Raw genomic sequence first — 68,420 nt, 5'->3', positions numbered from 1 at the left:
GTAATTACCTCACTCTCGTTAGTTGAAATAAGGTTGATTTTTTTATACCTCATAAGTACCTCTTTTGTTACAAGTGTAAGAGAAACAACCTCGTATACCTTAAAAATCATCTTATCAGTCTGGATGATTTGAAGTGAATTTAAAACAACCTCAAAATAAGCTTAGGCATAAATAAAATGACTTTATATACCTCAATAAATAACTTTTTATCGTTAGTTGAAATAAGGTAAAAAATTTTATACCTCAAAAATACCTCTTTTGTTACAAGTGTATGAAAATAAACCTGGTATACCTTAAAAATCTCCTTATCAGTCTGGTTGATTTGAAGTGAATTTTAAACAACCTCAAAACAAGCTGAAGTATATATAAATCAACCTCGTACACCTTAATTACAACCTTTACGAGGTATAATTTTTATTGCTGTTTTCTCTGCAACCTTAAATATACCTCAAATATACCTCAAAACAACCTTAATACCTCAAAAATACCTCAAATCAACCTTAAATATACCTTAAATTTTCATAAGGGCAGTCTTTGTGAGAAACTATGGACAGGGTCCAAAGTGGTTTTTAGCAACGGTCATTAAACCCACAGGCCCAGTTTCCTACCAAGCTGTGACTACAGGAGGCGAGGTAGTTAAACGTCATGTGGATCAAATGCGAAAGCGTATTCCTGATCCGTTGACTGTTCCGTCCGACCCTAGTGTATCATCTCCACCAGCACCGAGCGTTGAGACTGAAGTACCATCTCCTTTTCCTTCCAGTGCTGATTCTCAGAGTGCAGTAGTTGAACCTACAATACCAAATCAAGAGTCTTCTGTTCCAGTTCCAGAACAGACTTCCAGAAACTTGAGGCCCAGACATACCATCGTCAGGCCAAGCAGGTTCAAAGACTTTGTTCCATCCTAGGGCAAAGGGGTGTTGTGGTGTCAACCGACGTCACCTTCCGTCATCACTACGAGTTAACGACGACAGCCTGTAGTTTCTGAATAGCGACGCTGCCTTACCTTTCAAGAGAGTATATATACCCATTTCTAATAGATGCTCATCGCTAACCTTGTTACGTGCTGTAAGCATGTTATTGTTATGTTATGTGTTGTTGTTTTATTAAACTTATACCTTAGTTATTATGTGTCTTACTTGGATACCACCAAGGATATCTCACAATACAATACTAAGTGTCATCAGGATGAATACGAACATGATGATATCCCTGTGATAAATCTATTTTAGAATAATTACTAGTATTAGACAATTTTTCAATTAAAGACTGTATTAAAGGTAAAGGTTCAGAATCTGTTTTTGTAATTTGATTTAATTTCCTAAAGTCAACATATAAACGACTTTTTCATTTTCATCTTTTTTAAAAACTAGGGTGACAGAGGGGCAACATAGAGGGATGAACTTTCTTTTATAATGTTATTTTTTTAACAATTCTTCTATTTGTAAATCAATTTCCATTTGTTGTTTTGGTGATGTTTTGTACGGCCTTAGAGATATAGGTAAATCTGAAGTTAACTTGACTCTCTGTGGTTCCATTCTGATTTCTCCCACATCATGTTTATGTTTTGCAAAAATATCATCATAACTTTTTAAAATTTCTTTTAAGTCCACATTTTCTATTTTGTTCTCATTTTTCACTTTTTCGTCGATATTGACCTGATTATGCACGCGTCCATTACCTTGATCTATCTTCGAATCTTTTGTGAACTTAATCCAATAGAGTATTTGTGGTCCTACTTGGAAAACCAAATTCGTGCAGCCACGCTACCCCCTCGCAATGTGAGGGAATTGCAGTGCCAGTTGGTGAGCGCTTGGTATCAGATACCTCAGACTACCTATCAGCACCTCGTGGAATCAATGCCATGGCGGATGCTAGCAGTTTTGAGGGCTAAAGGTGGTCTTACATGTTATTAGCAGGGTGGTCATAATGTAATGGCTCTTCGGCATATATATGTGTGTGTGTGTGTGTGTGTGCGTGCGTGTGTGTGTGATACAAAAATTATAAACACTTTTGTATTAATAAAAGTATTAAAACTCTTTTCATGAAATGTCTTTGGTAAAGAATAGGTGTAGAGATATTCTACTTTGGAACTTCAAGGCTGAAAACATACCACTGAATAATAATTATGATTGAAAAAAAATTTACTTATCACAGTGGAATAAAAAGTTTAAGAAATAAATGTGGTTCAAACGTCAATTAAACTAGTGAGGGCAGACAAAATTAAGTAATTATTTAAATTTTTATTTCCTAATGATTCATCAAGTTTAAATCGTAATAAAATACTGAATTTTTCAGAATTCTCTTTTGAACCTAACGATGAAGAATTTTCAAACATACTGAAAGAAATTTGTAATACTTTTAATTTTTCAGAATTAATCAAAATTACGGACATTCTTAATATTTCCAGTGAGGGAAATAATAATGAAATTGCAAAACATATTTTAACTTGCTTATGTGATTTTAATATTTTAAAAAATTCTATAGTAATGGAAAATCCCTCTGAAGATGAGGATGAAATTGGTCAGTTTGAATGTGAACAAACTCAAACTGATTTGAACCACATTTACCAATTAAAACTTATGTAAATCAATTTACAGAAATTAATTTAAATTCTATCTGTACAAAAATTAGTGTTGATAAAGATATGGTATCCTATAGTCAAAATTCTAATAATGATGTAAATAATAGAGAACCAGAAACAAAATAATAGTAAATTTTTCTAATATTGAAGCAGTTACTGCTATATTTAAAGGAGATAAATATGAAAATATTAATTCTTGGTTTGAAAATTTTGAAACTCATGCAAATTTATTTAAACTGTCTGACATGCAAAAATTTTTATTTGCAAAAAGATGCTTGAAAGGTAATGCATTAACTTTAATTAGAAGGGAAACTTGTTTAAATTCATATGAAAAATTAAAAAATCTCTTGCTTGAAGAATTTGGACTTAATTGTAATAGTGCAGAAGTACAGTCCGCAAAAAAAAAAAAAAAAAAAAAAAAAAAAACGAATCACCCTGAATAACTTTCGTTCTAATGATCGGATTTTCACGAACTAAGTGTCAATCTTAATGGTTCCTAGGGGTGACCTCAAATATGTTAATTAATTAGTGCTAACTATTAATTAAGTTACGAAATCAGACACAAAAACGTACTTTCTCTGAATAAACATATAATTTTTTTTACATATTTGGAATCTAGACACTTGAATTAGGGTAGACAAAATTTTAAAAAAATTGGGTGGTAAATTGGGCAGCAATAAAGGTTTATATATTTGGCGATAGTCCAGAAAACAGCCAAAAAAAGTCGCCTGCGCAAATAAATATTTTAAGATAACCCATTGACTAATTCAAAAGAGGAATGCTTAATTTTACTAAGTTGCTACGCAACCAAGCTCTGATAGTAAAAAAATTGAAATAATGTTCAGTGATTGCTCGGAGAGGTTTAATTTTCTAGGCAATAAACAATTTTTTTAGGGGATTTCTGTCCAAAAAGCAAAAAAAAAATTATTTTAATCTCCCTTGAAAAGTAAATTTGAATCGATTTATAAATTATTTATGATAGTTTTTAGAATTTAAATACATGAACTTTTTGTCTGATATTATTTAGATTACACTGTTTTTACTATATTTATTCGAGGATTTTATACTAAAATCAAATGAACATAACTTATTATAGCGATATACAACATTTTAGGGATAATCATTTTTACAGCTTTAATCGAGTCTTCTAGGCAAGAAAGTTTGAAGAAAAGAAAAGTGCTTGAAAAATAAAATGTAGATTGTATAATAATTCTAATGCACATTCACAAGGTTTTCTATAGTTTACGATATTTCTTTTTTCTAAAACTCAAGGAATTGCTGAATGTTTAGTGGCATTTTAAAAAGATTGAAATATGTTATGTTTAAGAATAAGATATTGAAATAATATGTTGCATATTGTAGGATTCATTGTTTAAAAAATCGCTTCATTCTACTAGATATTTAGGTTACATCGTTTTCCTTGGATAAAGATGATTAGCAAATAGCATCATCATGTTTCGATACATTCTGAAACTTATACGTTCGCAAATTCACCATAAAATGTCGCACAGCATATTCCTCAATTACGATAAGCTACATTTACCACCAAATACTGCTACTATGGTTATTTTTGTTTTCTTATATATATCTGATGCTCTCTTTTTAAACAGAGCTCGTAAGATCCTTAAGATACTGAAATGGGGGCACAAAAACTTAAAAGATAAAATATTTAATTTCATTAACTCAAAATATCTGGTGTCAAAATGTTAATTTTCAAGTTAAATATAACTTTTACAATATTGATGTTCTTACGTTTTTAAAGACCACATGAATCCTGATAAAATATTAAAATGCATATGTTTACTCTAACGAGTGTAAAATCCTTATCAAAATAATGATCAAGACCCAAATGTAAAACAGTATAATTGACGATAAAAACTCAACTGGCTTCAAAACATATGAAGAGGGAAGTAAAAGTCAACGTGTTTCGAGATTTCAAATATAATCGCCCATTCTCAAGACTTGTCAGGCTTGGATAACTTGTGACTTTTATTATTGGACGCTCAAAACATGTCTATTTTTATTATCATCTATTATTTTTTTAATCAATGAAGTTTTTATATTTTCGATTCAGTTTCTTGGGATTATCCATTTAGTTACACAACATATTAAATTATTTCACTCGATATGAAAATAAGTTTTACATTTGTTATAGGCACAGGTTCTTAGATTGAAAAAATAATAATTCACTACTTTGTAAAAAAATCAATGCAGTAAAAAAAAATTTTTTTTTTTTTTGCTGCAAGCCTTAACATTTTAATTTAAGGTCATAAAAAAATTCCGTTTACAATTGAAATTTCAAAAGTCGAATGTGAAAATGGAATGTCCCCTAGTACCAGAAATCGAAATTAAATAGTTACAAGGACAACTTTTTTAAACAAGGTAGCGTTTCCGTCCTACTCGAAGTTGTTTAAAAAGGTATTTTTTATATATCGATTCCAAAGTTTATTCTACATATATTTCAGGGTATACTTTCGGAGTATTTCGATCGAGTTTATTTTTACACCCTTATTTGCTTAAAATTATTAAATAATTTACTTAAAATAAATTATTCAAGCTACATGATTTAATGCATTTATAGTATAATAATAAACGGAGCTTCCAACGTATATCCTTAGCCTTAATACCGCTATCATTAAATAAATGGAATAAGCTTAGATAAATAATAAAAGTTAATTTTTTCCTCGTTTTAATTTTCAAGGAATAATATGTTTCGATCAAACAGATTTCATTCTGGAAGTAGCGAAATTATTGAGTAGGTCCCTTGGAGCAATATCATTCTTATCCTCTTTTGTCGAAATATAGGAAAAATTAGTTTTCACAGTTTCTGTAAAAAGTATGTTAGCCTACTTGCCACGTTTTTTTTAAAAATTTTTTTTTTTACTAAAATAAGTTCGGAAATTGTGTATTTTTTATAGCATTTTTTTAAAAAATCAGATGACTCTGAAATTGGCACAGCTTCGGAATCCTTACAAACTTCAATTTTTAGTATTTCCTGCTTAACAAAATAAGGCATTTTCCTGATAACAAATTATTCTACAATAATATCTTGGAAATCATGCTAAGGTAAAAAATTAAACAAAATAGTTTAGTATATTATCAGGAAAAAAATCTACTTGGTATCATAAAGAGTAAAAGATATAATGAAATAATTAGTGAATCACACGTGGTCAGATAATTAAAAATTTAATTTCACAACTAAGATAGTAGGACGACATTTAAGATACTGAGATATTTTAAGACACTAAAAAAATTGGCTATGTATTCCACAGCTTTTTATGTTCGGTATCTTTATCCTCTTTGTAGTGACTTATAAGACATCAACGCTATTTTAGATAATCTAAGTTGAAGTCACAAGAAACAAAAAAAAAAAAAAAGACAATCAATAATTTATATTCTTTTTTCAAAAAAAAATAGTATGCTAAGTAAATAATCAGCTGTTTTGCATTAAATAATTTTAAACAGCTGAATGTTTTTAATTTCTTAACAAGGTTTTATTCTTAGCTAGCAGACAATAATTCTTTAAAAAAAATTTATTAGTATATTAATGAAGAAATAATAAACGTAAAATGGTAAAGAATAAGATTTTTAAAATGTTAAAATGTAATTAAATAGTTGGTAAAATAGTTCTGCGATACACTTCCGGAAATTTCTTTTAAGATTAGGATGATATAGGGTAAACCAACAAATGAAGGAGCATTTCATAGACATTTCTTAGAAATAAGATTTTAAACGTTTTAATTTAGATTGATTGGTAACAGTAGCTTACTACCTAACAATAGGAAGTCATCTAACAATGCATATAGTTACCTGGTCTTTGAGTCTTCTCTGGAAAAGTTTTGAATTTTTTAGTATCTGTTCAACACCTTGTTTTTTTGACAAAATTATAAGGTCAGTGTTTGTTGTTATCCGTTTAAACTACAATTAATTGCATATAATAATGCTTTTTTTTCTCATTGTGAAAAAAAGAATTCAAAATATGGTCATTGAAGTTACATTTTATTTATTTTAAGCATCATAACATAAGCAAGTACTGAGATTAGGGGGTGTTTATTAACTGGATTACCGAACGATGAAAAATTAATGAATAAACAAGTGTTCCTTTACTGGAATTTTTTCAAGTTAATGAAAATAAAAGAAAAATTTTAATTTTCTTGTACCTTTTGTCATATTATAAATCAAAATTATGTTAAAAAAAAAAAACAACTTCTAACCAGTGAAGGAACAGGCATGCTCCTTCACTGAGAATAGATTTCCCAGTGAATGAATAGTATGTGTGAAATATGATTTTAAATGGATAATTAGTAGATCAGCGACTTAGAGGACTCCTAAAATTCAGTTAAATGTTGTATGAATAGTTCCTATAACAATTTCATTTAAATATGCAAATTTAATTGCCAAATTTATTTAAAGAATTATAATAATAATTAATTTATTATTTATCTTTCTAAATGTAGTGATTAGTTATTACATCATACCTTAGACACCTTAATAAACTATGTTTATTAACTAAATATAACAACTAAATATAATAATAAAAGCTTGAATGGAAAATTTCTTTGCAGGATTTTGTGCCAATAATTAGCTAAATTATTATCTTATTGCCGTCTTTAATGTCCTAACGGGAACTGGTAGGAAAAATCCATTTAAAGACAATTATCTAGGTGAAAAATGGGTGAAGTTTTTTTAAGGCGACATCCACCGATAACTCAGTGCAATGCGAAGATAATTTCAAAAGGCAAAACCTCCCTTACAGAATAATATTAGAAATACTGGTTTTAAGAACTTCAGAAGAATCTTTAGGAGGGAAGTAGCCCTGGCATCCTTTTATAAAGTGATTGCATTTACAATGCGAATGAAACAAGAGTTGAATACTGCCCTTAAACGGGAAAAATCTTCGGCCTTAAAAATTATAAGGATTTATATTCTAAAGTACCTAGGAAAGAAAAAGTACCTCCATTGGTAGTTTTTCCTTACAGAAGAATTCGTTGAGATATTACAGAATCAGTCCCTGCTACATATTTCATTGGAAAAAGCTATTCATGAAATGAAACGATGACCGCAGCAACATTTTACAAATATATTGCAAATGTTTCTACCCATGGCTAATTAAAAATGCAATCAAATTCCATATTTTGCTTCTTCTGGATAGGTATAAATCTCATATCAATTTGAAACTGAGCAAGTTCTGTTCCTCAAAACAAATTTTCTGGTTTAGTTTTCTACCTAATTCATGGAAATCTCTCGTTAGATCTTGAAAACAAAGGAATTGTAAAACAATATGTCTAGAAAATTTTACATCCATTTTTAAATAAGATTTGAGGCATCAACTGATGAAGTTAAAATGCTTTTATGAAATGCGATATTTTTCCATTCGATGTAGAAAACGTTGGCTGAAACAAATGCATGCAAAACAGACACCAAGAGTTAATGAGCAAGACAACTTATCAACAAAACACATGCTTCGAGAGTAACGATGCGCTATTTCTTCAGAAGCTTGAGAAGGAAATATCACAAGTTATGTTGCAAATTTTTAAAGGAATATTGACACAAAAGTTTAATCTCCCAAATATCCAATAGCCTGTGCTTTTCTTAATATTGAAGAAGTTATTTCAAAAAGGACAATTGTATAATCAAATTTTGGCTCTGAAGCTGAGACAACTAACATTAATAATGAAAGTATCTTGAAAACTGATTTTGAGATAAGTCCTCTTGAGGCATTGTTAATTGCAAAAACAATTGGTTTCATAAGTAACTACTAGATATAAGTCAATGAGAGATGGGTTTTACTCAAACTTCGAAACTCCTTTTTCTCATTTATTATACAGTGAGGAATTCTGGAAATGGAACTGGAAAATCAAAAGAAATTTCGAAGATACATTTACATTGGCCAAAAATTTGGAAAAAAGAGGAAGGTTAAATCAAAAGAAAAAGAAATAAATTACTCATGACGAAGAGAAAAAAAATACTTAAAAGGATTTAAAAAAAAAAGCTTAAAAAATATGGATAAAAAAAGGGTAAACAAAAAATGATCGAATTATAATAATAATAAAAACATCATCGGATTACACAATGATAAACATTCATAATTTAGAACGGACTATTAAACTGTGAGAAAAAAATGAAAAACATTTTTTTTAAAATTATGTATTCAAACATAGTTTACTTTCCATTCCATGACTGAAAAAAAAGTAATATTTTCCACATTAACTATGGTTATATGTCGTAATTCCAAGAAAAATCTTGTTTTTAGACATTTGTGACCCATGGATTCCTAACGAGCATCAAACATTCTCAAAATTAAGTGTTCATTCACTGGAAAATTTAGTGTTTATTCACTGGTAAGAACTGTTCCTTCACTTGGTCATCTTACTACTTATTATTTAAACCACCAAAAGCTTAAAACAATATTATGTAAGTTATCTAACTTTTTTTGCATAATTTGCATTTAATAACAAATATGTCGACACCATCCTTTAGCTAAAATTACAAATTTTGAAATTTTTATGAGTTTTTTTTAAAGGCAAGTTAAGCTTAAGTGTTCCTTCATTGTTTAGTTTACCGAATAAGATGTTGAGAAATTTGCGATGTTTTGAGAGATGTTTAAAAATGTTGACTGCCTATTTTTATTAATATTTATAAAATATATATTCAAGAAATTGATAAATATATTATTCCAAATCTATGCATACGTATGTATATTATTGAAATTGTATCAGTTATTGAAAAAAAAAATAATCACATTAAATAAGCACAATCTGGTGTATTCTATCAGAAGCACGCTTTTTTAAAACTAGACATTTGTTGAATAAAGTGTTTTTTATTCAAAATTCTTTACTAAATTGCAAATAAATTATTAAATGACTAAAAAAGAAACATCGTATTTTATAGTGTGAAAGAAATAAAAATAAAAAGATTAGCAAACGATTATTAGCGAAAAAAGTATGAATGAAATTTTACGCTACGCGCGCGAAGTCAAGTTCCTCCCAAGTTTATCACATTTTAATTTTAATCGCCCCAATTAGTTATTTCTTCATTGTCGCCAAATTATTTTTTTAAAAGTAATAATAAATTTTAATTTTTCTCAGCTTCTAATAAATAAAAACAGTTGAAACTTTAGATTTTTCAATTGAAAAATATGTAGATTAATATGGTATAAAAAAATTCATACCTTATAATTCAATATTTTTTCATCCTCACTTTAATTAAATAATAAAAAATAATAAATAATAATAAATGATAATTAAAAATTATTTTTTGCTTGAAATTATCTTTGGGTAAATGAGTTTTATGAGTGGGTGCAATTTTTTTTTGAATTTCTTTATTAGTTTTGAAAATATGACTGAAAACGCAAAAAGGGAAATTAACATTAAGGGGTACGAAGTTTGAATCGCTCTCCTGACCAAACTATGGGGACCACATTTCCCAGATTGCGGCTACCCCTTATATTTTGAAGATAAGAAATCCACATATGTAAAAAAAAAATGCATGTTTATTCAGAGAAAGTACGTTTTTGTGTCTGATTTCGCAACTTAATTAATAGTTAGCACTAATTAATTAGCTTATTTGAGGTCACCCCCAGGAACCATTAAGATTGACACTTAGTTCGTGAAAATCCGATCATTAGAACGAAAGTTATTCAGGGTGATTCGTTTTTTTTTTTGCGGACTGTACATGACATAATCTTTTGCAAAGATATAATGAAAGCAAAAAAGCAAAGATATAATGAACAGGGCCGTTTTATCCATTAGGCACTGTAGGCAACTGCCTAGGGGCCCTGTGCTACAGAGAAAAAAAGTGACAATGTTTCTTAAACAGTAAAAATTAAATTCGAAATTTCAATGACGATTGTCTTGCTCTGTACATTACATCGACGCTATTTTAGTACATTTCTGAACGCATTCCAAATTAGATATTAATATTATGGTAGTTAGTTCATATATAACGCAGTAATATAATCGCATTTAGCAAAATATGCTAATGAAGGCAAAGGAAAACAATCGTATTTGTCTGTAACGATTTGCGAGGAACTTATTGAAATATTAGGAAATAAGGTTTTAAAATATATTGTTAATGAAATCATTGAAGCCAAATACTTCTCAATAAGTGTCGATTCGACACCAGATATATCACACACTGATCAGTTGACTGTAGTGCTGAGATATGTTACGTCGAACGGAGAAGTGGCTGAACGTTTCCTTAAATTTCTTCTCATACAGAACCACAAAGGGGAAGAACTAATCACCGAGATATTAAATTTTTTAAGCCAATATAACATTGACGTAAGAAATTTGAGAGGTCAGTCTTACGATAATGCGTCGAATATGTCTGGTTGTTACAATGGTCTGTAGGCGCATGTTAAGAGAATAAATCACCTCGCACACTACGTTCCCTGTGCAGCGCACTCACTGAATTTGGTTGGAGTACGTGCAGCGGAAAGCTACGTGGGAGCAATCTCATTCTTCGGATTCGTACGGGCACTATACACCCTTTTTTTCGGCATCAACTCATCGCTGGGCAATTATGCTCAAACACCTTGAAAAGGGTGATGAACGTAAGCAAGATCCGTCATTGGTTCTGAAAAGAGTATCCGATACAAGATGGTGTGCAAGGGCCGATGCTACTAAGGCTTTGGCAAATGGTTACAACAGTTTTCAGAAAGCTTTGCAGTCTATTGCTGGCGATGAGACTCAGACATCACAAGCGATTCACGAGGCGAAATGTCTATTGAATGACTTGGCAAAAAAAGAAAATGCTGTAATGGCCGTATTTTGGGCTGCCATACTAGATCGGATCAATGGTGTCAGCAAATCTTTACAAAAGAAAACAATTGAACTTCGAACGGCAGTCGATCTTTTAAAATCGCTTTTAGATTTTTTACTTTCACAGAGAGAATTATTTGACGACTACGAGACTAAGGCAAATGAGAAAATTGATACTCAATAAAGTGATGAGAATCAGCGTGTGCGAAAAAGGAAAAGGCATCACGATGACGGACCTGCAAAAGAAGTTGTGCTCAGAGGAAAAGAGAAATTAAGGTTGATACATATTTGCCAGTACTAGACATGCTGTGTACAGAACTGTCGCGGCGCCTAGAAGCTTACCGGGAAATAAATGATCTATTTGGGTTTCTAACAGATTTCTCGACAAAATCCGACGCTGAAATTAGACAGGCTTGCACAAAGTTTAAGGAACATTATTTCGAGGACATTGAGCCTGAGTTTATAGACGAAATGGTGCAGTATAAATACTTCATCTTACAATTAGAAGACGCCGGAAAAAAAATTGTGCCTGCCGAAGAGTCTTACAAACTGATTATTGGTAACATGGCACAATCAACTTTCCCGAATGTAATGACAGCTTTGCAAATATATAGAAGTCTAATGATTACAAACGCCACTGGTGAACGAAACTTTTCCAAATTGAAATTAATTAAAAACCGTCTTCGTTCAACTATGTCTCAAAACCGTTTAAATTCATTGGCCATAATGGCAATTGAAAATGATGTATTGGAAAAGGTTACGTCTTGAACGATTTTGTAACAAAAAAAGTTAGAAGAGTTAATATTTAAGCTTATTGTATGATTTTTTTAAATGCATATATTAATTACTTATATTCTTTTCGTTTGATTCAATATTTTTATTGAATAATATGATAATATACCTATGTAGTAAAAACAGCGTAATTATGAATAAAGTGTTGTGTTAGCGAAAAAATATATTAGGAAGTTAGAAGACGGTAGGGGGGGGGGGCCCGAAACAAGCATTGCCTAGGGGCCGCGACATGCATAAGCCGGCCCTGCTTCATGAGTATTTCCTTAAAATGAAAGAAATTGCTACTCAAAGTGATATTGATGACTTAGCTCTAATCACTTACATAATTCAAGGAATACCAGACCAAACAAATAATAAATCAATTCTTTATGGAGTTAATAATCTTTTTGAATTTAAACAACTTTTGAATCTAAACAACTTTTGAATTCAAACAACTTTTGAATTAAAATTAAAAGTGACTTAGATTTAAAAAAAAAAAAAAAAAAAAAAAATTACATTTTTTTTTAAATATTTCCAATGGTAGGGCATAAACAAGAAATAACACAGAAAACAAATGCAAAGACAAAACAGGTGAATAAATAAACTAAACAGAATGACCGAAGTCATTGCCCCAAAGTTCTCTGGCTTGCCAATAAAGCGACGATTCAGAGCCGGAATGCAAATCAGCACAGTGGCGGAGGTGGGTCCTATTCATGGGCTCTGACAAGTTGCAGAGCGGACAGTCAGGTGAATTTAGAATACCGATGCGGTGCAGGTGTTCAGCCAGACAGTCGTGGCCCGTTAGGAGTCGAAACTGTGCCACAACTTCACCAAAGAATATATAAGTTCTCACTTATATATTCTTTGACTTCACGGCGTGGACCATTAGGGATATTTAGGAGGTCATCTTTCCACCGCTTGGCTTTTATTCTTCCTTGTAATTTGGAAGCAAGAGTTCTTTTAAAAACTTGTTTTAGATGTAGCTTTATACTGTGGTAGGAGATCTCTGTATGTTTTAGCTGGAGACTTAGATAAAAATAAATTTCCAAATAATAAGGGACCATATATGAAGAAAATAGAAAACCCAAAATATGACACTAAGTGCTTTAAGTGTGCATCGACCTGCGCCAGTGTAGCGATTAACGAGCATTTTCTGGGAACCCGCTCTCCCATTTGGCGTGTTCCTCTATTAGTTATGACAACCCAAGCAGAACATTTTTTTCTCTCCCTGCAGTACAGTGACTGTTTTCCTCCAGCGTAGTGCATGTGCAGTGCTTTCTTCTCCTGGCATTTTCGGCCAGGCTTTTTATGTAGCGTTTATATAATCTTCTTATTTTTTATAAATGTTGTTAATTGTTATTTTTATGGCTGGTATTTAAATTTAACAATGTTTTTCTTTTCTTTTTTAGCAAAACATAAATTATTTTACTTTAAATTATCTCAGTGCATGTGGCCTAACCACGCGCACTGAAAGTGTAATGCACCAGGACATAAAGCCCGGCCTGTCCTAAAAATAAAAATGTAGCCCCGAATGTGACAAAACCCAAAATACATCATACAATACAGGAGAGCCCAATAAATCAATGTAAATATTGCTCGAAGAAAGGATTTTTGTATCAATTTCACATGGGCTCCTCGTGGTTGGGTCATTCTCACTGAAAAGGTATAAGTAGACTAAAAAAATTTCCTAAATTAAAGTAATTAAAAAAGTGATAAAAATTACATGAATTCCTTCGTTTATTTTTGTTATAGGTCCTTATAATGATGGTCAAGTTTTCTATTTTATTTTTTACAAGATTTAAAATATTTTAAATTCTGCCTTGTCCACAGAAGAGATGTAATAGTCAACGGAGGAGACATTTTATGTTATAAAATACAAAATGTCAATAAAGACTAATTCATTAATTATTGGGTACAACTGATATGAGTTTAACATAATATTATATTTCATTATTAGAGATAGAGCTACTTCCGATTAATCATGCTGCTATGAAAGGAAACATCCATTTTTAACCTAGGTGTACAATTTTTTAAGTAACTCTTACTGAATATTAATAAATTAAAATGTAAAGACTATTGAAATAAAAATTCAGACTCCATATGAAAGTTGAGTGTTAAGAGTACTCTTTTATGAACATTTTATGCAAGTTAAACATACTGTCCTCCAAATAACGCTTTTGTTTTTTCTCTTTTCTTCTTGTTATTGTTTCTTTTTCTCCTGGTCACAAACGGCTTGCTCTATCAATTTCTAGAAATTTAAGTACATTTAATCATGATTTTTCTGTTAACTATTTTTCTGATACAGATTTTAAAGTTTCTTGCTCTTTTTTTTTTTTTTTTTACTTTCTTCAAACAATATAGGGTTTTCTTTTAATTTCTGTCTAGCTTGTCTCATACTAAGTTTTTTCTGTTCCTTTCTCTTTTGCAGTTGAACATTTGATTGCTTTCTTTTTTTACATTTTGGTTTTGCCATTTTTTTCCTAAAATTTGAAGAGAAAAAAAATGTTAAACATCAGAGAAATTATGAAATTGCCAATATTTACTGCTCCAATAAGAAAAAGTTAAACTTAGTTGATTTTCTTTAAAAATATAAACAAATTAACACATTTGCTCCATTTTAGAAAATATCAATTAAAAGAAAATTGTTTTTTAATCATTAAAATTGTATTATGGTTATCTAACACATTGTCTCTTCCATTGACTGTGTCTTCTCCTCCGTGGACTTGTTATGTCCACGGAGGAGACAAAAACTGGTTCTTGAATTTTGCTGATTTTTAATTTTAAAGTTACAAAAATGGGGCAGTTCTTTTTATTAAATATACTATTTTTGCAATCTAAAATTCATCTATCAAAAATAAAATAATTTTCTCTTACCTTCTTTATGATATCCACGGAGTATACGGTGAGAACTTTGCCGAACCCCAGTTGAGCACAACATTCAGAACTGACACCAAAGAGAGCAAAAACAACTGATAGTTAACGTTAGAAAATGGAATGGTTACCTTTCCCAGCAGCTGTCTTATAGGGATTTCGCATATGCTGCCCTTTATTGCATATTTACCGAACTATATTAATTGTCCATGGAGGGAGATTTCATTTTTGACGGACAAAGTTTACTAGTCATTTAATTATAAAAATAAATTTTTTAAAAAAAAAATATTAAATGAAAAGTTACTATAAACATTTAACTAAGTAAAAAAACAAAAATCATTAAAATAACATTTAAATTGTTTAACAGCCATTAAAAATTATTTTGTGTCACAGACGTAGGGACGTCCACGGAGGGGATTTTGAAGTTATGTTTATCAAAAAATAAGAATGAAATATTAAATACATTTAGCAGAAATGCATATGATTTGTTAGTTAGAACTTTACGAAAAATGATGAAGAAAAATATTAAGAAATCTGCTGTATTTCCTATTATTTGTGAGAATGACCCGTGTAAACAACCCTAATAATGTGGCTGAAGTAAACGTCCAAAATATGACAAATAAATAATAGCAATTAATAATATTCGGATATACTGTTGAAAATAAATACCTAAAGGGACGTCCAAAGCAAAATAAAAATGAGAATGTAAACAAAGAGATATTGAATGTTAATACCGGGTCAACATTAAATATAATACCAAAAGATTTGGTGTCAAAATTAAATATTCCTATTAAAAAATGTGAGGAATTAAATGTTACTCAAACGAAAGGACAATTAACACTTAACAAAATTTGTGAGTTTCCCCTTAAGATAGGCGAAATTGTTAACTCAGCTAAACTTTTTATAATTGATACTGATTTACCATATGCTTTATTAGGATTGCAGACTTGCAAAGATTTTTGTTTGTTTATTGATTGTGTCGGGCCAGTTGTTACTCAATTTGGTAGGAGACTGATCACCTCTGCTAATTCTAACAGTGACAACTTATCTTTACACATTAGACAGCAAAGTTCTCAAAATGTTAAGGTTACAAATTGTGAAAAAATAAAAGTTAAAGATGTTTCAGTAAAAGTAAACATTGAAAAAAATAATGTAAAGGGTAACAAAAAGAAAAGGAAAAATAGGAAAAAGAAAGAATGTCCAATTGGGGGCCGAGACATGACTTGAAAGTTACTGGAATGTTCCTCAAACCAATCCATGACGATTTAAACACCATCCCCCGCAGGAAAAACTGTTGCCATGAGTGTGTGAATCTGGTCTGCAACTATGCTCAAGTAGCTTACAGACGTCAGGGATTGTTCTATGAGGATTATGGTTCCTAATGTGTCCCATGAAAAGATTGTTTCTTGGCGAGAAACCATGAAAACCTGGGCGAGCCCATTGTTATAGATGGAGGGTGGTCATAATGTAATGGCTCTTCGGTGTATATAATTGTTCTTGAATGTAAAAAAGTAAATAAGAATAAACTGTAAATTTAATTAATTTTGATTTACACTTCTTTCAATTATTTTTCCAGTTATAACATTGGTAGCTTGGCACAGTTATGACGTGGAATTGTATGTGTTCTTTTATTTCTCAAATTTCAATCTTGTTGCTCTATCTATCTATAATTATATTTTTAAGTTTCAAAATACTGTAAAAAAAAGGAACAACTGATCAAAATGAGGTTAAATTTTAGCAGAATATTACAGAAGGAAAATATAACATGAAAGAGAAAAAAAGAGTTCCAAATTTTAGCAACAGATGGCGCTAAAAGCGTTATGCGCACGACTGTTATAAAAACGGGGGATGCACGGCTTTTCCTCATGATCCTGAAGATTCGCTTCCGCGAAGGTCATGGCAGCCATCTAACGAGAGATTGCAAAAACGAGCACAAAGAACCTAAATACTGCAACTGCAATGGAACCCCCCCCCCCGGCTGGCTTCTCTGGCAGCGAAAAATATTTAAAAGTTGTCGATAAGATCAAAATCAAAACTACAAAGGAAAGTCATTCGACTTTAAAAGGAACCTGATCAAATGAATAAATGAAAACTCAAAAAGCTACGCTAGCGTGGTTATAAATAACAAAACTAATGAAGATCTTAGCATGGAAAGTCTTCTATTAAAAGCTATTGAAGCGTCAAACAACCTTCAAAATCTAATAGCTAAGGTTAGTGAACAACAAATTTCAAAATCTCTTAATACAGCGAAGAACAAAGGAAACTAAGGCATCAATCATAACAAAGAATAATAATTTTGTACCTCTAAGCATAATACTTTCGAATGCGAACAATCTAACTACTAAAATGGCTGAGTTATTAGACATTGTTCCTGATTATTCTCCTGATGTTCTAGCAGTTACAGAGACCCATGCAAAACCAAATCAAAGGTTAAACATCCCTCTGTACAATTCCTATAGATGCGACCGAACTTCTCTCAAAGGCGGTCGAACGCTTCATATGTATCTAGAACTATCAAATCATGTCTTTATTGTGTTAAAACGACGGACAATATTGACGAGACCTCAATTATCATTCAATTAAAAGATCACAATATCAAGATCACTACAATTTATAATCCAACGAATAAAGATCTAAAAGAAGACCACTTTCTGACTTACTTCGATCAAAACATGGATACTACTGTACTTAGAGATATCAAAGCTAAAAATAAGATCTGGGGATGCAACTCGGATAACAAACAAGGACTGAAACTGCACAGTATTGTGAAAAATCTTGGCTTTACTTTATATGCACGCACTGAACCGACTCATTTCCCGTACCATCACAACTATAGACTGAATATACTGGACATAATGCTCACAAACATCCACAAGCATTTACACTCTGTGTAATAAATAATTTAAGCAGTGACCGCCTCCCAATGCTGATCAATACCAATTATATACTGTAAAGAAGAGATTATTAATAAGAAGAGCACAGACTAGTTATTATACCATAATATCCTAACCATAAAACTCCAGCAACTGCCTCCTATCAACTCTAATGATGATATTGATAATTCCATACATGATCTTAATAATATTCTAAAGCTTGCGATTAAAGATGCAACTACTGAGAGACCAAAGAATCTTAGCAATTTCAAATTCCCAAGCTTAATCAAAAATAAAATCAGACGTAAGAACAAATTAATCAAGATGTGCAAACGTACATCCAATCCTGCATATAAATTAGATATTAATAGATTGAACAGAATAATTAAAATTGATTGTCAGAATTACAGAAATACTCTTTGGAATGAAAAAGCTGCTACCTTGAATAAAGAGGATAACTCTTTGTGGAGGATGGCTAAGGCACTAAAGAAAATTCCGCCTTCATATCTCCCTCTGAAGGACAGTGGGAATTTAGTCTACACAGACAACGATAAGGCTATCGTATTTGCAAAGACCATGTATAACCAATTCTCAATGAATGAGGAACCTTCCTGCAGTATTAACAATAATTATGTCGATAGCACCTACCTTAATATCATGTCAAACAATTCAGCTAACAACGATATCTAACCTATTAATGATGATGAAATTATTGATATTATCCAAAAACTTAAGCCCCTGGTCATGATGATATTACCAATGAAATGATTAAAAACGCCTCACCCAGCATTATCCCAATATTAACGTTAGCCCGTCTCAAAAACTGCTATTTTTCAAATATCTGGAAAAAATCAGATATTATACTATTTCCAAAACCCGGGAAAGATGCTTCAAGCCCAAACAATCACAGGCCTATTAGTCTATTATCATCCATTTCTAAGGTCTTTGAAAACATTATTAAAAACCGACTAAATACCTACCTACATAATCTTCCAGATCAACAGTACGGTTTTCGTGCTAATCTATCAACCACGAAGCAGGTTATAAATCTAATGGAATTTATTAGCAATGGAAAATACAAAAATTAGACAATGGCCCTCATCCTACTCGACGTCGCGAAAGCGTTCGATCGAGTAGCCATATTATGCCATACATGGCATAAGGGTCTAATTGTCAAACTTCATGATATGAATTTCTCCAATAATATTTTAATTCTCGTTAATTCTTACCTTAACGATAGATACTTCAGAATTAAATTAAACAAATCCTTTTCTGACTACAAAATTATCAGAAGCCCGATTCTATATGTACTGAACACGGCAGACTTCCCAATTACCAACAAAGATAATAATGAACTTGAGGCACTCTACGCGGATGACACTGCAATCATTACAAAATCGATGAATACTAACCGAGGAATAGAGCTTTTACAGAATAAATGAAATATTGTAGGAAACTGTTGCTGCAAATGGCGAATTAAGTTACACCCAGATAAAAGTCAGCTCATGATAATTAATAGTAAAATCAAAAATCATAAAATTTCTAATATCCGTGTTTTTAATGTTAATATCCCACCAATTAAACAAGTTAAATACTTAGGCATTACTATATCCTATAATCTAAACTGGAGTAAGCATATTGATGATATCATTAAAAGAACTAGATGCGCTTTCTTTGCCCTCTATGCTGTCGTTAACAAAGACTCAAAATTAGATCTTGCCAATAAGAGGACAATCTGGCTACAGGCGATTAGACCTATCTTAATATATGCCTGCCCCGTGCACACAACACCAAGTAATTATCTTAAGAGAAAACTATCAAATTTTGAAGATAAATTAATTCGCACGGGCTATCAGTAATAATTCTCTAAAGCAAGATATTGAAGATCAAAATTGAAGATATTAATTATTTCATGGCAAAGCTCAGCACCAAATTTTATAGCGAAGCCAAAGACTGCACTGCCTCAAACTTTAATCCCTTATTTAATATTGAGATTATCAAAGACAGCGCTAGTTACAACCAACTAACGGCTTTTTTGACTTCAGACTATCTCATATCTAAGTTTTATAGATATGGATCTTTATTTATTACTTGTTTTTTTTTATCACAAACACACACACAGCTTAAACACCTGAACTGTGGCAAACCTGGTGAAGGAGCAACCTTCCAACAGGGTCCGATCCAGGCGAGCCACAGGTTTGTTTAAATTCAGAATAGTGATCAACCCGGCACGAACGGTGTTACCGAGACGGCCACTAACCGAGTACTAACCGAGGTACACTTCAATTTATTTTTACTTTATCTTGTATATACCATTTTCCTGTAAATTTTTAATTTGTTATTCACCATGTCAATTCGTTTAAATATTTTTTATTAGTTGTACCTATATATTATTACTTTAATACTTAATCTTAACAATGCAATTTTAAAATCCCAAATTGCCTTTTACCTGTATTCAATGCTTATAATTATGTGCAAATTGTAAACTATGTTCACTCTTGACAATGGAGATATTCTTCACTATTTTTCTTTTCCATATATTACTTTATCATATCTTATGCTTAACCAATATATGACCAATAAGTATAGATGAATAAGCTAGTGGCGCTTCGCTCCTAATACCGAGTTGACAACAATTTCCAGCATCCCAGCTTTTCATCATTTCGTGTCTATCTCAATGAAGGGTCGCGTTTTGATTTTAAAGCTTTTTTTTTAAATAATGATGACTGCGCACCAGTAGCTCTGCAGAAGTTTCGAACACTCAAGGGTATGAGAAAAAGCATTGGACCCTTGAATGCCTTGAGTCTCGAGAAAATGATTCAGAAATTAAAAAAAAAAAGAAACAGGTTATTTTGATGTGCAATCTGGTAGGTGGAGGAAAAGAATTGATTCGATTTTCCAGTTGAAGAAGTAGCCGTACAGTAGGAGACGAGCGAGGGCGTGGAACCCATGGGGAATTGCCCGAACATTGGACATGCCTTTGAGCACGGTGTATAAAATTCTACAAAATATCCTGCATTACTAACTATACAGTATTATTTATGTGCGTGCAGGAGTTGTTTTCTGCTGTCTGCCAGCAAGAGAGACTTTTGCTTTAGAATTACTTGCTCGCATGGGATTTTACAATGAATAGCCGTGGATCATTGTGAGGACAGATGAAGTCCATTTTCAAATGAAAGGATATGTTAATATACAGAATTGCCGAATACGGGCAACAGAAAATCTAGTCGTATATTGTCACTGTGTGGTTCAGAATTATAGCATTTATCATAGGGTATATTTTTCGAGGAGACTGGTGCTGTCGGTCCTGTTAGTGGTAAGTGTTAACAGTGTCTTTTGTTTAACCCCGTCATTTTAGCTCTTAAACAGCAAGAATGTGAGAGTGGGATGATTTTTATGCAGGATGGGATTCTTCCGCACGTTACATATCTGAACTGCTGAAGCAGCATTTCGGAAATGATAGAATTCACTCGTTCTTTTCTCTACTACCTGACCGTCCCTGTAACCTGTTCTTAATTCGAGTGACTTCTGGATGTGAGGCTGTCTGAAAGATGTTGTGCTCAGCACTCCGATTGCAAACTTAGCTGAATTGAAGGCACGCATAACGCGGTACATTCTGTACTTGATCCCGGACACACATAAATTATTTCTGGATAATGCTGTTTCTTGATTTCAACTTGTTGCAGAAAACGGTGGGCAGCATACTGAACATATTTTGAGCTCTGTTTGGTCTCGGGACAATTAAAAACTGATTTGATTGATGCTTTTAATGCGGTTTTCGGACTCGGAACAATTAAAAGCAGATTTTTTCCATCCGATGCGATATGACCTTGCCCTGGTGGATGGACTTACGTAACTAACAGTATTACACCTGTACAGTAAGGCTCACTGAGCAGTACAATTATTTTTGGCGTGTAACTTGCTACTTAGCCGCTATTTTACAATTCATTTTGCCCTTTGTTGCATTTGCCGTGGTCCCGCAGTGGACTGATAGTAGAGATACGGTTCCCAGAAGAAAATCGAAATTAAGCATTACTGGCTGCGGTCAGTAAGCAGGTGATTGACCATTTTGAGCTGCCTGCGTTGGGATCGAGGGTGAGCTGTATTGGTCCTCGTTAGATAGTTCTATTTTTTATAAAGGTCGTTGAAAAGCTGACCCACTTTTGGGTTCACGACTACCAATGTTTAACTCCGCAGTCTTGTAATTTTGAGCCAAATTCAGAAGACAAGAACTCCTGGATCAAGTGTTGGGAGAAATTTGCTTTCGCGAAGGTCTTTTTGATGAAACTAACCCGCATTTGCGTTACATGAAGGGAAAAACCTCCCACAGTTAGCCTGACGGGAAGGGGACTCTAACCCATGATCTGTCTATACCGCTGAGAATATTTTACGTCAACACTGTGGTCGGTGCAAGCCGGATGCGAATTTGTATCGACCAGCCATCACTGGAATTCGAACCCGGTTCATCTTAATAGAAGGCGAAAGTTCTATCCCCTGAGCCATCACGGCACAAAAACTGCTCTATTGTAATGTGCTCGACTTTGCGTGCGACTTGTCTGGGCTACCAAAACGGGAGAGCCATCGCCATGCCCTCTGCAGAGGATCAAAATTGTGACGGCATGTCATCGGATCATCCCCAGGGATGTTTGAGCGTTGCCTTCCAATGAGGTGAACTGGGTTCGAATCCGGCTCACACCAATCCCAGTGCTTACGTAAAAATATCCTCAATGGTAGACGGATCATGGGTTAGAGTCTGCTTGCTGTCAGGCTAACCGTGGGAGATTTTCACAGTTTTCCTCTCCATGTATCGTAATTGTGGGTTAGTTCCATCAAAAAGTCCTCCACGAAGGCAAATTTCTCCCAATACTTGATCCAGGAGTTTCCTTGTCTTCTGGAGTTTGTTCAAAATTACATGGATATGGAGGTGAACATTGGTAATCGCAAACCTGAAATTAGGTCGGCTGTTCAACGGCGGTTATAAAATAAAATTAAATAGTCAACCGTGTACTTCTACTGTGACGTAATTTAAGTACCTACCTAAGAACACTTATAACATTACTTTCAGAGCCATCTGTCACAAAAATATCGAACTATTTTTGCATATTCTTATAAAAGTTTGCTACTAAGCCCACACATTTATTGTGATTGATCATATGCATCACACCCTATACTTTGTTGAAAACTTTAGCTCATTCGTGTCGTTCCTTCATGGTATTGCATTTTTTACAAACACTAGTTTTCTTGAGATTGCTTTAATGAAAAAAAAGTAGCAATATTAATTGATTGTTGTTGTTTATAGAGCATTCATTATTTTGCAAAGCTGCTTTATTGAAATTCAATTGAATCTCTAATTGAGGTATCATTGGATTTAATAGTTGTATGAATCCTCTTTGATATAGACTTTTCTAAATGCTATATATTTCAAAGGACGCCCTCCTGATAATTGTATCAGATTTGTTTCTTTATAAACATAAATGATAGGTATATTTAGCATATTTTTTGAAAGCGAATTTGTTTCCAGAAATAGGCTACAGCAGTTGAACAACCCCTAAGATTTATTTAATGAAAATTTGAATTAAGAGTGTTTAGAACGCAGTAATCAGTCAATAAAAAGAGATCCATTTGATATCAAAAGAGTTATAATCAAGGCATTGATAATAACTCTAAAAAATGGCATTATAATCAAGCATGAAAAAGGGCATTATAATCGAACACGTAAGTAAATCGTTTACACGGCGGTGGGTGGAAATTCTAATTTTTCAAATTGAGGGGGGGGGGATAGATTTAAAACTGGTTTCTAAAAATTTTGCTTTAAAGATATTTTATACAGAAGTTAGTTGCGCTTAAATAATTTGAATCTATGCGCCGTATTAACACATTGCTGACCGGTCACGAGTTAACTCGTGTTTTCGTCGCCAAGCGTTGGTGACCGGTCACGAGTCATAGCAATCATATTAGCAGTGATCTCGTGGTGACTATTTTAAAAAGTGGGAGTATTTTCCCTTACTTTTCAAGTTTTGCTATTTAATTCTCTACCAATTTATTATAACTTTACAAAACCCGATATATTTGCAAAACTTGTGATGCACCATTACACGTAGGTGATTGTTATACTTTTTATCATACGAAAAAGAAATATTAAGAGTTGAATAAGAAATAAAATTTTTTAAAGTTTATATTGTTTTACTTCCAAATCCGTTTCACGGAAAAGTTGCCGGTCAGCAATGTGTTAATTAAATTCAAGTACATACACGGCATTTATTAAGTTTAAAACAACAGCTGATTTCCAACCTGTATTTGAAAATCTATAACTTTGGAATTAAATAATTGAAGCGTGATTTTCTGATATATTTTTTTAAAAGCAGATAGACGAAAATGCATAGAAATCCAAATAGTATATTTAGAAAAAAAAGTTATGCGGAATTTGTTTAAGAGTCAGAGAGATGCGGAGTTTGTTTATGAGCCAGAGCTGTATTTAATTAATAATGACCAAAAAACTATTCAGGATGGAATCTATAAATCTTCAACATTTTTGTAACACATCGTGAGTTTTGTAATACAACGTTCGAAATATATTTTCAAAGCAAAGAATTTTGCATTTTAAGTTTGAAAACCGTATGTTTAAACTTTAGTAGATATTACTGAATATCAGTGCTTGATTTCTTATAAGACCTGAAAGGCCTAGGCATAGGACTCCCTCATTTCTGGGGTCCCCCTTAATGTTGCAAATAATTTCCTTGTATTTTTCCTTAAGAATTGTCTATTAGAATTATGAGTTAGCAAAGACTGAAATCAATATAAGCTCAAATTTACTAACATATCGTAATTTACTTATAAATAATTAAAAAAACACTTCAAAATTAAACACTAGGTAAACTTTATTTAAAATAACTATCAGGAGGCCCCTGACAGTTCTGTGCTTAGGGCTCTCTCATTTCTAGATCAGGACCTGCTGAATATAATATCATTTCATACTTATTACCCTGCTCGAAAAAAAAAGTTCTTAATGGGAAAATAATCAAAAATCAATATTTTTTTTCTCGAAACAATGAAGTATGAAAGTGTCTGGTACGTTTTCCATACAATCGTTTGCCCGTTAGGTACATTTGTCTGACAGGCTCGTTTTCCCGACAACTCATTTGTTCGGCAGTGCAATTGTGCTACAAAAAATACGTAAAACCTTATTGCTTGACATATATAATGGACAACTAGTCAAATTTTCATTTTGTCTGTTTACCGAGCTTAGAGCCAAAATGTTATTATTTATCTCATAATGCTGCCTTATCATTGCTCTGAATATAAACTAAAACTGGTTACAAAGTGTGCGAAGAGGTTTTCCGTTTCTGAAACATACACAAAGCAAAGCTTGTTACATAATAAAACTGGTTTAACCTCTTCACTTACTTCAAAGATCACCTTAATATTAACTTAACCGCCGAGCGGCCTGTGTAGGAGGCAGGGAACTGTCCTTGCATCAGAAAGGTTCTGGGTTTGAATCCCGGGCAAGGCATGGATCTTCTTTCCTTCTCTGTACTATCTGTCCTCACTGTGGGAGCGACGTTGGCCCACCTAATATGGTGCCCCTGAAGGAGAGGCCAACAAAATCGCCTTGTAAATGCCTGAATTGACGAATGTTAACACAGGTGGGCATTGGAAAAAAAATTAACTTAACCAAACATAAACATTCAAGCTCTACCCTATTCGCGTTGTGAATTGATCGTATTATCAGAGAATATTATTCGTGGTAGACCTCTTTTGCCAACTTGCAGACAATACTTCGAAAGTGAAAACCGAATTCCTACTATAATTGCAGATAGGAACAATCGATATTGTCAAAGTTCTTTATGCATTGGATTTTAATAATAATTTAAAACTATCTGGGCAGCTTTAAATCAAATAAACCACCATAAGTATGAGTTCGGGGCATTTTAGCAAGTTAGGTAGCAGAAATATTAAAATATTTTCCATCTCTGTCGTGAGATAAGATAGAAAACTCATCCCACTGCTCCATTATGTGATGTACTACTTCCTGTCTTAACTAAAGTATCGTATAACATATTGTCTATCATTAAATTATCATTTTTGCTCGTCAAATGCTCCGTCACCAATAATTTTTATGACAGTATCTGGCATTGTAGCACTGTTCGTGTTAAAAATTTCATCTGCCATTTTAGAAAAGATATGAAAAAAATCTAGAAAATTATTTCGTAACTAAGTTTTTATTTCTACAAAAATACAAAATTGTTGTAAATAAATACTTAACGTATAAATAAAGATTGAACGCAACTTAAATTATTACTTAAGACAATCTAACAAAATTAATAAAAACTATTGTGTTGCCAACAGAGAGAGAAATTCCCGGGTTTATGGTTGCACATAAGGGAAATATAGATTATAGAACAAAAAGAATAAAAAATTCAAAAAATAAATAAATGAAAATGAGAAAAATAAGTAAATAAAAACAACAAAAATAATTTAAAAAAAAACCCTTTTAATGCTATCAAAATTAATTGTAATTCTGGAAGGTTCCAAGTCCTTTAGAAAGCAGAAGAAATAATGCATTTCAAAGAATCCTCTGATTCCCTTTCTCTCGCCGACCCGAGTCAAAACCTGTCTTAAATAATGATCCAACACCTCTACTTGAAATAGTTAAACCTCGTAACCACAGTCAACGCCACCACTAAAGACGAAAGGCTAGGGAAGTTCTTTACATAGACAAACTGCACATCATTAACAGTCACTACGTAAACTTCTTCTTTGTCAGCTCAACAGCCCCTTGCATGCCTTTTCTGCCTCAATAGCTGACAAACGCCAGCTCCTCCTCTCCACACCAACTCCCTTCCAATGTCTAATCTTTAGGGTTTTCAGATCATTTTCAATGTCGTTGAGCCATCTAGTAGGGGATCTGAGTCTGGGACGTGACCCCTCGGAGTTCTTGAAGGTGACGATTCTCATGGCGCTAGCTTCAGGGCTTCTCCATTGATCGCCCAACCATCTTAGCCTTTTACTGCGGATTATTTGTGTAATTTGGGGCTGCTTATAGAGTCAGTAGAGCTCGAAGTTATATCTGGTTCGCCAGCATCCCCTTTCTTGAATTGCTATAAAAATGGTTCTGAGGATCTTTCTTTCGAAGGTACACTCATTACATAAACAGTCATTAAATATCACTTGTACTTTCTTCCTATAAGTAGCCCAGCCATATTTAAAACGTTAAACAGTTCCAGAGAATCTTATACCCATTTCCCTTATATGCCAGACTTGTTGGGCAAAATGTACATGTCGGGAAAATAGTTGTCGGCCAAACACATCTGTCGATAAAACATTTGAGTTTTCTGGCAAATGGCTGGATCCGGTATTGGTGATCGAAATAGGCTGCAGGTGGTGTAGAGCAGAACTCTCTACCTATGGCAACACTTCGCATGCTTTCCCCATTAGCGTGTGGAGAGTTATAGAGGAAGGAAGTACGTTAGTTTCTCTCTTGATTTTCATACAGATTAAAATCTTTTAAGTTGGAGAGCTATATGGAACTGAAGACTACATTAAACGTAGTTTTAAAGAAAGTATCACGGAAATTTTAAAAAATGTTTCTATTAAATAAAAAGAAAAAATTTTAAGAAAAGGGAAAATATCGTAGTTCATTCCTATACAACTGAAAAGAGGAGAGGGAAGGGAGAAGGGCCAAAGGCATGAAACCGGTCTCTCCTCAGATGGCGTATTCGAGCGTTGCGATCGCCAATAGTAGTGGTTCTAATCAGGGCTCGAAAAACAGCCCGTCCGCCCGTCCTCGGCGGTCAAAAATTCCCCGCGGACAACGAATTTCTCGAATCCAACGTCCGCGTGGACGGCCATTTTCCCGTTAATGTTCGTGATACATTTTCAATTTATGTTATCTTACAAGAGTCTAGCTCCTCACTTCTAAAATGACCCTGAAATGGAATTGATATTTTCTCTGTCTGGGAGTACTGCAGCGGTTGAAAGGGGCTTTTCAGCAATGAACTTACAAAAAAGCACATTACGTACTGGTCTTAAACAAGAAGCGTTAAACGCAATTATGAACATTTATCTAAATGGAAAACCCCTTTCAGATTTCTGTGCAGAAACCTCAGTAAATCATTGACTTGATTGTGGAATTGGGAAACGTCATATTTGATTCATTTAAGAACAGCAGTACCCCCGAATAAATTGACATTCCAGAAAACTTGACTTTTGTCATTTAAATTACTCGTATTTCATAAAAGAAATAAATTATTTCATAAAGGAAATGCTAGGTTACTATTCACCCTAGTATTTCTTTTATTACTGTATAATGTAGTCCTAGTAACTAGTAATTCACTGTGCAATTTATATAAATAAATAAGAGAAAATTAGATTTTTATTTATTTAGAAGCTACGGGTTAGTTTCAAAGGAGGACGGGTACATTGTTGGACAAGCCGTCCTCGGGGACGGGTAAAATTTCTGAGTTTTTTCGAGCCCTGGTTCTAATGAAACATGTGGATAAAAGTCAGTGGTCTTTCCTTCCTTTATTATTTTTTTTCTTGATATTTATGTGCTTTGTTTTAAGAGGTAAGCTGATTTCATCAACATTTTCGTATATAGAATCTACATATATTCTGAGTTATGAAATAAAGCTAATCTGTCATGACGTAGCGTAAGAATATTTTTATTAAAAATTGATTCAGAGAATTATATAAATATAACAAATATTATCTCATATACTTATTTATTCTTTTAAAACTCAAGTTAAAATGCATAAATGAAAAATACGGTTTAAGGTTATCAAACTTTAACTCTTCGCAAATTCAAAAATTGTCGCCAGATGTCCTTCAATAAGACAAGGATGTGGCATCCACAGGAAGAATGGAATGAACGTTGGTGTCGATTCAATGCAATGACAAAATACTCTAATTTAAAAGTAAAATTGATTTTAGATGCGAGCTTTAAAAATGTAAAAGAAATTTTATTAGTTTTGTGTCATTACATTGAATAAAAATTTAAACCAGCGTAAACCAGTCCTCCCCTGGATGTTTTCTTTAGAAATTTCACTAATTTTTGAGTATTTTGACCAGAAATAAGCATAAGTCATATATCACTGTAGAATTCTTTTTATTTTTTTTATATTTTATAACCGTCGTTGAACAGTCGACCCAATTGTTGGGATTAAGATTACTAATGTTCAACTATGTAGCTTTGTAATTTGAACCCAATCCAGAAGGCAAGGGAACTCCTGGATCAAGTATTGGGAGAAATTTACCTTCGTGGAGGACTTTTTGTGATGGAACTAACACGTATTTGCGTTACATGGAGAGGAAGACTACGAAAACCTCCCACAGTTAGCCTGACTGTAAAGGGACTCTAACCCATGATCCGTCTACCACTGAGAATATTTCACGTCTGCACTGTGGTCGGTGCAAGCCGGATGTGGAATTCATATCTACCAACCATCGCCGGGATTCGAACCAGGTTCATCACGTTGGAAGGCGAAAGCTCTACCCTCTGAGCCATCTCGGCTCTGTAGAATCCTGTAAAATTTAAGGTCCTGAGTCCCTGAACCGTAGGACTTAATTTGGAAATTTTGTTATTGACCAGTTATAATATTTTTTAACGGTGGCCATTTGTTTAAAAAATTTTAAACGATGAAAAAAATAGTTGATAATTATAATATAAAGCATCTTTTGTGAAGCATTTCTCAAAATAGGGTAAACATTATAAGGTTCATTTTAAGAAACAAGCATGAAATAAAGTACTTTCCAAAATATTTAAAAATATTCTTAAAAGTAAAATGCACTTGGGGTGCATTTTTGTAGAAAAAAATGGCGATCGAGTGGTGACAGGCAAGTAATTTTTTACTCGCTATTTGTTATATTTAATCGCCCTGTGACTGGTGGCGACCGTTAATTTTTCTCTGAACCCTGAGTTGCTTGCAATTGCTTTAATTTAAAATCGATAAATTTGATTTAATAAAAATACCCTAATGAAATTTTAGGTAAGATTTTGATAATTTCGTAAATCTAATTTGATTTTTTAAAGGGACAGTAAAATATGATGGGTATATCTATTTAAGTGGGGGAAAAAACGAATAGAATTCGATATATAAAACGATTACTCTATTTATTTCCAATTTACTCATCAGATTGTTCCTCGACTTCAAATAACAAATAAAGTAAGACATATTGATTTTAAAATTTATGAATAATAATATAGTAGGAAAAGAATAAAAGATTAACACAAAATATTGTAAAAGAATATTTTTGCTGAGTTGTTTTAAATTTGGAATTTTTTTATTTCAAATTTTGTTATTTATTGAAGCATTTTTGTCCATCGCACTTTTTTCAGATAGACACGTGTTCCACTGCTCTGAGTATAGTTCGTTCACCAGGAGTTGGCACTTGGCTCCTCCTCCTCTGACGCAGAGTTCATTTCAGCGCGGGGAAGTAAGAGGAAAAGCATTTCCCCGCTTGAAATCGAGATAACCTCTAATGCGAGCAAAGCCTCCACACGGTTTTTTATAGGTAGTCCAATCAGACCACTATGAAAGCAAACCAGTTTACCAAAGAGCCCTTTAATAGAAAATCTAGTAAAAATAAAAAAGTGTTAGCAAATATACGTCTAAAATTTTTTTTAAATTTTTTAATATGATTAGTTTGTCTTATTTACTTGTCTACCACTACAGATTCAATTCTCAAATATATATGACAAATTCCTCTCAGTCACTTTCAAAATAGAATTTGGTTTCATGCTCTCAAACTGTTCACTTTTTAAATAGTCTGCACAGACTACTTATAAGAAACCGTGTGGAGGCTTTCTGATATAGAAGGTGATAGCCAAACACAAACAGTGAATTCTTTTTCAGTCACTTACTTCGCTTTATCATCAGCTATTATACCTTTCGTCAGTGCCCCCCCCCGACCAAGCTCTTGGGCGCATTCTTGGGCAAATTCTAAATCCCTCCCCCAAACTATTCGTTTTATTTAGAGTAAAAATCCCCCCCCCCCCAAGCTTTAAGTGGTCACATCGTGCGCCCACCTTCCCCCCTGATGGGGGCCCCTGCCTTTCGTTATTCTAGCTAATTTATGTTTAAAAACTTTTTTCTAGCAAAATATCTCAAAAAGAACGAACTATTCAATAAAAATAGAGAAATATCAACAAGTTTATGAAATAAAATGCACATGTTCAGAATATGCACATGAAGATTGCGAAATAAATATTTTTGTCATACGATCGCCAAATAGCAGCCTTGTTCACATCCTTCTCCCCAAAATAGCGAAATAGTATCATCCGATACCACGTGATGAAGGCGGAGCCAACTCCTGGTGAACGAACTATAACATTAACTATTATTTTTTCTACTTTTATTTTGTTTGTTTTATGATTTGACACCAGACTTAGTTTTTAACTCTATTTGTTTTCTCGTAATCGAGTACGTAATAGCATTTGTGTTTGAAGCAGTATAGCCACTTTTGTCTTTTGTGTCATGCATACATTTATTCAAATTAGTATTTTTGTAATATAATTATAATAATGTTTTACGAGAATTTTAACGAGAATAAAATTCTCATAAGATTTCCAATTCATTGTGGGTTCCAACTTCGTATAATAATCTTTTTATTAATTAATTCAATAAATTAGTACTTTAAGTATGATCTAGGTTTTGCATTTACGCGCGTAATTGACTTAAATATAAAGCTACCTCCATATGAACAAAATTTTTTGAGGTTGTTTTTTAAATCTAATTAAAAAATAAATAATAAAAAATAATTAAATAAATATTTCTCAATACAAAGTGTCACGATTTCAAATGTGAAAACGAAATTATTAATAAAAATGGAATAAAATTTAAATAAAAAGTGAAAAATAATGCAGGTAACTTTTGAGAATAATTATAATGTATGAAAAATTGAAATAGTTCCATGATTTAAAATAAAAATATACTTAAATAATGAACTGGGGGTTCTGAAGAAAGTTAGAACAAAATGTGAGTTCTATCATCTTGGTTTGATTTGAGAGTAACACCCCTGTTACTTCTACCTATAAGTTATAATCATTCCTGGAACATCCACTGGTTACTTCTTATTTCAGTCCTAAGAAAGGTGACCCTAAATTTCTGAAAAATTTTCCATGCTTAGCTTATGACCAACTTCGAATAAACAAGTTATCGTCTATAGTTTGTCAAAAGTAAGAACTCCCATAGCCATTCGCCTGGATCCGTAGCGGTGAATATGGTAACGAGGTATTACTATTTTAAGTAGGGGTGTGGGGTCAGAAGCGACAGAAAGGGTGTCTTTTTCCTCGGTCTATTGTGTAAGATCTAATGTGAAGAGAAACTACCCTCCCTGAAATGCGTTATTCTTTTTTACATAGCAGCAGATCCCCTTAGACTTTGTGACGGGGTTCTTACCATAGACAAACTATACTTCCTATTCCACACTGTCTCTTAAAAAAAGACACCCACAAACTTCAAAATAAGAGTAGAAGAAACAGGGTAATTTTAAGCTGTGAACATTTTCCGAGAGTAAAAAGGAATCCTTTCATTCTTAAGTAAATGACAGGACTCTGATCAAAGAATATATATCCTTTCTATATTCTTTGCTCTGATATCGTTACTGACCCTAAAGCAGAGCTTCTTAGATGGTGTTCCGCGAAACCTCAGTGTTCTGTGGAAGATTTAGAGGAGTTCTTCGTGTTAGTACTCTTTATAACCAGTGAGGCGTTTTGAAACCTCTGACTGTATTTAGATCCAACCTATAATTCATAATTTATTTAGACTTACGTTTGCTTTTATAAAATTATTACAAGTAAAATGCCAATGAATTACAAAAGGCATTTCTTTAAAGGAAAGTATAATATTTCTAATAACAATGCATTGAACAAATTATGAAAAAAAACAAAAAAAACAAGCATTTGTAAAATATTCCATTAGTATTTCTTATCGCTCTTTTCTAATCAAAATGACTTAATTCCTTAGTAAAGAAATTTTTTTCCTTAATAACTATTTTCAACGTTTATAGTAGTTCTTTTTAGTTTTCATCTTGAAGTAAACCATAATTTGGCTCATTTGAATCATTTTCAGCTTATGTACATACACCAGAAATAATTTCATCACTTAGATATAGCACGAGGACTTTAAATATAACTGTCGGGCACAATACCTAATTTAAGATAATTAATGATAAAACGATGATAAATCTTCATTCCTCTAATTAAATATCTCAAATATACACACTTAAAATGAATTAGTGAATTCTCCTACTCAAAAAATAGTGGAATTTTTCACCTATATTTGAGCGATATACTTGGCTTTGCATTAAATGGAACTTGAGTGGTAGATATTTAAGTGATACTTGAGTTGTTTTCTCTCAAGCATGACTTGATGAGTGAGGTATTTATTATTTAATTGTGTGCGAGATATGGGCTGGAATTTGTATTGTTTTATTTTAAAACGCAAACGATAATAAATCCAAATAAAATAGTTTTGCTCTACGATCTAAATAAGTTATATCCTCGCTTTTATTTTACGTTTAATTTTTTTCCTTTCGAATATGTCTATCAATATTTTGAATCAATAAGAAATAAAAAATCATTTAATTAATAGCTGTATTTCTGAAAAAGACACTGTTATACTTTTTGGTAAGTATATATACTTTGTTGTTCTTATTCTTAAAATACTATTATTTAGAGTGTACTATATGCACTTTCCATTTAAATTAGCTGTTTTTCAGAGTTTTTAAATAAAATACTATTAATTAAAATTATTTTTCAAGAGAAATTTATTAAAATTGAAAGTGCTAAATGCGGATGATTATGGAAAAAATCTGATTCCTTGCTAAAACCTTTGCAAAGCATGTAGCATATTATATTTGCAAGGATTTTTAGAGTTTTTTTAGATCTCATATAAAAATTTTAATTTTTTTTTTATATAATGGATTTATATCCATGCTTCAGTTTTTTTATGTATTATTTTGGTACAAAGCAATAGTGGATAATTAATTTCATACCATTCTATACTTCTTTCATAAAAGATATTTTCGAAATAATCTATTTTTCATACAGTCTATACTTGCTTTTATTTGTTTATAAAGTTAACTGTAATTTATGAAAGTTTACATTTGCAGGATTCATCCATTCAAAGTCGTATCCTCAGATGTTCTATGCATTTTAGTATAAATATATCATTAAAAAAGAGTGGAAAATATTATATTTAAAAAAACTGAATGGTATTCTGAATTTTTCTGTCTTTATCCTGTTGTTAGTTTTTATTTAATTAGAATTCGGAATTAATGCTATTTTGGTATTTCATAAAGTATTCATCACATGATACGAGCTATTTTTCCTTTGTTGTTGGCATAAAATTTCTTACCACTTTTCCTTAAGTTCAAGTTTTGAGGCAAAATTGAAAATGCGGCATTGTTATTTAATTAAAAGTACAATGCTAACTAAAGTATTTTGGAATACAAATAAATCATGATTTCCCAATAATTATAGATTAACAGTAATAAAAGGGGAGCAGTATCAAAAATAATATCAATTACGAGATGGAAAATTTGATTTCAATTTGAATAATATATATATATATATATATATATATATATATATATATATATATATATATATATATATATATATATATATATATATATATATATATATTAATTTCAATATTAATGTGTACACTCTTTTTTTGTATTTGTTATAAAGTTTGGTGTGAATTAAATCATGGAAGGATAACGCTATTTTTAACCACGTGTAAATAACTCCATTTATAGATTCTCTGTATTTTATCTCATTTATTAAAAATAATTTTCTTCTTATATTCCAGGTCTCACATAGTAATCAGATTCAGAAGAAGTTCCCTTCAGAATGTGTCGTAAGATTTCCTGGTGGAAGCATATTTAACAGATTTTCCTATTAATTTTATAAATGTGAAGGGGTGAGGGAACTGTAAATGCGCCATTTCTCTAGGTTTCGAATCGTAAAATAATGTTTAATAAAATAGCACAATTTTGATCATATGTAATACATTAAAATGAAATATTTCGTGACTGAAGAAGGATTACCACTGCTGTTAAATCATATGCTATCTATGATTGAAACAACAGAGACTGTTTTTTTAAAAATTTATTTTGATCACTGGAAAAGGTTTCAGATTCAAGGTGAATCAAGAAAATAATCAAAATGTTAATAACATTAACTTTAAAATGAGTTATATGATAAATGAATGTTTGTCAAATAAAAGAGGACACTCTTTCTCATTCAATTGAAAATAAATTTAGATTCAGACGATCCCCTCTAAAATTATGAAAATTTTTTTGAATTTTTTTCCCGCTCATACACAGTATTAAATAATTACTTTAATTACTTATATACTAATTAATTATACTTTCAATACTTATAATTAATCACTTATATACACAGTTTTCAACAATCATTTTTCGAATTTTAAAACAAAAATTTTGTAATTTTAAATTGTTCTAAAATTTTTTTAATAATTTTATTGAATATTTTTAATGTTATAGCTAAAAAACGCAAGATATTTTTTTAAAATAAAACTTTCAATATTTTCATAAATATTTAAGCTAGGTTTACTAAATTTTGTGAAATAATTGCATATAATAACCAAAATAAAAGCTTTAAACTTCATTGATAAATATAAGAAATCGCATAACGTAAACACATCTGTATTTATAAAATGATTTTTTAAGTGATTTTTGATAACGATCAAAACATGTGTGTGTATAGAAGTGTTTCTATTATCTTGTCCAAATCCCTGAGCTTATCCAAACAATATATTGAAATAACAATAATTATGTGTTTATCTTTAAATTTTTTCGAAACCTTTATTGTTGAATTAATTTTAGTTTTCTTTGTGATACATTTATACGAAATAAATTGTGAGTTTTATTTAAACCAGATTGGATTTATTGAATTGACACTTGTATTTAGCAAACTTGAAACTTTTTATGTTTAGAAAAAAATTTGATAATACTTAAAATTGAGCATATGGTATTCTATGATTCCTTCATTTTATAATACACTTCTTAGCTATGTAGCTGTAATATTGCTGAATTTCATTCAAAATGAAATAAAAACAGAAATCAAGGCTATATTCTTTTAATCTTTTTTTTTTTTTTTTTTTTTGACTGAGTTAAGTTTTTTGAAATGTGTGTCCTATGGCAGATTATAATCTTCTTTCCCCTCTCAGTGACTGTGGGGAAAAGCTCAGTGAGTTAAAAGAAAAGAAATAAATAAATAATAGCCTATTTTATATACTAAAGTGAAAGGAGTAAATAATGTGATCTATACAAAATGCATTTTTCTGTCTTATCTTGTTTAATCGTAGAATTTTTATAATGATATAAATTTTATTTTGCAATTTATTTTTGAATAAAAAATATGCTATGAAGTCTTTTTCAAGTTCACAAAAATGTTTACAATTTTTAAAAGTATTTCGATTTTTTAACTGAAACAGTTTGTATTTTACCAGTTTAAAAACGGGGGAAAAGCATTAATTTGTGAGTTAATTAGAAAAAGAATGCAACAACATTTGTATTTATGTTTTAGAAATTGTCTACATGATGTATGAATGTTATTTCCAGGAAAATGTGAATTTTGATGAGGAGCTAAATAAAATGAACTGTCCACAGCTCATCTGTGAAGGAGGAAAGAATACAGAAGATTTGAAGTTTTTTCTTATATTGGATAAGATGATTGTTGATGTAGACACTTGCTCCATAAGAGCAATTGACTTTGGTAAAATTGACCTATTTGAATTATTTTAATGTAGCGGTGAGCAACACAACTGTTAATCATATCCACAAAGAGGAGCACGTTGGCATCTTTGCTTTTGAGTGTCTATAGAGTATGACGACAAAGCGTTGATACAAAGCGTTAAAGCGTAATTTTGTAATACAGGTAACGAGTCTGACATGAAAGTTACATATTTTTAATAATTATCATAGATGACTTAATGTGATTTTTGGAGTTGTGTTACACATGCATATAACGTTATATAAAAGCAAGTAAAATATTACCAAAGATGCTTTAATTATGTTTTAAAATTACAATTAAATTGTGTTCAGTTCATTTGTAAATTACAATTAAATAAATGAACGATTAAAACAGGTTTCCCACGGGTCAGGGAGAACAGAAAAAACCTGAAATTGTCAGGGAATTTTATTTTAGCTCCAAAAATCAGGGAATAGTCGGGACAACTTGCAATTTTTTTCACAAAAATATGGAGAATTCCTATTTTATACCTGGAAAATAACCAATTTTAAAATTGTCAGTAACAGTAATTAGTTATTGAGATTTGAGTTAAATAATTCTGAATTTTACTACAATTATTCAATTACAATTATTCAATTACAATTATTCAATTACAATTACAATTAAATTCTATTCAATTCTATTACAATTATTTGCTGCAAAAATTTTACATTTTAGTCAAACTGAAATGTTTCCATCCTCATTTAATGATATATTTTTTTACACAGAATAGCTAATATTTGCCATTACAAATAAAAGAATCAAAGTTTTCTGATGAAAAATTGCATGATATAGGTAAAATATGGTCTTGATTTTAATAATAATTTACCTGGAATACCTGGAAAAGTCAGGGAATTTTTTCTTAAATTGAGTGGGTACCTTGTTAAAAAGACGCTATGCTCTTGCCTTTCAGCAATATCTAAAAAATTTCATAAGTAGATTTTAGCAAACTTTTTATAAATAAAGTAATAACTAGCAAAGTTTACATCCAAATAAAATGGAATGTAGGAGTGTAGAAGAATTATCAAAGTTATGTTCCCAAGAACTAGGATGGAAATGTTTAAGTACGATTTAACGTACTAATGAAGTCTCTTTATTTACTATTTGAATACCTGTATAAAATAAAAAAATGATGTAAACTGTAAATAAAAAAATAAAAATTTGCCTCATTACAAAAGGTCAAAAATCCTTAAAATTTTGCACTTAAGTCTGTCTCAACGCTTTCGAACTATACCTATTACTATACGAACTATAGAGCATTATCTTGCCATTATATTCAGCATATTGTTAAATACAGATGAATTAATAGGCGTTTACTTTTTTAACAACTATCACTGTTTAGTCTTAAAAATAAATTAAAAAACTTATTAATTACCGAACAAACCATTGATGAAATTTAAAAGAAATAAATGCTGATAAATTATTTCTGTTACACATGCTAAAAATAATTTTCTTTTCATCTTATTTATGATAGGCATATTAAAAGATTCAGTGAATAGTCGGAAAGGGATTGATTTAATTCAAATGTGATTTAAATGACATTCAAGTAAAAAGAATAAATAATGATAGAAAATAACTCTACTATGATTAAAATATATTCACTTAAATGATGCTAATTATGAATGAAAATTGATTGAAATTCATTCAAACTCGGGTTAAAAGGACCCAATCAAGTGATACATATAATCAATCAAAAACGATTGAAAATCGTTCAAGTTCGACTGAAAACGATCCACTCAAGTGATACAGATAATCAATCAACAACGATTGAAAATCACACAAGTTTGACTGAAAACGATCCACTCAAGTAATACTGATAGTTAATCAAACACGAGTGAATTTCACTCAAGTTCGATTGAAAATTATTCACTCAAACTTAAGTGATTTCAGTTCACTTTTTGACTTGAGTGAATTTCACTCCTTTTTTCTAGATGAAAGAGTGAAATTTCACTCAAGTTGAGTTATTTTCACTCGTTCATTTTAAGTGAGTGCAAATTTAAGAATTAAATGAAATTAAAAAGCTAGGTAATGTGTAAAACCTTAAAAGGGTATGACTCATCATTTTAATGAAAAAATTGCAAGATTTTTGTGTTTGCAAAATGTCCTTGAAATTTATCATAAAGTGTAAAGTCTAAAATGTTAAGTTAATAAAGCGTAAAGTGCTTTTTTAAACAATACAGGGCTTCATTAAGAACTAATGCATTTAGAAAAAATGTTTGAAATAATTATATTTATTTTTGATATGAAGAAAATACATTCATTTAGATACATTGTAATCATTTTTAGAATACATTTAAGAATATAATTTTTTTTTGTATTTTACTATTCTAGTGGACACTAAAGTAGCTGCCAACTTTACAAGAGTTTGCGATTTTCCCCTGGTTTAGTAAAATCTTCGCATTTTCATGCATTTTTGAACTTTTCCTAAAATGGAAAAAGTTTCTTAAATAATAGTCCCTTATAAAAATATGTATGTATTTTTGGCTGAAAATTTTAGTATGTAATCAGAGATGCTGGATGCAAAATAACAGTAGAGATATAAAAATTGAAACTTGCAGAATTTCAGTTAAACTGTTAAAGGATTGTCACAAGATAACAAACTGGCCCTTTATATGTTAAAATGAAATAAGTAAAATGACGTTGTATCAAATTTACAAAACCTAGAATTTTACGTGAACTTCGTTACCATTTTTTCCACAAAATTTCTTTCGCAGCAAGTTGGCATCTCTGTTTAATGCTCTTGCTAAATATCATATTGACCCTCAAATCGAAAGTAAAATTTAAAAATATGCTGTTTTACGGTAATAAACTTTTAAAATGCAGTCACACCTCAAAGTAGCAAACTTTCATATCACAAAGAAAATTGTGTTTACTATGCAGTTGAAGATAGATATTTAAAGATAGAAACCTGTTCTAGATTGAATAGAAAGATAGAAGTCTCTTTTAACCGAGCACATTTCTCAGTAGCTCTCAACTTTACAAAATATTTTTGATTAAAAGAAATTCTTATATAATTTCTGGAGTATTTAAAATGTTTTCTTAAATTTTGAAAATTTTTCTTAAAAAAATTATGAACCATTTCTTGAAGCCGTACTAAGAAGGAGATCATCATATTTGAGAAGATGTTGCATTTATTGTCAAAGAATATGTGTATGGATTAAAAGAGATAAAGAAAATGAATTAAAGAGAAACACTGATGCTTATAAAATGTTACTGTGGCAATAGGTTATACAGAATCATTATATTTCAGCAATACTTAAAGTTAAATGAAGAAATGATGGTAACTGTAATATATATATACCCTAGCAACAATTCTACCTGGGTCCCAGTTGGGCTCAAAATTGGCTCAATATGGGTCATATATGAACGTGCACTGAGAAACCAATATTGGGATGCCTTGATATTTTAATATTGGTCCTATGTAGGGGCAATATTGGTTTTTATGGTGGCAATATGTGCTTATATTGACTGGTTAATGAATATAAAATATCGGGGGAATCTGATAACTCTATATAGGGCCGATATTGATCGTAAATTTTAAACCTTAAGCCCCTTATATATATATATATATATATATTCAATAATGCTATAATTACAACTAAAATTTAATTTAGTATCTTTCACTGTTCCATATTATAGATATAATAAACATGAAAAAGTTTTCTTATCTATATCTATGTCGATTTAGTCAATTTCAAATATGGAAGTCAATTTAAATTTGCAGTTGTTTGTTGCTCCTACTCGGGAGCATATGCATATTTGCTTTAAAGCGTTTGCTCTATTTCATAAGTCGAAACATCGGAAGACCTTCCTCCAAGACGTAAGTATCGACTTATATTTGAGTTATGTATACCAGTTTTTTGTTGAAAAATCAAAGGTGTTGTTATAGTTGGACAAAATGCTAGCCAAACAGCTGTAATAAACGTACAATCGAACTGGAAACTGGTTTCATAAGTCTCATAAACAACGTGTTTTAAAAGACGCACCATATTTAAGGGTAATAAGCAAAGAGCATAAAGAATAACAGCAGTCACAAGGAATTCTTGCATTTGTTTTTCTGCATTCCAATCTTTTCCATCTTCACTCGTCAATGTTTCAAAATGTAAAGGTCTTTCATTTAACTGATTATTATTTGGTACCGCAGTTTGGAGTGGATTTAAAGATGGAACATTATTACGCTCAGTATTGATGTCATGATAGGATACGGTAAATGCTGTTTGACGTGCTTTAATTTCTTCAGAAGATTTCACATGTAGAAAGGCAACCAATACCAAAGGTAAAACATACATAATTATAAAGAGTCCTCGAATGTATTCTTCTATGTTATCATCTAAATTAATGGCACAGATCCCCGTCCCTTTAAACTGAGGACCAAAATAAGCTTCTAAATCCAAGTACCGAGTATAGACCGCATATGGTAAGACAGCAAATAAAGTTACTACCCAAACACCCAGCATTGCCAGAAATGTTGGGATGGGCTGTTTCAGCGGGTACACTATCTGCCTATAGCGATCAAATGTTATCAAAAGTAAAGTGAGCATAGTAGCATGAAAAGGTACATCTTGAAGCATCGGAAATAAATAACATAAAAAACTTCCATAAAACCAATTTTGAAAAAGAGTTGTTGATAAGGCCAGAGGTAATACAATAATACACTTCAAAATATCATTTACAGCATTAAATGCTAAATATTTGTACATTGACATGTTATATTCCCTTCTTATCAGAATGTTTCGTATCAAAATTATATTTGCAATAAATCCAATTACGACTAAAGCACCATACATGAATACAAAGAAAATATATGTCTTCTTTTGGAACGATTTTCTAAGATGCGGATGCCTGAATTCTGAAGTATCATTGTGAAAATTCATTAAAAAATGTATTATCATTCCTAAGTATCTGTCTGGAATTTCCCTCATAGGCATTTTCTTCTTCTTATCTTTACGCTTATTGGCGAAGGTTTTCAGTGGCTGGAAAAAAAAAAGAAGAAAACATTAGACATTGCTTAAATACTCAGTTAGGTGAGCCGAAAAAGTTCAAAGGATCTCATAGTGCTACTAAGGAAAGATGGTCACCTACCATTATTAAGATAATGCTTAATCTTATAATTTTGAATTAATATCATTTACCGTCTTAGTTAACCAAAAGTTGTGAACATTGGACCAAAAATACTGTAAAAAATCGCAGATTTTGTTATTCAGTTTGCGGTTGTACTGAATTGTCAGTATGTCTTAACAACAATGTTAATTTTCAGTTAATATCTTCTTCTGAGCTGTGTTTAGCTGAGGGATCAACCTCAAATTGTGCAAAAGTAATTGAAATTTGTTATATATTCTATCGAATATATTGCTTCTGAATTTTTATGACTCTAGCATAATATTATAGAAAAATAAAATGTAAAAAAAAGAAAAAAAATGAAATTTCCGTAGCAATAAATTTTATAAGGGTTAATTTGAGGTCATATTTGCATGCGTCCCCGTTTTGAGCATGCGGCTGTGAAATAAAATCACAATTCCCCTACTAATAATTTTCGCTATACTAAACTACGCACGGTAAAAAAAAAAAAAAAATAAATAAAAAAAAAATCAGTTTTGACATAAAAGGTCCAATGACCACATTTATAACATTTTGATATCTAAATGTTCTTCAGACATTTCGTTAGAAATGGGAAAATTTCATATTGTTCTAATTTTCAAAATTTCATATATTTATCAATTTTCGAATTATAAAAGTATGAAGCGCGCTCGGCGATATTTTTCCGGAATCGCGGTGGCAGTCACAGTGATTCAATATAGAGAGATTTATAAAGAGATTTATAATAAATAGAGAGAATTTCAAAGTGTTTCAGTTTCCCTGCACTTTAATGCTAACCCTATAACTTCACGAAACATGTGCAAAAATTTCCTAGAAAATTGCAGAATCACTAAGGAGTAGAAAAAAAGGTTAGCGTTACTGTTAACGTAAAGCAAGTGCAATGTAAAGTCTCTTTCATGTTTGTAGTTTCTTTGACAACTGTAAATTGAGTAAAACCAAGCAAATCTATTATTATTAAAAAACCTAAATGTGTGTTAATTTTTCAAGTCTGGCAAAAATTCCTTGACTTTATAATACAATTTTTTTCGATCGTATCTAAATTAAATAATAAAAAATATAATAAATAATTGTTAAAATAATTTTCCCTGATTAATCAAGTTTTATTATTGAGTGTAAAAACTTTTTTATTCAATTTGATAGTTCCTAAGAACATCTGGAAATACGCAACCAAATTTTTCACTATCTGAGTGAGGGCTATATCTTCCTGACTACGGCCCCCGTCTTTGAATAGTCGAAAAAAGAAATAGGGAAGTGTAAGGTACCCCCGCCCACTGTCAATTTCATATGTATAAGTAGTATAAGGGGGGGGGGCTAGAGGACACATCTAAACTCCTTATTTATAATCATTTTAAGTCCTTTTTGACAATTTTAACATCGAAAAATGACATAAAATCTTTAAAAATAACAACTTTTGAAAATCAAAAACATTAAAAAATTATGTGTTTTGTTATGAAAAACACTAAAAAATTACGTGTTTTGTTATGAAAAACAACTTAGAGTTATCTTTGAAACAAAAGCATCAAAATGAACATTCTAATGTGAAATATGAACAAATAATTGACAAAACAAGACATTCTGTCATATAACTTTGACAAAGTTGTTTTCGATATGTGAATAAACTCCAATATTTTCGTTTTTTAATAAATTACAAAAGTTCAATTTTCTCAACATGCAAATAAGGTTTTACTTCATTTGAATCTCCGTCACTTGATATTGATATTTTTAGAATTTCGTTCCTTTTTCCATAAGCAAAACAAGTAACAGATTCAGCATTAACAGTGATATGTACAGACAATATTCTTTGACTACCTATTTCAATTGTTATCAAATGCTTCCATGAGTATATTTCAGAGTGTAAGTATATCGTTATTTTCATATACATATATGTTGATGATTTTAAGTTAGGTTCCAACAGTTTAGAGCTCATTTTATTAAAATTTATAAGTTTAAAGCCTCCCGTTGTATAAGTGGCGTGCCTCTCTTGAATAGTTGCATAAAAATTTTGAGAGCCTACGTACTCTTTTGTTGCCACATCTTTATTTATAATAGGATTTGCCACGTTTGTAATTCTATGGTTACTGAAATTATAAGTACCATTTTTTGTTAATGAAGGTGCATATAATCCATCATTATCTCTTGTTAAAAGATTGTCAGATTTCTTGTCATTTATTTTTATTCTTCTATCCACATAATGTTTATGAACAGCATCGGTGTTTTTAGTGGGATTCGAAAGATTTATGATTTTCTTATTTCTTGCATCATAATAGCCTTCATCTGATTCAAATAAACCTTTTTCATGTATGTAAGCTTCCAAAGCTTTTTTAACGGTAGATGAATCATCTTCCAGTGGATAATAAGCAGCCATTTATTAATTTTAAATAATTTATTCTTTTAATGATTCATATAGAGGTATTCGTGTATTATGACAAATTTCAGCAAGAAGTATACAAACTATCTTTTCTTTGTCTGAATTATAAAATTCTTCTGGTAATATATTTCTTTTATTTTTCATTAAAAGACAGAAATCTATTTTAGAAACAAATTCTATTGCAAAATCTTTATCTATATCTTGATATTGCATAATATAATCCTAATTTTCATAATCTTGAAATTTTCTTATAAGGTCCATTCATAGTATTTGATATCTTGATGCAACATTCATATTTAAGGGTTCATAATAATTTTCTGTAAATCTAAAATTCAATCTTTGGAATCTTGATATTTCATACCAAGTCACTTTATCTAAATGTCTCTCAATAAAACGAATAGATAAGGTTTGGTATCTACATATATTTTCCCAATCTATATCAGAGGTGTGTTTTTCAATAAAAGATTCATTGAGTTTTTGATATTGAGAAATAATAAACCAATCATCTGGTTGTGCATGCTGTTCTATTAACCTTTCAGAGAATTCAGAATATTGAAACACATATTCCCATTTTAAATAATCTGATAAACTTATAATTACATCTTCTGAAAGTTTCTTTTTAGAAAAGTCATTCCAATTTATTTCATTTGCCATTTATTAACAAATAATTTTTGCACTTTCCTAAATTCTAATTTCTCAATGTGTATATAGGGTTTCATATTACAGTTCCCTTCTGTTAATACCGATAACACTAAATTTTCATTTAATTTTCCATAGACAAAGATAATTATTGATTCTTCATTGACAGATATTGCTTTATTAATAAGGACTTCTTTCATTTTCTCTAAACGTATTCTTGGATTTTCATTCATTTTATCACAGGCTAAAAAGATGGTAATTTTCATATACATATTTTGAGTTAATTTTAAGTTTGCACCCAAAAGCTTTGAACTAAATTCATCGAATTGAAACATTTTATGTCCCGCACCTGTGAATTGAACTGCTCTACTTGTGGTAGCACAAAATGTTTCAGTATCAACATAGTGTTTATTAACACAATCTTTATCGTTTACAGGAGCTTTTACATTTGAAATTCTTTCATTAGGAGCATGATAATTTCTTTTACTCACATCCCATAATATACAGTAATACTCTAAATGCTCCCTGTTAACTACATCTGTTTTGTTTAGAGGAGATTTTATATTTGAAATGATTTTATTTTTAGCATCAAAGTTATTTTCATCATGTATCAAACATTTATCTCTTTATTCATCAACATATTTCTTAGTTGCAGCATAAGATTCTTCTCTAGGATCTCCTAAATTTTTTATATATTTTTGTTTCGCATTGAAAAAATCTCCCCCGTGAATCAGACTATTATCTGTTAATTTTTTCTTTTATTTCCTTGTAACTACTATCTACGTAACTTTTAGTTGCAGAATCACTAACTTCTCGAGGATCAAATACATTTTTTAAAAGTTTTCTTTCGATATCATAATTACCATCATTTATTATTCTAAATCATATACCAGGAGGACCTGGAGGACCTCCTTTTATTTCATCGTCCAGAGGATAATAAGCAGCCATTTATTAAAATCATAAAAATCCTTTATGTTTTTAGAGTTTTAATCATTTTTATATCTTGAGTTGACATATTCACAGAGCATTTGTTTTCTTCTTTCAAAATGAAGTAAAAAACATAATTTTTAGTAGCATTATTTCTCAACCTCCAATTGAATTCAATCATTAAGTTACTTAAGTTAGTATTATTTTCATGGTTAGCCAAGTTGAAACAAATTATAGGATACTTACTGAAATTTGAATAGTTTATCATACAACCTGTTTCAGAATTTATATTATTCATTCCTGATTCTAAAAGAGCATAATATAATCGATTATAATCATTTTTATCAAAGTCCATCATATAACTTACTGTGGGAACTTTAATGTTATTAATCATTAGCCAGCATTCTATCATATCCAAGTGATCAAACATCATGTTATTTTGATTCATGTTTTCATTTCTTTCATCATATTGTGGAATGACATATAAACTCAGAACTTCATCACATGTAGCAGGAATAGAATAACATCCACTGGCATTTTTATAAAATACATTTGATTTGATAATGTTATAATGATCCCAATTTATTTCTAGAGGAGCATTTGATAATTTTAATTCATTGAATTTCACAGATGCTGAATTTTTAAATCTAACATAAGGTAACCAAAGTGATAAATCTTGAACAAGGACCTTAAAATCTGGATGTTGAATATCTCTATACAGCATATTTTTACTTTCATTTCTTTGAATTTCTATTTTAACTTGGAAACCTGTCATTACTTTTTTATATTCGTTAAAGAAATCAAATATATATTTTAAAGGAATCCATATTTTTACTGTTTGACTATTTTTAGTAAATTTACATCTTTTTGAAAATCCTTCATTAAAACTTTCATTTAGTTTAAGGTTTTTATAAAAAATCAGTTATTTTGGTAGTTTCTACCAGAGTTCCATTACATTTGAAATCCTTTCTATCAGCAGAATCAGCTGTGTCTACATAAAAGAGCATGTTGGTAGCTTCCGATGTTGAATAATCAGGGGTGAAGTGTATCATTCCTAATACTTGATTCATAATGGCTTTATAATTTATAGTGGATTCAACTTCAGTATTTCCTATAGTCAACCTGTTTGAATTTACGAGACCTCCTCCATTCTATAGAGTAACATTTTCATTACTTATTGCACCTCCATCTCTTTTTACAATTTTTAATTCTTGTTGCAGATATCCCGCAGAATATAAAATATCAGCATTTGTATCATTGATAAAGAAATTATATGTAGCATTTTCCTGAAGTTTTTTTCTATCTCTATTTTCGCTTTTTATTTCCCTATATTCAAAACTTTCAATGTCGTTATTATAATAATAACTAGTGTCTTTCAAATCGTAAATTTTATCCATTTATTTAGGAATAAAAATTTTCAATCCAGCACCATGTTTTTTATTTTTGGAAAATATTTCATTCAATTTTTCTCTCACAAATTTTTTAGATTCATCTTCTACAATTGGACTAATAAAGTCTGAAAAGAAGCCTTTTCCTTGTATTTTTTTACTCTTTCTATATAATCTATGTTTGTTCATTTATTTAGTAATAAGTCTATACTGCACTTCTTGTTTATTTAAATCAATCAGTTCACCTCTATGATTTGTAATTCTCATTCTAATTCTGTATGTAGAATCAGATTTAACAGGAAAAAATATTGGTCTATCAAATTCTTTAGCATATAAGCTTCCAGGAGGATTTCATGATGTAAAAGAATGAATAACTTGAGACTGAAACTGGTTTATATATCCACCGTCTACTATATCACAGTGAATATAAATACTATTATCATTTCCATTAGCTATGTCAGCAATAAATTTGCCTCCTTGCTCTTCCTCTTCATATATTTTAGGTTCAAAGCCTAAAATTTTGTATAATTCACTTTTAGATAAATCAATTTTATAATTCTTCTCAAGTTTAATACTAAATCTTTGTCTTTCTTCAATTATTCCAAATAATATGGGTGGATCATTTCCAAAATATTTTACCATATAGCGATTCAAACCTCTTATACTATAATGACCATTTGGAATAATGAAATCCATCCATTTCGCACCGTCAAAATATGAAATTTTTTTTTTATTTTCTGTAATATTATTCCATGAAATATACATAGAAAAGGACTGAAGAGCTCCCTCTTTGAAATGAAATGGGTTTGAATATTTAATCGTAAAATCTTCCGATTTATCTTCATTTTTAGAATCTAAAATAAGATACTTCATTTATTTAGTAGAAACAATTTTGTCATTTAAATTACTAAGTTCTTGAGTAAACAAATATAAAACATCAATAGGTGATTTACCCTTATTTCGTTCAGTTATATATTTCATACAATAGAAACCACATTTTACCGAAATTGGCTGTTGTAAAAAACTATCGTTATATCTAATTTCTTTTCCAGAAGTATTTAGATAATTTTTTATATTTTTAGGAAGAAAATCATTTTTTATTTTTATAGTGTTATATTCATATTCTCCAAAAGGATCAAAATATTGCAAAAACGACGCCCTGTTCTAGAGCGTCGTTTTTCTTAAAAAAGAACACTTTTTAGATCCACAAATTGCACATATTCCTTTTGTCATTGGACTACCTTTTTTATTAATTACATGTTCGATATCCTTAGTATCTGTATGATTTTTACCTTTTAAGCAGTATATCAGTGAACCTATTCCGAATGTCTTTTTTGCTTTTATAATAAGTTTAACAACTGCTCTGTCAATTCTTTCACGAATGGTAGGATTTGGAATTGCATCTAACTCATTTATCATATTTGTATCACATACTTCATTTCTAGTTTTTGTATCTTTGTTTTTTAAATAACAAACATCGTGTTTGTATGCAGCTTTATCTAGTTTATTTATAGGTTTTAACCATTCTTTATATGATAAATCATCATTCAATCTCTTTTTTCCACGTAGTAATTGTGTTCCAGGACCTGTAAAATTATGACCTGGTAAATGCATTTCAAAGGGTAAATTGTTAATAGCTTTATTAATTACTCCCTTTCCTGTTTTACACTTACAATTCTTTTTATTACACATTTATTTAGATATAAAAATTATTTGTTGTCGTACTTGTAACCATTTAATTGAGTTTTCTTTATATATCTTTCTATAGGAAAATATTGTAAATTTTGAATATATTCAACTTCCCTCATATATACTTCTTGTTCAGTCAGATTGCTGGATTTCAACATATTTAATAATTGTTTATAGAATTTAAAGGCTTGTTTATATTCACTCTTTTAGCTGAAATCTTCAAGGATCTATCTATTTTTTCAATTACACCAGCTGTTAAACTCAGTGCTGATAAGGGTAGGAAAACGAAACTTATTAAGCCAGAAGCACTGAACAAGAACTTTCCAACTGACAGCGATAAACCCAATTTATTCATAAATTGATAAGATTTCCTATACACAAAAATTCTCTTTTCAAGATATTCTTCCATTTATATAGGCTCAAATATTTTATTTCGATATCTCATTTCAGGATTCATTAAATCCAACATTAAAAAATCATATGGTTTTACGACGCATTTTTATACATTTTATTAAATTCTTCTTTAGTTAATTGGCCATCTATTTCTCTTATTATTTGTCGAATTTCTTTTTGTTTCATGTCAAAAAATATAAAGTAGTCACTATTACTTCTTATTGTTATGGGTATTTTATAATAATACTGACTTAAATAAATAATAGAAGCATTTTTCTTTCTTCCACGAATAAAAAATTCCTCAATAGGGTGTTGATCTTTTTCACATATGCAATCATCAAATACAACTAAATTCATATAGGATGGATCCAAGTCATCTACTGTAATAAAATCCTCGAGGTTTGAAGAAAACAAAACTTGATCTTTTTTAAATTTTTATATTCTTTGAAAACTTCTTTTTTATTTCTTAAGTCTTTGCATTTTTTAATATCTTCTAACTCTCCATCATCGAATTGAGTATATTTTTCTTGTAATTTTACATATTTAGATTCAAATATATCTTTTGCACACACATAAAGTCTATCAAAATGTAAATAATCATAGACTAATAAATTTGATTTTCCACACTTTGAAGCACCATTTATAATTAATCTAAAAGTATGAATAGGTAGTAAAGGATGTTGATTTGGATCTTGAAATTCATTAGGTTCATTATAATCTCTTATAATAATTTTAGGATACATTTATTTCCTGTAAAATTTTGTTCTATTCACTAATCTACTGCGAGTAGAAAATAATCTACTGCTAGTAGAAAATAATCTACTGCGAGTAGAAAATAATCTACTGCGAGTAGAAGCGTCAGCTTCGCTGTCTGAAAATAATCTACTCTGAGTAGAAGCGTCAGCTTCGCTGTCTGAAAATTAATTATATGTAAATGGAAAGTATTGAAAAAGAGAGAAATGAAAAGTTGTTAGAGCAATTAAAAAATGATCTAAGATTAGTTAAACTACAATCAGAAATTAGGAAAAATAATGAAATAAAATTAGAAGATATGGGAATACAAAAATCATTGGCTGATTTTCATGAGCCTTTAATCAATCAAATGGAAAAACTAGAAACTTCTAGAGAAAATCGTTTTGTAGGGTATAAAAGAAGCTGTTGATGATTTATCTCTAACCATGAATGATTTTTCTTTTAAAACTTTACCTCAGATAGAGAATAAGTCAGAAGAAGATTATACTGAGGATGCAGGAAGTATGTTTTTAAAAATAGATATAGACAGAGATGTTGATAAAACTGTTCTAGAAGAATTAGAATTTGAATTACCTTCAATAATGTGGGATAAAACTGATGAAGAAATTGATGAAGTTATCGATAGGGCGAAATAATACAGAGATAAATTTAAAAGAGAGAAAGGAAATGAAAGAAAAAATAAAAATTTTGCAACTAAAGAAAAGAAAGTTGAATATCAAAAAAAGATTGACATTGCTGATAATTAGATGAGTATGATGAAAATATATATAGATGCTTTATTAGCTATTAAAAAAGGTAGATATTACACAGGAAAAGATTTAGAAGATAAATTGAAAATTTTAGCTGATGTGACAGATAAAATTTGCAAAGGTTCTAAAAGTAAAAAATTGTATAATAAAACTTTCGATTTGTTGGATTTACTTTCAAGAGAGAAATCTTTAACAAATGAACAGGTAAGGAATACTATAGAAAATTTCTTAGTAAATAAATGAGTAATTATATTGTAAAAAAAAGTATACTTGAGTGACAGTCAGATTTCTAAATTGAAATCAGCTTATAAAAATGGTGAAGAACTTAGTTTGCAAATAGATAAAAGTAAAACACCCAATTTTGATTTACATTTAACAGCTACACAAATTAACCAAATTGCTAAAGGTAAAAGAATTAAAATATCAAAGACTCAACTGAAAATGAATGGTGGGTTTTTACCATTTTTGATTCCATTGCTCTCAACTTTAGCATTAGGAGCCGCTAGCGGAGCAGCTGGTAGGGGAACCAAAAAAGTGTTGGATAAAATTTCAGAATCAGGTACGACTAAAAAAAAAAACCTTGTGGAAAGGGGATATATCTTCCCTCGGAATATCCAACTAAGTAATACAAGAAAATATGAAAAACGAAAAAGGATTTAGAGGTATATTTACTATAGATATGATACCTAAAAAGATAAGAAAGTTTGAAAACGGAATAATAAATTTAGATATATCTACAGGGAGTGGAACTCATTGGGTTTGTTATTATAACGACTCAAAGTATGATTTTATAGAATATTTTGATCCTTTTGGAGAATATGAATATAACACTATAAATATAAAAAATGATTTTCTTCCTAAAAATATAAATATTTATTTAAATACTTCTGGAAAAGAAATTAGATATAACGATAGTTTTTTACAACAGCCAATTTCGGTAAAATGTGGTTTCTATTGTATGAAATATATAACTGAACGAAATAAGGGTAAATCACCTATTGATGTTTTATATTTGTTTACTCAAGAACCTAGTAATTTAAATGAAAAAATTGTTTCTACTAAATAAATGAAGTATCTTATTTTAGATTCTAGTGTTCTTAATGTAGATAAATCGGAAGATTTTACGATTGAATATTCAAACCCATTTCATTTCAAAGAGGGAGCTCTTCAGTCCTTTTCTATGTATATTTCATGGAATAATATTACAGAAAAAAAAATAAATTTTCATATTTTGACGGTGCGAAATGGATGGATTTCATTATTCCAAATGGTCATTATAGTATAAGAGGTTTGAATCGCTATATGGTAAAATATTTTGGAAATGATCCACCTATATTATTTGGAATAATTGAAGAAAGACAAAGATTTAGTATTAAACTTGAGAAGAATTATAAAATTGATTTATCTGAAAGTGAATTATATAAAATTTTAGGCTTTGAACCTAAAATATATGAAGAGGAAGAGCAAGAAGGCAAATTTATTGCTGATATAGCTAATGGAAATGATAATATTTATATTCACTGTGATATAGTAGACGGTGGATATATAAACCAGTTTCAGTCTCAAGTTATTTATTCTTTTACATCATCAAATCCTTCTGGAAGCTTATATACTAAAGAATTTGATAGACCAATATTTCTTCCTGTTAAATCTGATTCTTCATACAGAATTAGAATGAGAATTACAAATCATAGAGGTGAACTGATTGATTTAAATAAACAAGAAGTGCAGTATAGATTTATTACTAAATAAATGAACAAACATAGATTATATAGAAATAGTAAAAAAATACAAGGAAGAGGCTTCTTTTCAGACTTTATAAGCCCAATTGTAGAAGATAAATCTAAAGAATTTGTGAGAGAAAAATTGAATGAAATATTTTCCAGAAATAAAAAACATGGTGCTGGATTGAAATAATAGAATTGATTAAAATAGAAATTCAAACAAATGAAAGTAAAAATATGCTGTATACAGATATTCAAAATCCAGATTTTAAGGTCCTTGTTAAAGATTTATCACTTTGGTTACCTTATGTTAGATTTAAAAATTCAGCATCTGTGAAATTCAATGAATTAAAATTATCAAATGCTCCTCTAGAAATAAATTGGGATCATTATAACATTATCAAATCAAATGTAATAATCGATAAAAATGATTATAATCGATTATATTATGCTCTTTTAGAATCAGGAATGAATAATATAAATTCTGAAACAGGTTGCATGATAAACTATTCAAATTTCAGTAAGTATCCTATAATTTGTTTCAACTTGGCTAACCATGAAAATTATACTAACTTAAGTAATTTAATGATTGAATTCATTTGGAGGTTGAGAAATAATGCTACTAAAAATTATGTTTTTTACTTCATTTTGAAAGAAGGAAACAAATGCTCTGTGAATATGTCAACTCAAGATATAAAAATGATTAAAACTCTAAAAACATAAAGGATTTTTATTATTTTAATAAATGGCTGATGCTTTTTATCCTCTGGACGATGAAATAAAAGAAGGTCCTCCAGGTCCTCCTGGCATAGGATTTAAAAGAATAAATGATGGTAATTATGATATGGAAAGAAAACTTTTAAAAAATGTATTCGATCCTCGAGAAGATAGTGATTTTGCAACTAAAAGTTACGTAGATAGTAGCTACAAGGAAATAAAAGAAAAAATTCACACTTTAACAGATAATAGTCTGATTCACGGGGGAGATTTTTTCAATGTGAAACAAAAATATCTAAAAAATTTAGGAGATCCTAGAGAAGAATCTGATGCTGCAACTAAGAAATATGTAGATGAATTAAGAGATAAATGTTTGATACATGGTGAAAATAACTTTGATGCTAAAAATAAAATCATTTCAAATGTAAAAGCTCCTTTAAACAAAACAGATGTAGTTAACAGGGAGCATTTAGAGTATTACTGTATATTATGGGATGTGAGTAAAAGAAATTATCATGCTCATAATGAAAGAATTTCAAATGTAAAAGCTCCTGTAAACGATAAAGATTGTGTTAATAAACACTATGTTGATACTGAAGCATTTTGTGCTACCACAAGTAGAGCAGTTCAATTCACAGGTGCGGGATATAAAATGTTTCAATTCAATGAATTTAGTTCAAAGCTTTTGGGTGCAAGCTTAAAATTAACTCAAAATATGTATATGAAAATTACCATCTTTTTAGCCTGTGATAAAATGAATGAAAATCCAAGAATACGTTTAGAGAAAATGAAAGAAGTCCTTATTAATAAAGCAATATCGGTCAATGAAGAATCAATAATTATGTTTGTCTGTGGAAAATTAAATGAAAATTTAGTGTTATCGGTATTAACAGAAGGGAACTGTAATATGAAACCCTATATACACATTGAGAAATTAGAATTTAGGAAAGTGTAAAAATTATTTGTTAATAAATGGCAAATGAAATGAATTGGAATGACTTTTCTTAAAAGAAACTTTCAGAAGATGTAATTATAAGTTTATCAGATTATTCAAAATGGGAATATGTGTTTCAATATTCTGAATTTTCTGAAAGGCTAATAGAGCAGCATGCACAACCAGATGATTGGTTTATTATTTCTCAATATCAAAAACTCAATGAATCTTTTATTGAAAAACGCACCTCTGATGTAGATTGGGAAAAAATATGTAGATACCAAACTTTATCTGTCCGTTTTATTGAGAGACATTTAGATAAAGTGACTTGGTATGAAATATCAAGATTCCAAAGATTGAATTTTAGATTTATAGAAAATTGTTATGACCGTTTAAATATGAATGCTGCATCTAGATATCAAAAATTATCAATGGACCTTATAAGAAAATTTCAAGATTATGTAAATTGGGATTATATTATACAATATCAAGATATTGATAAAGATTTTGCAATAGAATTTGTTTCTAAAATAGATTTCTGTCTTTTAATAAAAAATAAAAGCAATATATTACCAGAAGAATTTTATAATTCAAACAAAGAAAAGATAGTTTGTATACTTCTTGCTGAAATTTGTCATAATACACGAATACCTCTATATGAACCATTAAAAGAATGAATTATTTGAAATTAATAAATGGCTGCTTATTATCCACTGGAAGATGATTCATCTACCGTTAAAAAAGCTTTGGAAGCTTACATACATGAAAAAGTTTTATTTGAATCAGATGAGGGCTATTATGATGCAAGAAATAAGAAAATCATAAATCTTTCGAATCCCACTAAAAACACCGATGCTGTTCATAAACATTATGTGGATAGAAGAAAAAAAATAAATGACAAAAAATCTGAAAATCTTTTAACAAGAGATAATGATGGATTATATGTACCTTCATTAATAAAAAATGGTACTTATTATTTCAGTAACCATAGAATTACAAACGTGGCAAATCCTATTATAAATAAAGATGTGGCAACAAAAGAGTACGTAGACTCTCAAAATTTTTATGCAACTATTCAAGAGAGGCACGCCACTTATACAACGGGAGGCTTTAAACTTATAAATTTTAATAAAATGAGCTCTAAACTGTTGGAACCTAACTTAAAATCATCAACATATATGTATATGAAAATAACGATATACTTACACTCTGAAATATACTCATGGAAACATTTGATAACAATTGAAATAGGTAGTCAAAGAATATTGTCTGTACCTATCACTGTTAATGCTGAATCTGTTACTTGTTTTGCTTATGGAAAAAGGAACGAAATTCTAAAAATATTAATATCAAGTGACGGAGATTCAAATGAAGTACCTTGTTTGCATGTTAAGAAAATTAAATTTTTGTAATTTATTAAAAACGAAAATATTGGAGTTTATTCACATATCGAAAACAACTTTGTCAAAGTTATATGACAGAATGGCTTGTTTTGTCAATTATTTGTTCATATTTCACATTAGAATGTTCATTTTGATGCTTTTGTTTCAAAGCTAACTCAAAGTTGTTTTTCATAACAAAACACAAAATATAAGATATTATGCAACATATTATAAGTGATTCGAGATCCCCCTATGTCTGATAACAATATCCTTTAAAATTTTAACAAAACTCTCAATTTCGGTAAACTGCAAAAATTATTTTTAAGCATTATTTTCTTACAAACCACAAAAATTCTTTTTTCTTTTAAGAAGAAACAAAAACAAATTTTTATTTATATTTGAGTACTATACTGCAAATTACTTAATTACTTCATGGTAAGTATTACATTATTAGAAGAAAAAATTAACATCGAAAAAAAATGATTCTCAAGCATAACACTAAGGAGTCTGTTTATCAGAATTTTAAATTTTAATTTTTCCGCAGAACAACTTAAAACAAGAGTTTCCAACTAATTCGAGAAACGAAAAGTGGTTTTACAAAAATTTTCAGAAACTCTCTCAGCTTCATTTGAATTTCTCCCACTCCATTAGCCTCGCGAGTATCTTTTTCTTTTTGGAAGTACGCCATGAATGGCGACATTATTTGCCAATTCTTTGTAAACTTGTATAGAGGAAATGATCGCCGGCTTTTTATTTTGAACATAGCTCGAAATGCGTGTTTGAGAAAATGGACTTAGAATTTGATTCCGTTACTCCAACTTCTCTTATAAAAATTGCTCTTTTTTTTAAACAATAAACTAATGGATCAAAATAAATTCGTAATGTGATATCGTCCATTTGCTTTAATATCTTAAAACATTTGTTAAAATTAATCTTTTTTGAAAAGATATTAAAGGTCCGTTTTACAAGGTTGCCACGGGTCCTATAAAATTGTAATATGTTATTAAATTGACACTGTACGAGTATTTAAAGTCACTTTATCATTTATCGCTCTGAATGCCTAAAAAGTTAGTTATCTGTAATAAACTCAGCTACCCCACCCCAAGTCCAAGACTTTGCCCCTTAATGATTATGCTTAGTGTTTAAAAAAGTAGGAAAAAGTAAGCGCGAAATTTCTTGTTTAGATGTTAAATTTAGATTGTACAATGAAAAAACGCATTGTGATCGGCTTAAGTTTTCTTAAACACGCCTTTTGGGCTGCGTCCATTTCCTTAAACAAGCATTTCGAGCTATGTCCATTTCCTTAAACACGCATTTTGAGCTGTGTCCATTTCCTTAGACATGCATTTCGAACTGTACCTATTTCCTTAAACACGCATTTCGAGCTGTGTCCATTTTCTTGAACATGCATTTTGAACTATGTCCATTTCCTTAAACACGCATTTCCACCTGTGTCCATTTCCTTAAACACGCATTTCGAGCTCTGCCCATTTTCTTAAACACGCATTTCGCGCTATGTCCATTTTGTTAAACATGCACTTCGAACTGAGTTCATTTTCTTAAACACGCATTTCAAACTGGACGAGAAAAAAAAAAGCTAGATGACGATATTCTTTTAACAAAATTGAAGAGATTTATTGACAGAAAAGGGGAGCGCTAAGATTCAAAAGGATGTTGGAGTTAAACTGTTTGACCTAGAAACTGTCAGATTTAACCAAGATATTTATTGTTTAGTTGTGTACAGTTTATCATTCCAGAAAAGTCATAACGTTTTTTAATAAATGATTTTTTTTCAGAAAAAGTGACTTGTTAATTCTAGAAAAGCGCACATGTTAGCTCTATGGGAAATTTAGAAACACTAGCATACATTTTTATTCATATGATAATTTCTGAATATTATGTATGTAATTTCTATGTGATGTAGTTATTTTCTTCCTCCAGCTTTCGTGGGTCCAGCATAGACACACATGAAGAGGAGGGAGCGAAAGCGAATAGTACCCTACCTTACACAGAGGTTGTCGAAAAAAAAACAGTGCTACAACTGAATGAAATTCTTATTAATTGTTGGGGTATAAATCTTCGGTAAACTTAAAATAAGTTGGCTTAAAAATGATTTTTACAGCTGTAATGGTCAATAAACAAAAGAACACTAGAGATTTGATAGTAAAAGAAAATTATCAACACAGACATCACAACATTCATCATCAACAACAAGTCATTATAGTTCTTCTGGACTGGTTAAGTATAACTGGTCTATTGAAAGAACTCCCTTCGCTACAAGCACTTAGGCTGCTATGGAAACAAAAAATAGCCCTCTTCTTTCCCCTGTTTCCTTTTCTCTAGTCGACCAAGTCGGGTCGACTTAAGACAAGTCGAGCTATATGCCAAGACTTGTCTTAAATATAGCCCCAACACTTTTATTTGATAAATTTAAACCTCGCGACCATAGTCACAGTCACTGCTCCAGATGAATGACAAGGGGAGTTCTTTACATGAACAGACTATATAATAAAGAGTCTTTCCACTAGAAAAGAGAAATAATTTCGACACGATTGAGGAACAAGGTTTCACCCCATTACTCGATCTTACCCTACTCTTCTTAAAGCTAAAATTATTATTTTCTTCTTTATTGAAAGGAGATTTGTTAACACTGCTATCTCAACTAATAAGAGTTTGATGCGTAAAATTTTGTATTTCTTCAACAAACGTTTTTGGGTTGAAATAAATATATAATAATCATGACTGAAGAATCTTCTATCTTGAAAGATTATGTTTCCGCTTGTTCAGTATCTCAGAAATATAGAGCCAACTTGGCATCCTCGCCACCGTTTCTTGTAACCCCAAACAGTTGTAAACTGGTTGTTGATCTTCTAGTATGAGCGTGCTCGTAGCACCAATCATAATAAAATCTTAAATACAGTCCATTACTATTTTATTCATTTGTTATCAAACGAACCAGCATAGAATTCAAATCAATTGGTATCGAACATTAGTGATCCTTAATAGCCGGAGATGGAAAAAGAGAAACTAAATAGATCGAAACGTGCTGTCAAAGGTACCATAACGAAATTAGAAACTTACATTGATCAGACGAAGGAACATGACCCAACTGAATTAGAAGTGAAGCTTAAGCGTGTTGCACAATTATATCAAAAAATTGATGAATTGAAGGCTTAATATTATGGTCTAAAAGATATAAGTGACCCAGAGATAACTAAAATAGAAACTGATTTAGAAGGAACAGTAGACAGACTAGAAGCTTTGGAGGTAAGAATTAAAGATATTCTTAACTCTTTGATAATTAAACCTTCAAAAATTAATTGTGAAAATGAAATATCTCAGGCTGATTCGAAAACAAAACTGGAAATTAAACTACCTGAGATACCACTACCGGTATTTTACGGTAAATATGATGGTTGACCCAATTTTAAATCACAATTTGATAACATTATAACTAAGAACAATGATTTAAATGACTCTCAAAAACTGCATTATTTGAAAGCGTCATTGCTGGGCGACGCTAAACGTCTCGAAACTGTTGACGATTCTATTGAATCACTTTTAAAGGCATTAGAAAATAGATTTGAGAATAAGCGTCTTCTCACTGAGACTTACATAAATCAAATTTTGGAAATTGAAAAACTTAAAAATGAATCAGCTGGAGATATTAGAAACATGGTAGATATTTTAAAGAAAAATATCAGAGCTTTGAAGCTTTTAAATTTTGATTGTAATAATTTACCTGACATACTTTTGCTAAACATCATTTTGGAAAAAGTAGATCGAGAAACTAGAAAACAATATGAACTAACGATCGCATCAAATGAAATACCAGAATTGGATAAGTTTTTAGAATTTTTAGGAAAAATGAGCCAAATTCTTGATAGTATTAGTCGAACAGCTTCTTCTTCAATTTATAAACATTAGCTAGCTGTTGATAAGGGTAAATCTTTCCTGAATTCGAATAATAATCCCAACTATTGTGTAATCTGTAAATTACCACACATGATTTATAAATGCAATACCTTTCAAAATATGAAGGTTTCGGATAGATTTAATGGAATAAAACGTTTGAATTTGTGCAATAATTGTCTATAGAATAATCACAAAGTAAAAGACTGTAAATCAAATAATTCCTGCTTCGTTTGTAAGAAACGCCGTAATACTTTACTGCATATTTATGAGATTTCTTCCCCGCCTCATACCTCCTCAGTTTCCACGATGCCAGGCGCCGATCAAACAACTGTCTCGCAAGTGCATGATTCATTCCCACAAGAACATTCGAACACTTTTTCAAATTATTTAGTATCAAAAAAGAAACAAAATATTCTCTTGCCTACTGCAGTTGTTTTTATTAGAAATGAATTAGGAGACTATTATCCATGCAGAGCGATTTTGGATTCCGCTTCTCATCTTTCTTTCTGTAAACATAAATTAGCTAATAACTTAATGTTTAAAAAATAAAAAATAAATGCTTCTGTTTCTGGATTGAGTGATATTTCGGTAAATTTCAAACAAAAGGTAACCACTGTAATTAAGAACAATAGTGGGAGTTTTTCAACATCTTTAGAACTTTTAATTGTTCCTTCGATCACAAATTTAACGATAATTAATCTGGTTGAAGTATCTAATATAAAAATTCCATCGGATATTAATTTGGCTGATCCAGAGTTTAACACACAAAGAGAAGTAGAATCAATTATAGGTTGCGAGCTCTTTTCTGAAATTTTAAAGCAAAATCAGTTTCGATCGGCTTGTAGTAATTGGTTGTTTCGAGAAACTGTATTTTGTTACATTGTCGTGGGAAGCCCCCGATGGAAGCTCCGACAAATAGAGCGTATTGTGGATTAACGCTTAGTTCAGATATGAATTCGGAAAGCCTTGATAAACAGCTACAAGCATTTTGAAATATAGAAACTGTTGAAGAGCCCTCTGTTGAACATAGTGTTGAATTTGAGTTCTGTTAAACTCAATATAAAAATACTCATTATCGAAACCATGAAGGGCGTTACATAGTACAGTTGCCTTTGAAAGAGGATCCCGCTTCGCTAGGTGATTCTAAAGCCGTTGCCGAAATGCGTTTAAATCAGTTATGGAAAAAACTCTCGAAAGATGAGGAGTTGCAATCACTTTATAAATCACTCTTAATGGAATATGCTGACTTGGAGCATATGCAATTAGTTGTAGAACCTCTAGATAAAACCGCTTCGTGTTTTTTACCTCATCATGTTGTACTTCACCCAGATAGTAAAACCACTAAGTTGAGGGTGGTATTTAACGCTTCCTCCAAAACGTCCTTCTTTAAATGATATTTTGTACAAGGGTGGTACTATACAACAAGATTTATTTTCAATACTTTTGCGATTCATGCAACTTGCATATGTGTTCACTACTGACATTTCTAAAATGTTTAGGCAAATTTTGATTCACCCTGATCATTGGAATTTACAGTTGATATTATGGAAGAACAGCGTGAATGACCCAGTGCAAACTTTCAAACTTAACACTGTTACATGCGGAACTTCTTGTGCACCCTACTTAGCAACCAGAACTATTAAACAATTAACCATTGATGAGGGTGATAGTTTTCCTTTAGCCGCTGCTGTAATAATTAGGGACACGTATATGGATGACATTTTGTCAGGAAGTTCAGATTTTCAAGAATTTCATTTACTACAAGAACAATTAGTAGACCTGTTTAAAAAAGCGGGTATGAGCTTACACAATGGTGCACTAATACTCCAAAATTTCTTAATTCCATATCATTAGAAGACCAAGCCTATGATTTCTTTTGTGAGCCACCAAATACAATTAAATCTCTTTGGGTTATTTGGAACCCAAATTTAGATTATTTTACATTCAAGGTTGATGTAAATATACATGACTCATACACCAAACGAAAGGTCTTATCCACCATCTCACGCTTGTTCGACCCCCTTGGACTTCTTGGTCCAATTCTAACCAAGGCTAAATTGTTTCTCCAGAAACTCTGGATACTCAGGTTGGAATGGGATGAACTGCTTCCAGATTCAATGGCTAAGGACTGGCAGTGTTTTGTTTCTACCCTAATTGCCATTGAAAACATGCAAATTCCTCGTCACGTGGGGGCGAAGAGTGGAATCGTGATTCACGGCTTCTCCGATGCATCAGCCGTTGCGTATGGAGCAGTTCTGTACATGCAATCAATTTCGGGTGAAACATCATATACGAGACTTTTGTGCAGCAAGTCCCGTGTTTCACCAGTAAAATCTATCACGATCCCTCGTTCAGAATTGTGTGCCAGTTTTTTATTGGCCCAGCTTTTGAACAAGTTTCTTAAGTCTCTAAACTTGCCTATTCAACAAATAATGTTGTGGACAGATTCTTCAATTGTGTTGGTATAGCTTCAACGGTCACCTGATCAACTCAAGACTTTTATCAGCAATCGAGTTGAAGTAATGCAAGAACTAACTAAGAACTGTTATTGGAATCACGTTGCATCTGATAAAAGTTCTTCAGATGTCCTCTCTCGTGGTCTGAATGCTTCGGAAATTGCCTCCCATGAACTGTGATGGTTTGGACAAGATATTTTGAAAGAAGAACTGAATATTGTTCCAATAGATTTTGAAAAAATCTCCTCAGACAGTGAATTTTTACAGGAACTCAAACCCCCTGCAAAAATACTTCTAACTTCTTTTAAATTTGACTTATTGACAATATTTTGAATCGTACCAATAATTATACTAAAATTTTGAATGTTTTAAGTTATGCTTTCAGATTCATATTCAACTGTAGAAATCCAGGTAACAAAAGATTTGGTAAATTATCTTCTAATGAATTAAATGAGACGGAGTCCTTTTTAGTTAGAAATGTACAAGCATCTGCTTTTAAGGAAGAAATAGAGGCTATTTCCAAGGGCAGGGCTTTTTCAGGTAAGAGTAAACTTAACTCTTCAAATCCTTTTCTTGATGGTCATCAAATTCTCAGAGTGGGTGGTCGTTTGCATAATGCTGCTCTGAATTATTCTCAAGGGCATCCAGCTGCATTTCTTACAGACCATCCTTTCACTAAATTGTTAATGACTCATTTGCATATCAAAAATATCCATTTAGGACCTCAGGCGTTATTATATTGCACTAGAGAAAGGTTTTGGCCACTTCGTGGTCGATCGATAGCTAGGAAAATTGTTCATAAATGCATAGCTTGTTTTAAACATAAACCCCTTGCTTCAAATCAACTTATGGAACCTTGCCTCGAGAAAGAGTAAAACCTAATTATCCTTTTTTGCACTCTGGTGTTGATTATTGCAGCCCTTTTCAAATTAAATATAAACACCAGAGAAAATGGAATTTCCGACGAATTTATGTTGCAATATTTGTGTGTTTAGCCTTGAAGGCGATTCACTTAGAAGTGGTTTCCGATTTAACAACAGATGCCTTTCTTGCTACCTTAAAGCGTCTTGTGACTAGGCGTGGCAAATGTGCTACTATATCATCTGATAATGCAAAAAACTTTGTTGGTGCTAGTAGGGAATTGCAGAGATTGCAGAATTTAACAAGATTTCCACGAAAAACTAGCATCCTATTTGGCATCTGAAGGGATTGTTTGGAATTTTATTCCTCCCAGAGATCCAAATTTCGGGGGCCTCTGGGAGGCAGGGGTCAAATCCTTTAAGTTTTACTTAAAACGAGCTACAGGAAATCTGAAATTAACATTAGAGGAATTCCTTACAATAACAACACAAGTCGAAGGCATCTTAAATTCTCGGCCATTAACACCTTTGTCAGATGATATTGATGACCTGGATGTTCTAATACCAGAGCATTTTTTGGCTGGATAACTGCCATAGCTGAACCAAGTTTGTTGAATAAATAGGAAACCCGACTTTCTCGATGGCAAAGGTTGACAAAAATTGTTCAATACATTTGGATTAAGTGATCTCGCGACCACCTGAACAGCTTGCAACAAAGAACGAAGTGGAAAGTAGAGAAAACCAACATAAATTTAAATGCGATGGTTTTAATAAAGAAGGATGATCTTCCTGTAAATCAGTGGAGCTTAGGACGAATTTTAAAACTATTTCCTGGAACGGATGGAATGGTTAGAGTAGCGGAGATTAAAACAAGCAAGGGAATCGTTAAACGTTGTATTAGTAAATTGTGTATTTTGCCATAGACCAATTAAAAAAGATGTATGTTAATTTTCTCATTATGTGTACCTACAGCATTTATTCAATCTTTGTAAATTTTATATAGGAATATGTTTATGTACCATTTTTACGCTAATTTGTATAGTTTATTGAATATAATTCAACGGCGGGTGGATGTTCAGTATCTCAGAAATAAAGCGCCAGCTTGGCATCTTTGTCTTGGCATCCTCGCCACCGTTTCTTGTAACCCCAAACAGTTGTAAATTGGTTGTTGATCTTTTAGCATGAGCGTGCTCGTGGCACCAATCATAATAAAATCTTAAATACAGTCCATTACTATTTTATTCATATGTTATCAAACGAACCAGCATAGAATTCAAATCAATTGGTATCGAACGCAGACTAAGCAAATTACTGGTTATGAATGTGTTTTTTTTATTTGCTACTTTATGTGATTGTGAGTAGGAGAGATTTGTCCTGAAAAATACCCCCTCCCCCCTCCAAAAGAAAACATAAATAAATAAATAAAACATTAAAAAATGTATCAACTAACTAAACTTTGTGTTAAATGTGCTTGTTATTATAAATATATATTTGATTATATATTTGACTTGTTATTTCACATGTTTGTAAAATTGTAATTTGAATGTACGTAAATTAATTTGCCTGATAAAATATCCCTCACCAAAAACTATTGGGAGAATTTTCCTAAATTCTAAAAAGTATACTCAAAAATAATCAAGCTTTACATAATAATGATAATTATCATAAAAATGTATGAAACTTTTTTTTCCTTACTGTAAAAACAAAAATATTTGTCACAAAAATGGTACCGTCGACCCTGGGTATCCCGTAATAGCCTTCCAAATTCACGATAGACTATCTTTTTGAAATTAAAAAAGAGGATGATACTCACTAATATGTTAAAAATTGGTAATTGACTTTGATATTTCAATAAATTTGCCTGAAAGTATTACTTTCTTTATGTCTTTTTTATAAAGACGCGTCAGTCAGTGAAAATTTTATAATCAGAATTAAAATTAGAATTAAATTTAGTAGATTATTCGAAAGAGCATTTATTAACACATTTATTGATACTTTATTTTAAAAAAACATCGTATTAATTAAATATATTAATTACGTAAAAATCTATCTTTGAATCTGAAATTCAGTCATATTTAACTTAAATCTAATCAAAGTGGTAACTAAATACAAGTATATTTTAATTTTTTTCTTATTAACTCCTTAACGATCGGTTAATTTTCAAGAAAGAGGTCATAAAAGTACCTATTTTTTGTCTTTTGTATTTGTATTACGTATTTGATTAGTGCTGAAGTTTAGTTTAAAAATAACTATCTACAAATACCTTAAAAAATATCCTGGTACTGCCATCTGGTGTGTAAAACGAGAAATACTTTTTTTTCGGGCAAAAGAAACGAACTAGTTTTATTCTTATTGGCGCGTTACTACTGAACACTTCAGCCCGTCAATATCACGGGAGCGAGAAATAGAGGGCGAAACCTCATCTCGTCATTTTCACGGGAGCGAGAGGGAAGGGGTTAAAAGCATCTGTAGCATATTTATAACTACTTCAAAAGAGCATTTATTAACACATTTATTGATACTTTATTTTGAAAAAACATCGTTTAATTAAAATATATTAATAACATAAAAATCTATCTTTGAATTTGAAATCTAGTCATATTTAACCTGAACCTAATCAAAGTGGTAATCAAATACAAGTATACTTTAATTTTTTTCTTATTAGTAACATTTGTTAAAAAAAGAGCTTAATCTACACTTTACTCAATAGAGGATCTCCTTATAATTTTTGCTTGTTTAGCTGATTATAATTAAGTAAAATCATGATACACATTATTACTGATGGATAAAGAAATTTCAAATTTAGTTATTTCAATCCGTATTTTGAAAATTATGATCCCATCAGTTTTATATATAGAGCAGTTTAAAATTTGCTCCCTTATGTAAATTTCAATTTCGCGCTTTTAGACGTATCTGTTTAACTTTTTATGCAAATCGAAACCTATTTGTGCACATTCATAGAATTTATTATACGTAAAACACAATTTTTTAAAAACTATTAATTATTTTGAGCTATTTTATTTAATAATGGGTGAAAAAAGTTTGAATTGTTATGTTTAATGGTTTACTTATATTGGTTGAGCAGTTAGGTAGACAAATTTTTACGTTACTGAACGAAATCGCACTTCGAAATATGCTAATCCACTATCAAAATTATCCTAAACAGAGTTTAATGTTTTCATCTCGTCTTCCTCAGTAGTAATTCGATAGCATTCTCGTTTTCCTTTGCTTTGCGAATGCTACTTGCTACTCTTATTGCGATTTGAATTTATTCTTGACAAGGAATATTTGTTTTACTTTTCAATGAGCAAATTATGGTAAATCAAGAGAAAATTTTTGTGTCAATATTTTGAAGAATTAACAGTTGAATATTATTTTTAACTTGCATAGATTTATTTCGATAAAATTGATCCAATAAAGAAAAAGAAAACATACTAGAAAGGACAGTATGGACATTTTCATTTGCCCCAATAACTTAATAATTAATTGCTTCATCAAATGTAAGTTCGCGCTCAAATATGTTTTATGATAATCAAAAGTACGTAGATTAGTTTATTTAATAATAGGTATTTAAATTTTTTTTTCATAAGTCATAGTTTACCCCTCTTGATTGTCAGGATTTCTGAAGAGAATGTTTTAAAATTCATGAAACATTTAAAAAAAAAATTTTATAAATTATATTTTACCCTTCTTGAATGTCATGCTTTGTGTAGTCTGACGTAGGTACATTTGAAATTGGTGGAAAAAAATTTTGAAGATTGCAGGTTCTTTATTCCCAAGAATTTTCATTTGCCCCAATTAACTTACCATTTAATTGCTTCATCGAATGTAAGTTCGCTCTGAAATATATTTTATGATATTCAGTACGTAGATTAGTTTTTTTAATAAAAAGTATCTTTAAAAAAAATTTCATAAATCATATTTTATCCTTCTTGAATGTAACGCTTTCTGAAGAATCTTTCACGCGTAAGTAGCAATTAGCGAAAAAAATTGTGAAAATGGCAGGTTTTTTATTCTCAAGAATTTAAATTGGCACTCAATTCAGTCATATTTCTCAACAGAAGTAACAGAAGCATTTTGCAAGAAGCATTATGTTGAATAGGTTAAATCTTAATATGCTTAATCTTTGATTTTAAAAAATAATATTCTGCCCGTTTTTCAGTATCTTGTGTTAGCAATTAAAGAAATATTAAATCCTCTTTGTTAACAATCATATATTTTTGTAAAATGTTTAATTTCACAATATTTATGTTCATTTATTTTTTAAATTTTTTAATAAATTTTTGAAGTTAAAAATGCTAAATTTGAAAATGTTAAATTTAAAATTGACTTCTAATAAAGTATATATATATATATATATTTTTGTCGTGTCTATGACATAGCCGAATCAAATGTTTCCATGCGTCTTGATTACTGCTTCTGCGATTTGCTTGATGTTATCGTCATAAAGGTCTATCAATGACGACAAGACTCCTATTTCTAATATTTATATTAGTAATTTATATTAGTAATAAATATACTAATATTTATATTAATATTAGTATATTTATTAAGTGACATATATAGAAAAAAAAACCCATATGGAATGCCATTGCAAGTAAATTAAAATTCATCAAGCCTCTTAAATGCAAATGCTACCTTTTTTTAATATTAAAGCTGTTATACTGCATACATTAATCTCTTAACATTGGAAATAAGCCGAATGTTTTGCAATTAAAATTTCCTATATTCCTCGAAATTCCAGATTTCCAATGTTTTTTTCTCCGTTTTTTAAAAGCTTTGAGTTTTTGTATCTCTAGCTATATTCCATTTCTCTTTGCAAACGAGGTTAAACTTTTTTTCTAAAATATAAAATGCATTCTCACTTTTAATTTTAAACAATATATTTTTTTAATAAAATTTACAACTTCAAAAATTAAATTTCATTTGTTAAATTCACATTGTCATTAAAAAATTCTCATAATCCTAAAAATTATTTTTTATATCATGCTTATAATTTCTCGTTAAAAATTCTTATTACCCTAAAATATGCCGCCCTTCATATGTTGCATGTATTTTATCATGACTCCAAAATCATGCGAATTTTCCTTGCAAAGAATGTTAAACAATCTTTTTTTGTATAAATACACACTTCTAATTATTGTTAAAAAAGTTTTATCTTTAAAGAAATTGTTTTTACCCTAAAAATTAATTTTCATATGTTACATACAAATTGTCATTACCTTAAAATAATTTTTCCTCGTAAAGAAAGTATATTTTTTTATAATGATGATAATATTTTTTTAAAAGAAATTATTTTTAGCATAAAAATAAATTTTCATATATTACATATATGATGTTATCACTGTAAAAGCATACCTGTTTTCGTTGCAAACTATGCTTAAACGTTGAAAGGGTTCTTGCAGAAATGATCACGAAGGAGAAAAATCATAGATGCGCTCAATACGTTGCTCCTCATCAACTGGTTGCCCGGAGTCTAAATCACGTGATTCTTGTTTCCATCAAATCGATTGGCGGCACCGACTATTTTTATGATATTTCCACATAGTTAATCAAATAAAAGAGGTATATATCCCCTCTTTTTTATAGGGGGAAATTTATATTGCTATGTCATTTAATAAAATGCTCTCACCAAAAATGTTTTTATGTCCCGCTTATGAATTCCCAAAAGAAAAATCTAATAAATATTTCCCGACTGCGTGATCAGGAAAAAATCATTACTTTTGTTTACTCTTTCTTTGGAAGTTTTTTCTTAATGTCTTAAAATTTAAAAGAAAAGTGTTTTTTATATGGTAAAAAATTCTTCAT

The 68,420-nt window shown here is 30.6% G+C and overlaps 1 protein-coding gene across 1 annotated transcript; it reads right to left on the bottom strand.

The window, feature by feature from the left end:
- Positions 1-38,806: 38,806 nt before the first annotated feature.
- Positions 38,807-68,106, bottom strand: LOC107437250 (neuropeptide F receptor). Its single transcript, XM_016049182.4, has 2 exons — positions 67,971-68,106; positions 38,807-41,594 (listed from the first exon to the last, which is right to left on the bottom strand). Exon 2 carries the CDS (start codon positions 41,547-41,549, stop codon positions 40,386-40,388), a length of 1,164 nt encoding a protein of 387 aa, XP_015904668.1. The 5' UTR covers positions 41,550-41,594; positions 67,971-68,106; the 3' UTR covers positions 38,807-40,385.
- Positions 68,107-68,420: the final 314 nt, after the last annotated feature.

Source organism: Parasteatoda tepidariorum, chromosome 12, assembly GCF_982258835.1.
Source record: "Parasteatoda tepidariorum strain Cologne lab strain chromosome 12, Ptep-v5.0, whole genome shotgun sequence".
Classification (NCBI taxonomy): Eukaryota; Metazoa; Arthropoda; class Arachnida; order Araneae; family Theridiidae; genus Parasteatoda; species Parasteatoda tepidariorum.
Note: the sequence above shows the minus strand (reverse complement) of the source record. Positions and strands in the feature narration are given on the sequence as shown.

Excerpts from the sequence above, each read along its gene's own strand:
- LOC107437250 (XM_016049182.4), bottom strand. The coding sequence starts at position 41,549 with ATGCCTATGAGGGAAATTCCAGACAGATACTTAGGAATGATAATACAT.